General features: G+C 38.9%; 3 protein-coding genes across 4 annotated transcripts; 2 read left to right on the plus strand and 1 right to left on the minus strand.

Moving 5' to 3' along the window:
* The first annotated feature begins 2012 nt into the window (after positions 1 to 2012).
* Positions 2013 to 22454, plus strand: STEAP2 (STEAP2 metalloreductase). 2 transcript variants are annotated; one of them, XM_065628438.1, is made up of 7 exons: positions 2013 to 2148; positions 2518 to 2664; positions 5725 to 6249; positions 7939 to 8466; positions 10087 to 10251; positions 17934 to 18081; positions 22119 to 22454. In XM_065628438.1, exons 3-7 carry the CDS (start codon positions 5758 to 5760, stop codon positions 22127 to 22129), a joined length of 1344 nt encoding a protein of 447 aa, XP_065484510.1. In that variant the 5' UTR covers positions 2013 to 2148; positions 2518 to 2664; positions 5725 to 5757; the 3' UTR covers positions 22130 to 22454. The 2 variants fall into 2 exon arrangements, with proteins under 2 accessions (XP_065484510.1, XP_065484509.1); XM_065628437.1 differs by lacking the exon at positions 22119 to 22454 and having other exon boundaries at positions 17934 to 21963.
* A 3550-nt stretch (positions 22455 to 26004) lies between these two features.
* On the plus strand, positions 26005 to 54535 carry CFAP69 (cilia and flagella associated protein 69). The gene is made up of 23 exons (XM_065629334.1): positions 26005 to 26211; positions 26820 to 26882; positions 28249 to 28314; positions 29376 to 29485; positions 31455 to 31531; positions 32942 to 33040; positions 34842 to 34991; positions 35116 to 35293; positions 36295 to 36418; positions 38863 to 38911; positions 38996 to 39117; positions 39600 to 39816; positions 41114 to 41278; positions 42421 to 42539; positions 42997 to 43115; positions 44187 to 44268; positions 45264 to 45456; positions 46080 to 46217; positions 48404 to 48480; positions 49528 to 49722; positions 50712 to 50798; positions 52478 to 52582; positions 54317 to 54535. Exons 1-23 carry the CDS (start codon positions 26005 to 26007, stop codon positions 54458 to 54460), a joined length of 2886 nt encoding a protein of 961 aa, XP_065485406.1. The 3' UTR covers positions 54461 to 54535.
* Positions 54536 to 58727: 4192 nt separating this feature from the next.
* On the minus strand, positions 58728 to 59841 carry FAM237B (family with sequence similarity 237 member B). Its single transcript, XM_065630149.1, has 2 exons — positions 59460 to 59841; positions 58728 to 58753 (listed from the first exon to the last, which is right to left on the minus strand). Exons 1-2 carry the CDS (start codon positions 59839 to 59841, stop codon positions 58728 to 58730), a joined length of 408 nt encoding a protein of 135 aa, XP_065486221.1.
* Between the last annotated feature and the right edge of the window lie 11298 nt (positions 59842 to 71139).

Genomic DNA, 71139 nt, shown 5'->3' on the forward strand with positions numbered 1-71139 from the left:
TAGCTAGTGAGCAATTGCAGGCCAAACAGCTGAACAAGAAACGGGTATCAGAATTCAAGGATCATTAGCCATACTGCCTGCGTAAGAAAAAAGCCCACTCCTCTAATGCATCATCTCCTAAAGGTCTGAATCTTCTATTCAAGACTTTATGCTGCAGTAATAATATAAAAAAAATCCCACAGGAAAACAACCACAAATATGCAGATTTACAGCCTTCTTATTAAGGCTATAGTTCAAATAAATCAAGAATTATAGGATCATCACTACTCACATTACGTATGATGCACTATCAATTTGACGTGCGTGAGTTAGTCTCATGACTAAATAGGTCAATTTTAATGTAAATACTCTTCTGGCTATAAGAGTCACATAAAGTAGCATATAAGGAAAATCAGCCACAAAATGTAGAAAAGAATTTTCTGCTTTTTTCTTTTGATACATTTGTTGGTTGTACTGAAAGTTTTGAACTTGTACTACTGTAGCTGTACTGGCTACAAAAAAAAACAAGCCTAGGACAACAACTTTTGAATCAATAGCGAAGAAAAGAAGAATATTACAACAAGAAACTGAAGGGCTGAAATGCTAGTTCTCACAATGGAAAGGGCATTTCTGAGTAGTCTGTCAATGGTCTCACGTTTCCATTGACTTCTGTGGAGTGTCAACCCAGTCCTCACTATCTGAAAGTAGAAAATGCATTTTGGAAAACCAGGCAGTAGGTTTTCTGTGCACCTGTTTACCAAATTAATAAATACTTTAAAAATATATGTTTTCAATGTCAGGAAAATGACTTATTTAATAATTGGGGGGGATGGCTTCTGAACTTCAACAGAAAAAATTTTCAGCCCTCTTTTCAAATTCTACACCATGGTTGTTTGTGATACTTTGAAACAAATGTTTGGATTGTTTATATGGCTCATTCTGCATAAGTCCTCAGTTCATGCACTACAGAAACAAGTCAGCATCCACCCACAAAGGATGAAAACAGGTATGTTCAGTGTTTCTGAGATCATATGGCTCCTTTTCAATCATTTGTGCATGTGTTTTTTGCTGCAGCACGAGCACCATACAACATCATATGTGTTGGTCAGTTTTACATGTGTTAAACAAACGATTGAGGGTTACATATTGTTATATATACAGCATAGCTTAATGAAAGATGGAATTTGTTTGGTAAATCAGAAAATGTTAAAATCAGAAGCTATAGTTTTTCAGGAAAAAGCTCAATTTGTCTTCAACTGGAAATGCCCTTGGCCAAGCAACACGCAAGTCAGATCTTGGGGTTTAGCTTCATTTTTATGTGGGTGAATCCTGTATGTCCTCTCATCCTGTATAACACTGAAATCAGAGCGTAACTCCCAACTACACAGAGTACACCAGGTACACAGCAAACATGGGGAGCGATCTCTCCGCTACCCGTACCCAGGGAAGCCAACCTGGGCCACAGGGACACCCAACATCCATTTTACAATGAGGGTGGTGAAACACTGGCCCAGGTTGCCCGGAGAGGTGGCAGATGCCCCATCCCTGGAGACATTCCAGGCCAGGCTGGACGAGGCTCTGAGCAACCTGATCTAGTTGAAGATGTCCCGGCTCGTTGCACGGGGGTTGGACTAGATGAGCTTTGAAGGTCCCTTCCAACCCAAACTATTCTGTGATTCCGTGAGCCTGATCCTCACCCATGGCCCTGCAGCCGGCACCGGTTGAGGGCCAGCAGCACCGTTCTGCCAGCAGAGAAAGAGGAAGAGCAGCCGGAGGAGGGTTGGTGCTGAAGAACAAACCTGGGCCAGAGCAGCAGAGTCCCGGCAGGGCCCGGGCAGAGGAGGGGTGTGTTGTGCCCTCAAGGCCGTGAGCTCGCCTGGGCACCGGCAGGGTCCGGGGCTGGAGCGGAGTGTGAGGGGACGTGTCCGGCGCGCAGGGGGCGGGGCAGGGCGGGGCGGGGCGGGGCCGGCCGCGCGCCCCTCGCTCCGCACACAAGGCCGAGCCCCGGCGGGCGCGCGCTGCTGCCCCCGGCCGCGGTGTCGGAGCGGCCGCAGCGGGCGGGTCACAGCGGCAGGAGAGAGGCGCCGCCCTCCCGCCCGCCCGCCATTGCGGGGCCGGAGCCTCAGGAGGAGTTGCGGCGGTGCTGGTCCTGCTGCCGGGCGGTATGAGGTGAGCGGCGCCGAGGCCGGAGCGGAGGGGCCGCGTCGCCGCCGGGCGCCTCCTCAGGCCCAGCCGTGCCCACCGCTGCCCCGTGCCCTGGCTCCCGCCGCGGCTGCCCCATCTCCGGGCAGGCTCTGGCGGGCCTGGCGGTGGCGAGGGCCCCCAGAGCGGGTCAGGCAGCGGGGCCGGGTGCGGCCCGGCAGCCGGGACGGGCGCCCGCTGCCTGGCGGTGGCGCGGAGCCGAGGACCCTCCGCCCCGCGGCGGCCGGGCCTGGCAGCGCTGCCCCCGCTCTGCCCGGGGACACGGAGGCGGCCGCGGCGGCGACCGGCCGGGCGGTGGGGTCGCCGCTCTTGTCACGGACGATGTTGTCGTTGCAGCTGGAGATGCCGGCCAGGACCTGGGCCCCGCCGAGCTCCTCTGGGGTAGATACTGGCATCGCCCGGCCGCCCACCGCCCTGCCCCTGGGGTGCCGGCCTGCACCCGGCGTCCGGCCGGCCCCGCGCGGCGGCCTCAGCCCGCGCCCGGTGAGTTCCCGCCCGAGCGGCTGGTCACAGATTCAGTGACTGCCCAGCTTTCTACTCATTTTTCTCCTCCAACAGTTGATATCCAAGAGCAGGTTGTCACGTCTGTGTCACCTGGCTGACATAGCTCTGTGGTGTTTTCTTAGCTTATCTAAGGGCAAATGTCAAGTTTATATCGCTCCTACTATTTTTTATATCTGTGAAGCCAGATATTTTGTAAATGAAAGTTGATTTTGTTGCAGTCTGTTCCTGAACAACCCACCTTTGCTACTTATCATCTGCTTCCCATCTGACTGTTTACGAATTGATTGTTCAGTAACTTGATGTAAAATCTGTCCAGAGGCTGAAGTTAGGCTAAGTGTTTGCTTTCCTCAGTCCTCCTCCTCCCCTCTTTTAGAGGTATGTACTATTCTGCCTCTCTTGTCCTCTCAAGAGTTCTCGAGGTGTCACTTCAATCAGCATTTTAAGTATCAAGGGTGGATTTCATAAGTGTCTGCTGACTTGAAAATCTTTATCTTATATTTAACCTTATCCTTTACTCTTAACCTTTTTCCACTTTGACCTCACCTTCTGTCCCCCCGTAAAAGGAATGTCATTAAATATCTATTCACAATTAATCGTTCTTCTGAGGGCTGAAAGGAAATATTTAACATTGTATGCTATTTTGTTTCACCTATAATTTGTTCCTTTTCCTCTAAAGTTATAAACCTTGTCTTTTGTCTTTTATTGTATTTATGGGACCTTTTCTTGTTACTCTTTGTCCTTCACTAGTTGCAACTCGTTTCTGCACTGTTGCTGTTCTGATTTCATCCCTACATGATAGCAGCGTCTATTTATGCTGGTCATTAGGCATGCATACACACCCTTCCCTTTTTTTTTTTCTTTTTACTCTTTTTGTGATTTTTCAGGTCATTAAAGCTCTCCTGATGCAGTTAGAGCAGTCTTATATACTCTTTTTTCCTCTGAATTGCTGTTGCCCATTTAATGTAGTCCCTTGCAGTAGCTGCCAACTCTCTGATCTCTTCCAAATCTTAGATTATTTGCCCAAGAGTCATGTCTACCTATTCCCTGGGGGGTTTTTATGAAGTCTGTTAGTTTTATTCTGTTCCTCACACACTACTGACATTGACATCACCAGAGCAATTCATCATGTCCAGATCCTCTATGCCCATTCTCCTAAGGATCCTTTGGACTAGAACTGAAAGGAGTCTGCAGTGTGGTTAAATGGTGCTGGCAGCCCATTTCCTCATCATGGTTCCATTTCTTTCCCAAAGTTTTGTAGCACCTTCACGTCATGTGACATGAACTGAAATGGGCCTCTCATGGCGAATGCATACGTGTTCTGTCATATCCAGTTGATGTATATCTCTTACCTGATCAAAATACAGCTATTCTCATTATGTTCCTGGATGAGAACTGTCATGGTACAGGAAATACTGGTACTTTGGTCATGTGTTAGATACATTTCAGGTCATGTGGTAAGAAAGACTTTTTTCAGTGCATACATAAAAATCTACATGGTCTGCCTCTGCCAGAAAGATTCACTGTTAGAATCCACTGACTTTGTGGTCACTTTCACATACTGCTTTCTGTCCTTAGAGTCTGTCCAGTTTCAGTGAGTTCTTGCCTTCTAGTCAATGCTGAAATGAAAGGTGCCCATTTTTCTAGTAGCTTCCTCCAGCTTCTGAAACACAAAGCTACTTTTAATTGTGGGAGGTTGTTTACCACCCATACTGTATTCCTAGCTGATGGCTGGGTGAAGTCCCCCACTGGTGATTAGTCACCATCATATCAGCTCTTGGTTGGTGGCTCAGGAAGATGGTTTGTTCAGCTCCTCCTTTCTATGTGGTCTATTCTTGATTGCTCCCAAGAGAGCAACCTCATGGTTTCTCTTTTGTCCTTCTTATCCTGTCTTTCCTCATTGCTTCCTTCATTTTCGGAACTCATTCCTGTTCTACAGTGCAGAACCACTTATGTCATAGTTGTGGTTTCATATGAAGTCTTCCTTCCCAGGAGTTGTTTTGTGGATTTTTATGTCCTTGTTACAGCTTTACTGCAGTTCTGTGACCTCTTCTCTCTAAAACTCTAGCAGTATTTCTTTAAATTTTCTGTGAACCTTAGCCTCTGCTCTTCTTCAAAGCCTTTCTTACTGCACTGAGTTTGAGTCCTATGATTCTCTTCGCTTTTATTACTGCATGAAGTCTATCTCTTCCTGCCATTAGATTTTTGTGGAACACTGTCCTGTGTGTTTGTCTCCAGGATTTATCTTCTCTGCCTTGTCAGAAAAATTCTGTTAGGCATATTTGCAACCCATGGCCTTGAATCCTTTACCTTTGCACCCACAGTTAATCCTTATACATCCATGGCCAGACCTAGCAGTCTGACCTAGCAGTGTCCTTAGTGATCTCATGAATAGGCCTGGACAAATTTCCCTTATTGTCTTTGCCACTGGATCTATAAGTGCTGCCCAATTTCCTGGCTGACAGGTGAGTATGTCAGATGGATGTCTGTGTCATGGTGACAGCCATGACCTTTGCAGCTTTGAGACTTTGGCATCCATTCCTTCCTGGCCAATATAGGATACCATGATAATAACTTGCATAAGCTTTCAATGCAGTTCAGCTGCCATGAACTCACAGTCCTTGTGCCAGCCACAGACCAACTGTCTCTACCTTCTAATATTTTCCATAATTACCCAGTTTTCCTTACACGTTTCTCCTCGTCATTCCATTGACCATTAGTTTTAGGAGCACAAGGTTGTGTTGTGGTCCAGTATTCTGGGGCAGTGGAAGACAGGGAATAGGAGAAGATGTGAAAAGTATCATTTACTTCTGTGACTGTATTATTGAAGTGCTTGAAGTATTTTATGTTTCTCCTTGTATTAGTGACACATTGCAAGACAAAATTGATTAGTCCATGCTTCATTAAGGAGAAAATATAACATGAAACTTAGAACCATGTATTTTGCTCCCAGAGGTGTTTATGGATTCTGATGCCTTGTAACGTTTTATGATGCTGCATTTTTCTTTCTGTTGCTTTCTGCTTTTTTTTTTTTTTTTCCAGAAGAAATACTTGTAGGTTTGGTGTCTTGGAAGTATGGAATCAATCTCTATGATGGGAAGTCCGAAGAACCTCAATGAAGCTTTTCTGCCAAATGTTGCCAATGGCATTAAGGATGCCAGTAAGATCACAATAGGCATAATTGGAAGTGGAGACTTTGCTAAGTCCTTGACAATTAGACTAATCAGATGTGGGTACCACGTGGTTGTAGGAAGCAGAAACCCTAAAATTGCTGCCGAGTTTTTTCCCCATGTGGTTGATGTTACTGACCACGAAGATGCAGTAGCAAAAACAAACATCGTTTTTGTAGCTATGCACAGAGAACATTATGCTTCTTTGTGGGACCTCAAGCATTTACTCGCTGGTAAAATTCTGATTGATGTCAGCAATAATACAAGAGTAGACCAATATCCTGACTCCAATGCAGAGTATTTGGCATCACTTTTCCCAGATTCCCTGATTGTCAAAGGATTCAATGTTGTTTCAGCTTGGTCACTGCAGTTAGGACCAAAGGATGCCAGCAGACAGGTAAATCTTATGTTTGTATTAACTTCACTTGTGTGTGAGATGAAAATGACAGGAACTGAATGTAAGCAGCCAGATCTCATTAGATTCATCCTGCCTGAATTAACGTGCCTAAAAAGTTGGGCATTTAGTTTAAGTTTTAGTAGCCAATTAAACTTTCAGAGTCTAGTTCATCCACTGTAAGACATATGAAGTGGTCCAAATTGTCCCCTGGGGTGCCTGTTTATCTTTAAAGATTGCAGAGGAAGTGTGGATACTAGTCTTGACTAGACAACTGACCTTTAGATGACTACAGACAGAGAAGAGGAGTTGGGTTTTAGAGTCTTCTGTAGGAAATATGTTAATTTTTATCTTTATGCTCTATGCAAGGATAGAAGCAGTCTTTCCCCGTGTATTTCAGTTTCACAATTGGTTTACACAGAGTGAACTACTGAAAGAGATGCACAGAAATCTGAGGTCCTGATCCCAGGTCTCAGGAGTCAGCTGTTCTAAAAATGCTTGGATTCAATGTAACAAAGAAGTGAATGAAAGAAATTAAGTAGGTTTTAGAATGCTCCAAGATCATAAATATGAGGAAACAGAAGGAGGCACATATGTTTCTAAGTGATCATTCATTTGATCCAGAACTGCTTGGGAACATCATGTTCAAATTCCTTCCTAGTGTGTTCCCTAAATCCATCCTGCATATAGAAAAGGCAGCTTTATCGTTTTCATGCTTTGCTGAAGTGATACAAAGGATTTAAGCCTATGCAAGAACCCAGTCCTTCATGGCTTTATGGACTCTGGGAAATGCACGCGAAATGACCAGTGTAATGTGACTATTGGAGACTAAACTGAGATTTCTGGTACTTCAGGTAGATTTTTAAATGGAATGAAACTGAAATAGAATTAGCATAATTTTAAAAATAACCTCACTGTACTATTTTTTTATCCTCCTTCAGAATAGCACTGTGCTATAAGTAATTAACTTCTGTCAAAACTGATCATGTGTGCTCTAATGCACATGATCAGCAAACAGTGTTGGGCAAACTATAGCCCACTGTAACTTTTAAAGAAACTTTAAAGTACTTCATAGCAGTGCATTTCTTTCACTGTGTAATAACTGGTCTTTAGAAGGAGTTCATATTTGGTGGCTAGTTTTTTGTCTTTTCTGTTAAACATTCAATTTTTGTAGCAATCTGGATTGTGAAATTAAGCTAAACTTGTTATACCTAGAGAGGTTACACAGTTCTCTGCTTTGCATTCTGTTTAGGCTACAGCTGGTTTATAGTCATCATTCAAGATTCCAGTGTTTTTGAAAGACTCATGATTTTCTGAAATGCTTTTAGCCATTATTTCAGGTTCAATCCGGTCCTGTAGACATTTTATTTGAGGGGCAGATTACCAGGGCATCCCTCATTAGCTTGTTATTAACTCCAAGAAAAAGCCAATTTTATTTTGGTCACTTTGTTGCTGAGTCAGTGTGCATATTTTCACTTTGACTGGATTTGTACGTGGTTTCATTCTCATCTTGGTGATATAAACTGGGATAACAATTTACCCTTTTAGCAGTAGTGCTGTGGTTTTGTCCTGGAGGCCCTCAAGACTTTTTGTGGGTTTTTTGGGGGTTGTTTTGTTTGGCTGGTTGGTTGGGTTTTTAACCTTTGAGTCTTTTTCTCTGACTACTGACAATTCACATGACTTTCCCAACAGGTCTATATATGCAGTAACAATGTTCAGGCTCGCCATCAAGTTATTGAGCTTGCCCGTCAGCTCAGTTTTATTCCTGTTGATTTGGGAGCATTGTCATCTTCAAGGGAGATTGAAAACTTACCTCTGCAGCTGTTCACTCTGTGGAAGGGGCCTGTAGTGATTGCAATTAGCCTGGCAACATTTTTCTTCATCTATTCCTTCATTAGAGATGTAATCCATCCATATGTGAGAAATCAGCAGAGTGACTTCTACAAGATCCCCATTGAGATCGTGAACAAGACTCTACCAATTGTTGCAATCACTTTACTTTCTCTAGTGTATTTATCAGGACTTATTGCAGCTGCTTATCAGCTTCACTCTGGCACTAAGTATAGGCGATTTCCACCTTGGCTGGACAACTGGCTCCAGTGTCGAAAGCAGCTTGGACTGCTCAGTTTTTTCTTTGCAACAGTGCATGTGGTGTACAGCCTCTGCTTACCTATGAGGAGGTCGGAGCGATACTTGTTCCTCAATATGGCATATCAACAGGTAAGCCAGTCTTTAGTTCAGTAAGCCAAAAATGCCTTGGCTGTACGCATATGGCTCATGAATACAATATATATATTTTCTTAATATGTTCCACTGTTTTCAGTGGAGAATGTTGTGGGTTGTCTTATGTATAGCTAGTGCCAAGTCAGAAGAGGGACTAAAAGAAACACTTGTGTGTTGTGATCACCTTCTTGGTCAAGCTGCAGTCAAGTTTCTGTGGTATGGAGAATCAAGGAGGTGTCCTCCTTAAATCCCTGATAGTAACATACATAAGGAGAATGTAGGATAGACAGGATAAGAGCAACAGCAGGAAAATTCTGAGTTTCTGAGGTGTGTTCCTCTCTATGTATACTTAACATATGGGGGAAGTATGTATATCATAAGTGAATTTACAAGTGTGAAAAAAATATAAGGGTAGATACTGTAATAATGCTTACAGATACATCTATGTTTACAAAATGAAAATACCGTTACTTCGTATCATTTTGGACCAGTGGTAGAAATAGCTTATTCATTAAAACTGCTGTGTACATAATCTATTGCAGGCAATAGAAATTGACTCTCAGTTCCCAGGAGCAATGGGTCTTGCATAAACCTGAAACGATGTTTGTCAAATCTGTCATTCTTTGAAAGAGGGTCTGATGCTCCTGTCAGTGGGGTAGCTTATTGTCACCTTTAAAGTGGTAGAAAAACAGCATTGCCAGAAAAGCAGCATTGCCATTCAGCACATAAAATCTGCAGGAAAGAGAGATATGATTGAACAGAAAGAAAAGCAAACTCAGGAAGTCAAATGGAACAAATTAATGAGGATTGGGTCCACAAATTCTAAAAGAGCTAGCATGAAAAATTTAACTTAAGAGAAAGGCAGGAAGAGCAAAACTATAAAAGGCAGCAAGAAACTGTAATTGCTCACACTCGGTATTAGTAAAGGATCCATTGATACTTTTACTGAGAAATTATCTTGGTTTTAATAACATTTTAAAACTCTCACTTGCTAATATTTCTACTGAACCTGTTTCAAGACATGCCATGTCACAATAGTTCACCTGAAAGTGGAAAAATAATTGAATATCCAATCATTAGCGACACGAGTAGTTTTTTTTCTGGTAAAGCTCTCCAATGAGAACAGTTCTTCAATGTATCGGATGTCAACAGTGAAAGAGGCAAAATACCTTGTACTCAACATAGGGAGCTGAAGCAAAACAGGAAATGATGCTAAACTATTTCTAAATGTAACAAACTAAAAACAAATTATGGCTTTTACCCAGTTTATGTTACAGAATTTAAGTTTCCAGGGTCTGAAAAACAGAGCTACTTTTCTACAGCACATAGGAATGTGCAGATTTATGTGGTTTTATAGCATAATTGTTCTAAATAGTATATAATGTTATATTTTCTTTTAAGAACTCGTCTAAGTTTCAATGTTTAATGTATTTTTAATCTAACAAGAGCCAATGCCAATGGTAAGGAAATAGTTGGTTTTCTGCAAGACATGGGGAAAGCTCTGAAATGTGACTCCTTTTTATAGTTGTCCTGTGACTGTAGACTCAGCTAAATAACTTCTGTTGATATTTTTAGTATCGTGTAGAATAAAGTGCTTCCTTTGTGCTCTTTCATCAGGTTCATGCAAATGTTGAAAATTCTTGGAATGAAGAAGAGGTGTGGCGGATTGAAATGTATATCTCCTTTGGAATAATGAGTCTTGGTTTGCTTTCTTTGCTGGCAGTAACTTCCATCCCTTCAGTAAACAGTTCCTTAAACTGGAGGGAGTTCAGTTTTATTCAGGTGAGTTACTTTTTAAATAAGAGGATTTTGTTGTTAATAAGAATTCCTTGATTATGATGATGATGATCATGGTGATGATGATGAAGAAGAACACTTCACAACATAAGAGCTTCTCCCCGCCCTCGCCAGTTAATAAAAACAATGTATCTTTACTTGGCAGATAAGTTAACACAAAGGCACATTAAGCACTTCATGAGCGTTAGAATAGGAATTTGCATTTTACACTTCTTGGTCTTAACCAACACAACTAAGAGCAAATGAGCACTAATCTGTTCCTTTTCCATTGTTAGAATTTCTTACTAAATTCAAATTAGATAAATTTGGACACGCTTGCTAAAGGCAATGATACTGCTGAGATATTACTATATGTAGATGCACACAACTGTTAAAATTGAAGGCTTAATTTGTCCTGCAGGATTTTTATTGCACAGCTCTCTGACAACCATGGTGTCATTGATTTAGTTTTGCTTCCCTCCACTGTGTGGGAATTAATACAGTTCTCAACTGTGTTATTCCTTTAGCTGAAAATACCTATTAGTAAAATATAAAGCTTTGTTTATTAAACACAAAAGCTTTTCCAGGTCCTGGCATCCATTCTGCTTCCCTCCTTCCTCAGATAAACATCTACTACAGGCGGACCTAACCAGCATAAAATACTGAGAAATACAGGCTTTAATAAACAGCTTAATGTTTGCTTCCAAACAAAATTGCCATTAGTTCTAGGGAGCAGTCAGCAATAAGAAATTTTATTAGGATTCAGTCTTGTGATAAATTTCCTAAGTGTGTACATGCAGTTTTTTGGTTTGTTTTGTTCTCTGACTTTGGATTCAGTACTCTAGTCCTATCTTGGTATTTTCTGATTAATGGTTTTTCAACATATCCACTGTAATAATGTTGCCTAATTCTTAGGCCCGTCACTGTTTACAAATTCCTACCTTCAGAACACAGGCACAGACTTTACTGTTCAGAACTTGAGTTGCACTTCATAATTTACAGACGTTTTAAAGGGGGTGGATGGGGAACACTTTGGCTGTAGTTGCCAGAGGTCTTCTGTCTGTAAGTAATGTCTTCCATTCCCCTAGGGTTTCTGTCAATGGAACACTCCAGGTAGGCCTCCAAAATTTTGCTGAAAAATGTTTCAAATTAGAGTTCTCTTAACAGAACTGTTTTTTCTGGCTCATAGTTTAGAGCCTTCAGAGGGAGTAAATACCCATTTTGTATTGTTACACCAACCCTGCCACCTAGAGTTCTCTGTGCAGGGACAATAGTACTGCTGTTGGGTGATGTAAAACGTTAATGCAAAAGGGCAAAATACATATTCACTCATGAGTGAGATGATGCCTTTATCCAATAATGACTTCTAGCCACAAACCCAGCATTTGTATCTTATTTTTCCTTACTAAAATTTCCAAAGTTCAGGCTTGTGTGAGTGTGTCAAAATCCACACAATGATCACATAATGATGTGTCTACAAGGGCATTTTTTATTATGTCATGTTTACTGCAGTTATTTCCACTGTAAATAAAGTCAAAATAGTTCCAAATTTAAATAATTATGAACTTGCATGAATCATCTGTTAGTATTTTGAGGAATTTGATTGTGAACAAGTTGTCTCCTCTGGAGTTATGTTAGAGTTGATTCTGCATTACATGCTGAAGAGAACTTGTATTGGTAATTAATTATGACTATTTACAATTTTTTCATCACAAAAAATATTGAACTACTAAAAATTTCCTTAAAGTTAATGATCATTAAAGGTACTTTACTTTGTCATTAATTACTTCTCAGGATGTAAGTTGTTCTTCATTTAGTTATTTATCCTTCAAAAAAGTCCTCTTGCTTTATTCAATCAGAAAACGGACTTTCAGTGATTCCTCACTAGAGTAAAAGGAGTCTGCATTTCTGCACAAGCTTCATCATACCCAGTGTGCAGGTAGAACAGATAAAACATCATAATACTTGCTGTCTATTTTTCTTCTACTGAAGTGCAATACAATGAAGTGAATTTGAACTTAATTTTCTCAATCCTCTCCAAGTCGCAGTGGAATCACAGAATCACAGAATGTTAGGGATTGGAAGGGACCTCAAAAGATCATCTAGTCCAATCCCCCCGCTGGAGCAGGAACACCCAGATAAGGTTACACAGGAATGTGTCCAGGCAGGTTTTGAATGTCTCCAGAGAAGGAGACTCCACAACCCCCCTGGGCAGCCTGTTCCAGTGTTCTGTCACCCTCACTGAGAAGAAGTTTCTTCTCATATTTAAGTGGAACCTCCTGTGTTCCAGTTTGTACCCATTGCCCCTTGTCTTATCATTGGTTGTCACCGAGAAGAGCCTGGCTCCATCTTCGTGACACTTGTCCTTTATATATTTATAAACATTAATGAGGTCACCCCTCAGTCTCCTCTTCTCCAAGCTAAAGAGACCCAGCTCCCTCAGCCTCTCCTCATAAGGGAGGTGCTCCACTCAATCATCTTTGTTGCCCTACACTGGACTCTCTCCAGTTCCCTGTCCTTCTTGAACTGAGGGGCCCAGAACTGGACACCATATTCCAGATGGAACTACTAGCCCATCATCTCAGTGCTGCTTTTTTTAACTGGGAAAAGCAGCATGTCTCTAGCTTTAGTCGTGAATCTCAAATGATTTGCCACAATAATTGCTGAACTTGTTTTGCATCTGACAGATGAAGAATCAGTCACACTCATCACTGGCACACTTGGCCAGTTTTTCAACTCAGGACTTCCCACTGAGAACAACATACTATTGCTTGCTCATCTTATTAAATACAGTTTGACCAAAACAAGAGTCTGGCCTCCTCTAAGGAGTTTTACCACTAAAACATACTCAGTCTTGAGTCCTACTAGGAAAATCTGAGTTTAGGTTTAAGTAATTATTAACATATACACTATGGACTATTTTCTATTCTTGTACCAGTAGACCAAGCCCCAAGCAGCATCTCCCGTAGCTACAGTGATTCAAACAGACCTCTACCACAGTCTTTGTAATACTGTAAAGAATGCCGATTGTGAATGTTTTTGCCCAGAAATCATTGCTGTCTTTGATATCTCCATTTATTTTGGAGGTGCCTCCAGCTTACCCAGCCTGGTTTCACAAAACAGCTGTCAGCAGCCCCAAAAATTCCAGCATGCTTGATCAAGGGAAAAGTTGTTTGAGAGGAGAAGCAGTGCAGGTTCCACTCATTCCCTCAGACTATGAATATGAATGAAGTGAGATATGAGAAGGTTGAACAGTGATGCAAAAGGAAGTTCCTGTGTCAGCTCTACCAGGAGCTAAGAGACCAGCAGAAAACTTGGAGTTGCTGCAGTACAGTACACTGTACAAAACAAACATGTGATTACTTCATCATGATTCCAAGATAAACACTCATAACATCCAGATGGAGGAGCCACAGAACCAGAGAGTGATGAAGACTTTGCTCAGTAGGAGATCCTAGATGATGGAAACCTAGCATGGAACCTTGTGGGCATCTTGCCATGACACAGAGTTGGAGCTTGCTAAAGACAGAGGCAGGGAAGAAGCTGGGGCTGATAAACCAATACATCATTTTTCTTAAACACCACTTCAGTACTCTTCTTTGCTCTTTATCCAAATATGTTTAGAAAGGAAAAAGATAGACAAGGGCAAGAAAGAAAAAATAATACGTATTTTGTCAGAGCAGGGAGAATAACTAGCCTAAACCAACACACTGCAAACAGAAATAGACATTTATTGAAACCAGTCCTTGAGTGTTCATATAAAATACATGAAAATGGAGAATGTTGTCTGCAAGCAACGATGCACCAGGTCCTTCAGTCTTCTGGAGAAAGTTAAACTATGAATGTATAATGTAAGCATAAAATACTACTGCTTTTGTTTTCCAGTCTAAGAGTTTAAGTCCAAAGCACATCACCCAAAGTGGCAATGGACAAAGCAGAACAGCTTTGAAAGCCGAGCTTTATGTTTTTTAGCAAAAATCAGTGCAAATCTGGCACTTACACAGTATGAAGCTGATCTTTTTGTGAACATTCTTTTTGTCTGCTAGCACAATCGTAAAGTTTTTTGGAGGCAGTATTACTAATTTTTTTTGTGTGCACACACTTCGAGGAAGGGCTGCCTTGCCTTGGTTATCCCACAAGAGTAGGATACTTTTCCCCCAGAGTAAATAAGAATGAGGCCTGAGCATTTAGCAAGTTTATGAGTAAGAATCCAGTCAGAATTGCTACAGCATGTTTGTAAGTTTAGCAATATCCTGTTACTGGGGAATCTGAAGTATACCTTGCATAAACAAAGGCTTTGGAAAATACCTTTTGTATATATAAATCGCTTGGAACTACTTGACCATTGTGAAGGTAAAAATTCCTGAAGCATTTTTGTCTCACAGCAGATTTGTGTCTCTTTAGATGTACATCTTCCTGGTAGCATTTTAGGGATTTTTCTCATGCATCTTTTGCACTCCTCTAACACTTTTTTTTTTTCCCCCAAACAATGCCAGTTTGTCTAGTGGCCTTGGCTGACAATCTCCCACGTTAGCTACAAAAACTGTCTTTGATCAGGAAGGAAAAGAAACAAAACAGGCAAGACTCAGAGAAAAACTAAAAGATCAGGGGGTCCATAGGAAATGTGCTAATCTATTACTCAGCTTCCAGGAAACACAGTATTACGGAAAATAAGGAAGCAAAGTAACTGAAGATGTTCTTCCCCTTTTCCCAGCAGCCATCCTAGAGCCTAGGCAGGGGGTTCCCATGACTCTTACAGCTGAAATTGCTACTCAGTCACCAATGTGAATTTACCAGTGAAGGACAAGTATCCCTTCTTGCTGCTTTCAAAGGTCCTCTGCTCTTAAAGAAGTTAGCATCCCATGCCTCTCCTGGCCTCCCTGTGATAATATTTGCGTAAGTGATCTTCCAGCTCTCGTAGACATATTCATCCCTTTCTTTTTCTGTCTTAAGAAGCCAGGAAAGGATGACAGAAATACAGTATGTATATTCCATCTGAAGCACAACTACATTTCAAGAAATCCATTGTCTTTAATCCCCATATTCCCTTCTACACATTGTCAAGTCATAAACCTGTGCAGAAGAAAATAACCTTGCATACCTGAATGACAGCAGCTCTCTCACCTTTCCAGTATTAAACAGATTGCTTTCTAGCAATTAATAACTTCCACAGCACAATTATAATTTATTTCTCAATGATTGAAACACCTCTTATGTTAGCATCCTTAGGGGTGGTCAACTTTGGAATATGGCTTTCTGCTGCTACTGCTGGCCAGGATTTGTAGCATGATCCAGTGCTACCAGCTGATATTATTTTTACCATTCAGCTGCCCAGCAGTGCCTTTTCCTGCGCTGATTGATGTCTTTTTGTCCAAGACTGCTTCAGTCAGTTCTGAGTTTCCTTGTGTTGTTACTGTACAGCCATTGCTGTAGCCTTTGAACATTTGCAGATACAGAAAAATCAAGTCTTTATAATAAAACACAGAAGTTTTGTACTGACACAGCCTCCTGCAGTGGGGTTTTACGTAGGCAGCAAAGGCAGCCAATCTTGTGTCTACTTCTGGAAAAGCCATTGTCAGTAGCTGCAAGCTGGGATAAATGCTCTTAATGGAACTTTCTAGTGCAGATCTGCCCTGACTGAACAAACCAGAGACTGCAGAATGCTAAGTTGTGTAGAGAACATCCTCTTTCTAGCTATGTGGTATTATTACTGTCAAAAGTATAGCACAAAAATAGGGCAATTGAGGGCCTGGTAGAAGAAAATACCATCAGTAGCTGACAGAAGCTCCTATAGGAGTGTCTTTGTTGTCAGATTTTTATGTGAGTGGTTGAAATGGTCCAGTACATACTAGCACATGCCCTACCAACCCTTCAAAGAAACATATGGCAACTTTCCACAGGGAAAAAAAACCCAACCTAATAGAGATACATCATATGTTTTTCTTGTCCTTGTGCTGTTAGTTTGAAATGTACTGATAGATGTACTGATGGACTTCTTAGCTTCCATTTTGACCATTAGATAGAAAGATATACATACATGTCTCAAAACTGTAGTTTGCAGATGAAATTTAAATAAGCATTCATTTTTAAAAAAAATTTGGGAAGAGTCTGTATAACATTTCCTTCCTGTTTCTTCTTCAGGAATTGTTATAGTTCTCATCAGTAAGCCTGATGAAGAAATGAGGGATATGATTCACTTGTGCCCTTTCTCTGCTGGCAGTGATGTAACAGCACTGAATTCAGGACAGTCACACCAGCAAAAATCTGCAATAACATATTCAAGCATCAGGTTTGATAGTATTGTTTACTGTCCAAATTTCTTACCAGAACTTCCATTCAGATAGTGCATATGCCATTTTCATATCCACAAGTGGCTATCTAATTGTTCTGTCTCTTGTGGAATATTTTGGCAGAAAATTATTCTTTTATAAAAAAGAGTGCGGCATATCTAAAATGTGCCAACATGGCTCTGAAACCATTGGCAAAAATGCATAAATATTGGCAAGTTAAAAAACATGGTACTAATCTCTAGAAATTAACAAAAGTATTTTCCTTTTTATACTGTTATAATCATGAATCCTTGCAAATGGTATTAGCTCAGACATTCTCCTTTCCCCAGAAACTGGTTAATCTTGAAGTAGAAAGAACTAATTCTTTCACTTATTATTATAGACCATTAGGCTGCATTTTTCTTTGCCTCTCTGTTTACTGGAATTAAAACAAAACTTGGTAGTCAGTTACCATTCTTAATATTAATTTTCTGTTTCAGTGATTTTCTGCAAATGTTTCCTAGCCAACTTAGTCATTACATCGTTTTTGGCCCAAAAGAGTTTTTCTTCATTTGATCACCATCAGAATTCAAAGCATAGTAGTCTTTTTTTACCATGGTTTGGGAAAGTCAAGGTTAATACATTTAACTCAAGTCTGCAGAGCAATACAACTACAGGGTTCTTAAAAGCCAGATTCACAGAAATGGTGAATGACCCTTATTGGCACCACCTTCTGTGGCATGCTCTAGATTGCATGAGAAGAGGTGGAAACCTACTACTTCACGTTTCATCCAGCACTACCTGTTCATGATAAACTGCATCATTGCCTTGTGCCCAAGTCCTGCAGTCCATTAATCAGGAGGCAACAGCTGCTGGAGAAAGGCAAGGGATGATTTGTGCTAACTGGACAAGAGGATGCAGGCTATTGTGGGGAAGAAGCAAACTGCACCTCTCAGACTGATAAAAATCTCAAGTGATGGGCCCAGATCGCTTCCAGCAGAATTGCACTGTTCCATAATCATGAATATTGGAAGTGATCTACCCTCCTAGTTTAGAAACGGAGGACTTAACTTCCAGTCACAACTGATGTTGTTCCAGCAACTTCACTGGGATTGTTCCTTATTCGCATACATATCCTGAAGTTGACTTCCATTACTTAGAATTTGGGCAAACATCTGCATTTCAGCTTTGCCTAAGGGCTATAGATGCTAGGAGAGAGATGTTGTAAATCAGCGTTCAGTCTGTAGTTTTCAGCACATGAGAACTTAAAACCACATATTGGTGATTCAAGATAGTGTATAAGTAAGATTTTAACATGATGTCTAGTAGAAATGTTAGAGTAATGGGTTAGAGCTGTCAGATGAAGGACCAAGTACTATTATCTCTTCTTTTTTTTTCCTCTTTTCTCTTTTTTCAAAGTCTACACTTGGATATGTTGCTCTGCTCATAAGTACTTTCCATGTACTGATTTATGGATGGAAAAGAGCTTTTGAAGAAGAGTACTACAGATTTTATACACCACCAAATTTTGTTCTTGCCCTTGTTCTGCCTTCCATTGTAATTCTAGGTAAGATCATTTTACTTTTGCCATGTGTAAGTAGGAAGCTGAGGAGAATTCGAAGAGGATGGGAGAAAAGCGATGTTATAGAAGAAGCAAGCGGGTCTCATCCACATCTCTCTCCGGAAAGGATAACTGTGATGTGATGATAGACTAATATTTGTTAGCACTGTTCTAGACATTTGGGTTGTTGGGGTTTTTGGTTGGTTGGTTGTTTTTTTGTCATAAACTTCTATTTTTAGGAGATTAGTTAAAGAATGAGTAAAGTCACTGCGGGCTTGCTTGGCATGTAGTACGAGCTCTTAACCAACCTATGAGAAATTTATAATTAGAAGACTACTCCTTTAGATAACTACAAAATATTTTCGGTTTGAATTACAGAGGGCAGATGATTATGAAATCAGAAATTTTAAATGCTCCTTTGCACAGTTATATCACAAGAGTATTTTATTATAACCATGCATTCCAGATATTTTTTTGACTTAGAGCATATGTGTCAGAGTGCTACTTATTAATATCACATTTTCTGGGCAGTATTGCTTTTATTAAAACCACATTTCTGGGTTAGTGAATTCAGGATATAGACTAATAGAGTGAATAATTTAGGAAATAATCAGGTTTTGAAACAACTTATATTAATTCGTAATGATGTATTGCACATGTACAGTATATTTATTTGTGTGTGGTTTTACACCATTTCTTCATTTGAATATGCAAAATCAGTTTCAATGATGGTATAATTGTACATCTTGTAAGCAAATGATATTGTACTAACAGGGTCAGTGTTTTCAAAGTATCACATAGGATTTTAGACCTTCAGCATCTCTTTATTTCTATACATCATATAATGAAAATTCAAAACAGTGTTTTACATGTATAGAAACGCAGATATGTCTGCACGCACGTAGTTATTGATTTTGGAATGATTTTGAAATATCAGGAATTGTTTTAAAACAAAACAAGCTGAGAAATCTACAACAATAAAAATCCATTTTCACTGTGAAACTTCCAGTATGTTGGTACAACAGGGAAGCATCACAACACTCATGTTCTATATGTTTCTACACTGGAGTTTCTGTTATTATGTATGAATTTCCCAGAGTCTGTCTTAAATTCTTATTATCTTTTTGTGTAAATCCAATCTTCTATTTTTATATAAAAGTCTTACTTTTACAACAAGTGTTTCTGGGATATGCCTGAATTTTTGAGAAACAAAATTATTATTCTTATACTTAAAAATGAATTTATCTCTAAAACTTGACATTTGCATTTCCTGTGAGATTCAAAAGAACATTCACAATTATTTATTACTACTGCTTTGTCAGGTTCTAATCTTCTCTAACAAAATAGCCAAACTCAACTCATACCTTCCAGCTACTCTTGCTTAATTAGCAAAACCTTTATTTCAGTGAATCAGAATGTGTAATTTGTCCTAATTTTCTTGTATGAAATTGCATTTTTCTTATCTGTATTTGCACTGTTTAGGACCTTTTGACTTTCTTAGCTGAACCTGCACTACTTATTTATTACTTTGTAAGAATTTGTCATCAATGTGATACATCAGAGATATACAGGGCTTAAGCTTGAATTTATCCTTAAACATCACTAGTCCTGTAAATCTCATTATCTCTGTAATGAAAACAACAGTTCAACGGAACTAGAGAATTTAGACTCAAGCTCTGCCTCCAGTTACACCAGCCTAAATCTGAAGAGTTCATGTTTGTTGTTCTTAATTACATTACTATTAATTACATTACTATTAATTACATTACTATGCTACATTCTGCCCCAGTCCTGTGCGTGAAACCTGATTAAACTCACTAGAATGGGATGGTATAACTGAGAGCAGAATTTCGTACCTCTGAAGAAATTTGGGGCAGAAACCATTACTGTTGACAATCTGATTATATTTCAAAATAAAATATGCTGCTATTATTTTATAGTAATTCTACACTTCTATAGAATAGGTAATTAACGTTCGTGTTCCCTACAATTATATAATTTGTTTGATGCAGACCTAAGATACTGTACAATTGAAAATTACTATCAAAGTCCATATATGTTGTACTGTAATGCAACCACTGACAGTATATACAGAAATGCATTGGCCCTCTTTCCTATGCAAAAAGTTATTTCATAATTAAATTTATTCAAGAATGTTTAAACTGTTAAATTTTGAACTGCCAAAGGTGTCTGGAGAGAATAATGTTGTGTTGTTTCTTTTTTCAAACTGTGTGTGTAGAAAGTTAAAAATGTGGTTTGATTTTATAAGTTACTTGAAAGACTGAAATATTGAAGTATTAATAAATAGATGATATTTTTAGATCCAATATATAAAAACATTTTGTGAAATATTTGTGCTACAAAATGACATATGGTTTCCCATTAGGCCCTGTAGCTTCTAACTGGAATAATAAGTTGACTTGTGATTTAATACTTTGTAGTGTTCTTCAAGGGCCATTCACTCTAACGAAACACTGTTAAGTCTGAAAGTAAAATGACACTCATGCATTTACTATACATTATGTATCATATCATGCACATGTTTAGTCACATAAGGAATCTTTATTCATGTGATCAAAAGCATTGATTTCTATAGAAGAACTCACATGAGGATTTCTCGTTGGAAAAAGACCTGAGGCTACAAGTTCAGTTTCAATTGCCTGAATAGAAACAACTAAATTCATTTAGATGTTTTAGTTACTTAGGAGAATAAATATATATTTTGAGGAATAGCCTGCTATAAAAATATTTTTGTGTAGCTTTATATAAATTACTTACTGCCTAATGAAAAATGAATAATGAAATAAACTTCATTTATCTTCATTACTGTTCAGTAAAAAAATAGCGCTTAATATATAATACAGAACAGTATACATCATGTTCGAAAATGGAGACCTCTGTATTTAGCAACAGATTATTTGTTTCTATGGATATTAAGGTATTTTCTTAACATTGTCTAAAATACAGTTCTATTTCAGATTCCATATGTGTCATTAATTTTATCTTACAATTCTATTAACTGTGGCAACTATGTACAAGTTAATTCTCATGTTCTTGAATTATTTAGAGATTAATGACTTTGTAATTGTTTTGCAAGTTCTTTGCATATCTAGCTTGTGGTAATGGTTACTGTGAACTGGTGCCTCATTTAACTTTTTGTTCCAACATTGTGCATTATATGAAGTGCCAACGTGAGAAAATACATTTGTATTTTTATTTGGCATTAATTGCCTATAAAATTGTGTGTGTGTGTCTATATGTGATTAGCTATACATGCTGCCCAACTAGCACTAAGGGAAAGTATTAATGTAAAGCAATGAGTTTCCAAGTGGCTATAAATTTCACACATATGAATATAGTTAGGAACCATCTTTCCTCTGAACATGAAGATTTCCTTTGAAAGTTAGATATATCAGGTGCATAAAAATTAGGTAGTTTTTCAGTATGATATTTTCATATATGCAGTGGTAATGGATGCATATGCATAGCTCTTTTCAGACAGTGCATCTCCTAATACACAAATTTTTGATTTCTTGCCTATTCACCCTGTAGTATTTTCTATCAATGTAATGAGTAATGTTGCAGTACTGATATTGTATCATGATATGATACTGCTTGAATTAATTAGATTACAGCCTTTAAAATTAATGACATATTGAACTGACTTGAACAATGATCTCTATCATTATGTGTTGTTCCTCATGCCATGCTGGCAGTGTCTTGCAGTGAGCATATGTCTCCCATGTGCAATATATTCTTTGTAGTTGTGTTTGTCAATTTGTTTGTGCTGTCTCTCTGAACAGGGCTATTATAAATTATTAGTAATGCTTTTATCTATTTTTCCATAGACTGTGTTTTACACAAAAAATCAATAAAAAGTCAATGTCAGATATTTGGCTTTTTCTTCTGTGCTTGTACGTGATAAATTTTATCTTGCTTTTCTTTATAATACATGTGTGCTCTGATGAACATTTTCTCTGAGAGGTAAAACTTGAATGTGTGTTCTTAAAAAACTTCTGAAGGGCAGTTTGTTTCTTTTGCAGTGGCTGGATAACACATATTTCACACAGACACACTGGAAAGCTATATCCCATCTCCTGCTGTAAGATACTCTCCGTGTTTTCAGAACAGAGAGTGAACACTACAGTACTGTCTGCATATATTCAGTCCACTTTTAAGTCAACAAAGTTTGGCAAAATGAGACTGCTAGGCACAAGTAAGTTTGCCAGGTGGAGACACTCTTCCTGTTTGGCTGTGTATGTGAGAGAAAGCATTACTGTTCAAATGAGAAAAACAGGTGAACCACTTTGCAGTCCTTCATTTGGAAGTATATAACTTTTTTCAAAGAGGCTTGTGCCAACGTAAGAGGAAAGAGGCAAAGAATACATGAGAGGTGAAATCCTGCTTAACTAGAGGTCAGCAGCATAAACTGTTCTCAGTTCAGACATGTCAAGATGCATGAGTGAGTGAAGCTGGCAGGGTTTGTGTTGCTTTCACATTGTTACATAGCCTTTCTAGATTCCCAAATGGAATTTAGGTATTTTTAGAGTTCAAAATATTTAATACCTATTTGTGCCATGCCTGATGTAAGAGTAACATTTTGGTCCTTGAGATCTGTCTTTCCTTAGGGTTTTTTATTTTAAATCTCACCCTGTTTCTCTGTATTGCAGTGCTTGTTTCACTCAGTGCTGATACAATGCTAGCCGCTGGGGCCCCGAACTTACACCTTTGTCCAGCTGTACTTCGTACTGTACAAAATTAAGTGCTGTCTACTCTGACTTATTGCATTTCCTTAGAATACTAAAGATCAACTTGAAAGTACCCCTCCAATCTATTGGACCTGAACACTGTGTTTTAATAGTATAGGCAGGTAAATCCAGATGATGGAAGCTCTGTTGACTTTACAGGTTTTTAAGGTTGAGTTTACTGCCAGCCACTTCACGAGTCTTTTCTTTTTTCTGGGGATATCAGACACAGGAAGTCTGGCAGGACGGTTCTGCACTATCCTGTTCCTATACCCCCCCTTCTTTTTCCCTTCCTGCTGACCAAAAAAAAAAGAAACGAGAATGAAAAGGAAGACAAGGAGTCAACAGACTGATTCTTAGAAAGACTCTGATTTCTGTACTATAAAGAGCTCAGTGTCATATTTGATAAACAGTGCAGGTGACTTTGGAAAACGTCTACAGATTTTTGGAAAAAGTCCACAGGTTCAGTACAGCCAAGGAAAGGACATGACTTGGGTAGGCCTGAAGAGCCCCATTGCAGCACTTGTAAGGTGTATCTTGTACTGAATAATAGTCCTTCAAAAGCTTGCAAGCTAATTTGTAAAACAGCAAATACAGAGTGGTAGAGGAAATAATTCACTCAGCAAAGTCAACGGGAGATAGTGGCAGACCTAGATATGGAACCTTGATCTTCTAACACACAGCCGTGTACTACACATTCGATTACGCAGTCCTGTCGTTTTATGAAATTTAATTTTACCTAAAGAATAGAGTTTGCTGAAATGTCTCTTTACACCAAAAGAGTTTGTCCTTAGTCAAAACAGAAATCCTCTCTAGATCAAGTCTTCTTTTTAAACATATTTCTTAGTGTTTGTAAGACTTAATATTTGATACATGTGAATTAGTACTCTCAGAAGTAAGGTACTGTAGCCTCGATGTCTTGAATATTATTTGTTACCGAAGAGGTGTATGTGATAAAAATATAATATAAGCCTGTTTGGGGTAGAAAACTGTTAAGTAAATATTGTCAGAGTTGTTTGCAGGTTTTTGAGGATGGTCATTTGCCAAAGGCAGCAGAATCCCTGTAGTCAAACTTCCACAATGTAGCTTTCATCCCAGTTTTTGAAAGCTTCATTTATGAAGAAGGTGCACAGTGAGCAAATGGAGCTTTGCAGTATGATCTTTGGAACAGTGAGCCGACAAATGGCATGTGACCTAAGCTTATAATTTACAGACTAAGTTGCCCAATTTAGGTATGTTCTCTACAAATTTGCCATTCAAAACACAAGCAACAGAACTTAAAACCACTTAAGCCAGAATAAAAGTAAATTTTAGTGCCCCTTTTTTTTTTCATAAGCTTAAAAACTTCGATTACATACACCTTCATTAAGTATCTGGGCACCAAGCAAAAAAATATATAATCCAGTTTGTTCAGCACTAACTCCTTGCAGACTTATAAGCATTGTTGTTACAATTAACCTCAAATGCTTAATAAAAAATCTTGTTCTATCCAACATAGGCCCAGATACAAGACAGCTGCTGAGAACATTTACAGAAACAAATGTTTAGGTAGAACATGGAAGGGCTAGTAAAATGGTTAGAAGAATGGAGAGATGTGTCTACAGGGATTGATCAAAAGCATCAAACACCAGCTCCAAGACAGGCAGCTGCATCATTGCAGAAGGCGAATGCACCATGATGTCCTACAGGTCCTGCCATTGTATGACCTGTGTTCCTGTGAATGCAATGCAGGATGTTATGGATGTCAAAGTGGTCACTGCATTTTCCAAATTGGAGTCCCATTCTACACTAGGCTATATTTTTCCTGTCATTTTGGAGTTGTACAGAGGATGAACTTCTATGAAATACAGAGTGTGGATGGGTACATGCAGTATGGTGTATTTTCCCTTTGATGGAAGTAGAACTGTGTAACATGAGTACAAAACCTGATATGCATCTTATTTCTGAAGAAGACAGGTATGAAATAGGGATGTAGCATGCAAGCTGGGAAGAATGAAAATAAGAAGTGTTATAGTTGGAGCCATAAACGTTTCTTTCTCATTTCTGTTATCAATCACTTCCTTTCGTATAAAAGCTGTCTGGAGATCCAAACAGCTGTCTTAACATTTAATAAATTTATTCAAATATTTCTTTGAAACCACAGGAGTTAAAAATTATTTGTTAATGAAAACTGAGGTTGATATCAACAGTGCCAGCAAAGACTTGGGATATGTGCATGTCCAAAGTTGCACATGTGCAACTTGTCCAAAGCGTATGGAGATCCCGGGAAGGGCAGCTGCAGTGAGCAGGGCGGCAGTGTGCCTGTCAGCACACCGGGAGGTGTCACCTTTTGCTGCAGCCACCTCTGGATACCCAGCTCTCCTCCTCCCGGCAGAAACCCAGCAAAGGGCCTGGTGTTCCCGCATAGTTTGGTGTTGGGCTCCGCCACACTCCCGCCCTGGGGACACCATTTCAGAATATGACCACACGCCCATTAGTTGTGCGCGTATCCCCATGGGAGCAGCTGTGCTCACAGCTGAGAGGTGTCCCAGCAAACTGAGGGATGAAAACTGAGCAAGTAGAAAACATCCAAATCCCCTTATGCTTCTGTCCCTGCCTTCGTTACTTTCCAGGAATTAGTCACCTATTTTGTACCAGCCTATGCAGACAAAGATTCCTTCCCCCCTCTTCCCCACAGCCAGGCTACCCCAGACAGGGCTGTCCCGTCTGCACTGGGGTTTGTCAGGGTCTCTCACGGTGGAGTTTTTCATGATCAGCAGTTTCGGGTCCATCAGCCTCTACCCTTCAGCTCCCCGGGAGTGGGAAAAGCCCGGGCTCTGCACTGCATGGGAGTGGGGAAATTATTTTCTCGCCGAGGAAGTGTTTGATAACAGGGCACGAAATGGCACCCCTGGTGGGGTGGAGGAGGCTGTAAAACACGGGTGTCGCGGCAGAGGTGTGGAGATGTAGCACCGGAATGGGGCAGGAGGGGCAGGGCCGGGGCCCGCAGGCCGGGGGGCGCACGGCGGGCCCGGCACCCGACACCCCGGCGGTGCCCACGGGCCGGCGGCACCGCCGCTGCCCGCTGTCCCCTGCCCCGCGGGGTGCCGGCAGGCGGAGCCGGCCCGGAGCGGCTCGGGCGGACACACGCGAGGCCGCCGCGGGCCCGAGCCCTTGAGGCGGGAGGCGGCGCCGCCCCGCTCCCATGGCAACGGCGCGGGCCGCGCTGCGGAGCGGGACCATGGCCTCCCTGGCCGTGGCCGAGCCCCCCGCCTCACGGGCGCCCTCTCGGTCCCCGGCCCGCTCCCCAGCCCGCTCCCCGGCGCTGTCGCCTGCCCCCGGCCCCTCTCGCTGCGGCGGAGAGCGGCACAGGAGCCGCTCGGGCGCCGGCGCGGACCTCGGCGCCGTTCAGGTGAGCTCCCCGTCGGCCGGGAGTCACCCCCAGCCCCGCCGCCTGCAGCCCTGCCGGCCAGGAGGCCCTGCCTTGTGCCCGGCGCTGCCCTGCTGTGCCCTGCCCCGTGTCCCGCTCTGTGTCCTGCCCCGTGTCCTGCCCCGTGTTCTGCCCCGTGTCCTGCTCTGTGTCCCGCTCTGTGTCCCGTTCTGTGTCCCGTTCTGTGTCCCGTTCTGTGTCTTGCTCCGTGTCCTGCCCCGTGTCCTGCCCCGTGTCCTGCCCCGTGTCCTGCCCCGTGTCCCGCCCCGTGTCCCGCTCTGTGTCCTGCCCCGTATCCCGCCCCGTATCCCGCTCTGTGTCCCGCTCTGTGTCCCGCTCTGTGTCCCGCTCTGTGTCTTGCTCCGTGTCCTGCCCCGTGTCCTGCCCCGTGTCCTGCTCTGGCTCGCTCGTCAGGCTGAGAACAAGCCCCAGTTCGTGCCCCACACACAGGCTGGATTTACCCGTCCGTGGGTAGAATCATGTTGGTTCAACGCAGCACTTTTACAGTTTAAGGTTTAAGCACTTTTAAAGCACGGTCAAAAACAACCAAACAAAAAAAGTTAAAAGTGGTTAAAAACATCCTTTTCCAGGATGCACAGTTAAGATCAGTGGATCTGAATCACGTCATCAAACTGCTGGAAGATTCGGACTCAGTAAGTAAGCCAAATACCTCATTATTTAAGTTACACAGGGAGTAATGGGGCTTAGAGAAATGTTTTACAGAATTGCTTTAGTGTCCGCCCTAAGTAAACCAGATGGCACCGGTGGCTGTGGCTACAGAGCACAAAGCTGAAGTTTTTGTTCTGGTATTTGAACACTTCTTCTATATATGGTCATTGTAATAGACAAAAGTATCAGTTATGCTTTTATATTTTTTTTTTGAAAAAAGGATACATATATATAACCAATCCTCACACAGGCACTTAAAAAAAAATAAAAAAGACAGAAGTGTATGCATTTGAAAAGTAGAAGTACAAAATTTCTGGCTTATCTGGGAGTTTGAGAAACAGAAATACATACAGAGTTACTGAAAGGTATGTCAGGAATTTATGTAATTGCCCAAGTTAACTGCTAACATTTCTCCAGGGAGGTGATTTTAAAGGAGGTAGAAACATACGAAGTTCAGTGCTGAAGAATAAATATCACCACGTAGGCACACAGGAGAGCAGCATTTCATGGACTTCCACAGACTGTTTTTGGTCTCCACAAGAAGATTTGGCAGATGAAATTCACTAACCTGTCAGTTACTTTTGATGTAAAAAACTAATAATCTATATTCTCAAAACAAGAACTTGATTAAACATGCCACATTTTACGTTAATGTCCCACAGAGAAGCAGCATGTGTCTCTCTCTGCCCCCCTTTGATATAGAGCTGATAGATTAAACGTACTGACTGAAGAAAAATATGCTGGATGATATTGTTTACTGCTTCTCTAGACAGTGTAACATATATATGATAAAATGCCCTTAGGATTCAGGGCTTGTAGATTCCTGAAACAACTTTCTGGCCTGCCGCAAGTTGCTGTGCTCTTGCCCAGCATGAGGGTGCTCAGAAGTGCTGGAATGAATGCTGAGTGTCACTGACACACCCTGACATACCCTCACTTCAGTTGTTTTCAGCTTTGAATTTGCAGACTGTTTCCTAGTGGTGGCAGAGCTCCACTTTAAGCCACGTAGATCTAGATTTTTACACGTTTATGTCATGTGTGACATAGGTTTGGTTTTCTTGGTCGTCTTTCATAGAATCTCAAAGAATTGCAAGAGAATGAGCCCAAACATTTGAACAAAAAGTTGTTTTAAAAAGCCTCTTCAGTTACAATAGCACAGAGTTTGTACTTAGAAATAGGGCTTGATCAAGGAGCTAATCCTGCTGCAAAGCACTTTCAGAATTTCATTGTGCCTTGTGATTTTTAAATCTGTTTTCCACTTCCATTTGAACTTAAAAGGGGATAAACACGATAATTTAATGTTCTAAGGCAAGCTGCAATTAAAACCTGCTTTTCATTCCTCTACTTAAGAAAGATTTGGAAAAAGAACAGCTGAAAGCTCTCAAGAAGATAGTCAAGCGTTTTGAAAATGGGCTTGTATCCTTTTTTGCCCCTGTAGAATTCTGAAGTCATGGTGTTTGATATATGATAATGCTCTGACTTTTCAGCAAAGCATTTTATGATGTTCTGTGCTTCCACATGGAGAGAAGTGATGGTCCACATGGAGAGAAGTGATGGTCCACATGCATCCTCATCATTTGCCTTCTTGTGTATGCATAGCCAGGTTGGTAGGTTAGCAAGATTCTTGGATGCTAGATTCATTTGCTACAGAATTCAATAGAGGGATCTCACCTGTATGGTAGTTGAAAGTGTTAAAAATGTAATTAGTGTAATAATTACTCAAAATAGACAAGCATAATAATTGTCACTACTTAAGAATCTGCAGGTAAAATAACAATGACTTCCAGTAAGGAGACATTTAAAAAAAAATAAAGTTAGGCTAATTTACCTGGATTTGTTTTTCATATTTTTTCATGTTTACAATACAAATTGAAAGGCATCCAATAATCAAAAGTACTAGGGAGGTTGTGGGCATATGGAAAAATGTGATTAATTTCATACAATTCTGCTAATTGCCACAGTGATTTAAGCTACCACATTACTTCACAATTGACTTTTGGCTAAGTACTCACAGGCAGTTTCCATGAGTCAGTGAATGGTAGTAGCTTCTCAGTCTCAATGATCTGTTCAATTTTGGTCTTGGGCCTCTGCCCTAAGTTAGATAATCTCAATATGTGGTTGAATCCAAATTTTCAAACTTTAGGTAGTCACTTGGGACTAGAGCAGGAAAGAATTTAAACACCTCAAGGCTGTCTCAGAATTTAGATAGGTAAATCTGACACTGGGATGTAAAAATTTTTCATCTTATATATTTTTATATATTCAATGCTGAACTGACTGTGTTCATCTGATAAGAAAGCTAAATCAGATTCGCAAGAGTTGTACTTCTGTAAAAGTAGGGCTGCTTCAAAAGGCCTAAGTATTGACTCATGTTTTTCTTGGTTGTGTCTTTTAAGTGTGATGAATATGGTTTTCAGCTTTTTCTTCTGACTGATAGCAGTACAAACAATCTGATTTCCTTAACTTTAAATTAAAAGCCCCTTAAGGATTTAGCACAAATTGTCAAAATTCTTAACCTATGTGCAGAAAAAACGAACGAACAAGAAGCTTTCACTGAGCCTTTATGTGAACTTATTAAATTATGCGGGTAAGCCCTTCAGCCCTTCTTTTAGAGATTTAAATGCTGCTTATTGACATGTCTGTGCATTTTCAAAGGCAATTGACATATCCATACAGCATCTATCTACAAGGCATCTCTATCAGCAAGGCATCTATTATATCACCCTTCCTTTTCATGAACTGTGTTTTCCTTGAGTCCAATTTCTATTGGCATGAAGGGACCCATTTTAGCAGTTCAGTATCTGTGGAGCTACGTATTACATCATTCAAAACTGTATGGTAATTGTTCCCAGCTTGCTTGGAAACAAGATTCCCCAAGGTATCTTATTGCACGAGTAAGTTGTTCTGGGACTGCAGGCCTCGAAAGATTCAGCAGCTAAGTCCTGCTGTGAGGTATGTTTTGCTGTTTCAAACTAGCTCTCTGAGTTTAAAAACCTGAAGTGACACAAAGACACTTCACTCCCTGAAGGTGAGCTGTACAAAATGACAAGCCATATGGCAGGGAAGAAAGAGCCACAACAACTGGAGGATTTGGGATTCATAATTAATTTAAAATCATACAGCATGAACTTAGGCATTTTCATTGTCATACTGTACTTTAAATTATTTGTAGAATAGAATTTAGGTGTTATCCACACTTGTCAGTAGTTTTCTCCTTCTCAATAATTTGATTAAGTTACATATGGAGTCCTTTTAACTACAGTTACTCCTGGTTTTAATTATAATTGGTGAGAATAAGGAAGAGAAAAATCATGCCAGACAGAAAACGAGTCACATAGTAAACCACATATTCAAACAGGTTTTTACTTAGCTTCCTCTCATCTGTTAGGTTTAATAAAAATAGAACTTCCCAGCTGAATCTTTTAGTTCTCTGAGCACCATCAATTGTGTTGCTTTCCTTTGCTGCCACACAGTGGAGAATGAGAAAGGACATCACAAAGTTTCTTTTTCTTCAGTGTTTGGCAGAAGCGTGACAAAACTGAGAATGAGCATATGAAGTAGATAAAATGTAGTTGCGAGTAAGGCTTTTCGTCTCTTACTGCAGTTCAGCAATAATTGTGGTTTCTGCAATGAATATATTTTGGAAGATTGCACCCTTGGGTTTTGGTTTAATTTCTGTACTATGGAAATTCCCCCACAATTCACTACCACTTCACATGACAGAGAAGCCTATAACTAGAGTGAGGGGCTGTTATTTAAAATTTCCTTTCAGATACTATAACTTCTATAGTAAAATTTTCCACTCTTTCGTAACTGCATCTGATTACCTGTCTTCTTCCCACTTTTTTTTCAATGTCTATTTTGGTTTGTTTTTTTCCCATTTATTCCATTATTTGCTCTCTTTTTTTTTTCCTCTGTCTATGTTTACAGAGGTAAACCCACCAGAAAGCTGCTTCTACACTATGAGCTGCAGAGACCTTAGCATAATATTGTAATGTTTACTGTTAGAGAATTTTTAGCACTTACATGGTTATGTCATATCTGAGTATTTTGCAAATGTTATTGAATGTTTCTTAATATCCTGTTTTTAAAAACAAATTTGTGGTTGGGCTATTTGGAGTCAGCTTATTGGTTTTATTTTTATCCATTTCAAGAGATCTTGCCTAGGGACTTGATCCCTTTTTTCCACCTCTGCATATGTCTATGCATCGTCCAGATCTGTAATAGCCTGATAGTGCCTAAATTCCAGGATTTAATCTTCCACATTTAAATGACATTTGTTTATTCAATATTTCTTCTTGCACCAAAAATGAATTATGAAAATGTTATCTATGAACGTGTACCACTAATTGCCAAAACGCAATTGCCAGATTATGGAACTGGAACTTTCAGTGTAGAATTAGCATTGCAAAGAATGTATTTGTCCTGGGAAAAGTGTCCTTATTTGCAAAAAAAGTGAAGGAAGAAACGAAAAGCTATTGAGCTCTTCTGGTGACTTGATTAAAGTGTTCTTCTGCAGTGTTTTAAGCATAGTTGTAGTATCTTTAATTTTTCAGGTTACCATTTCAAAAAAAGAAATCATCTGATGAAGTAAGCTACTCTGTGGCAGCTTCAAAATCCATTGCACAACTGGGTGAGTGTAAAATAATATACTACAAAAAAATTATTATTATGCCATAATAAAATTGACTGTATTATCAGCATGATTTTAATTTCTTGTTACCTCCTTAGTAAATGTAAGTAATTTATTTCAATTATTCATTCAGTCCTCTGTGCTTTTTAGCATTAGAAACCATTCTTATTTTGCTGTGCAGCTAACCTGCAGGTTAGCTAGCAGAATTATTATGTATGTGCCAATGTCAGAAGCTACATGAGATAGATAACTTTATCATTGCAGCTGAAGAACTAAACTTGTCTGTAGCCTGTTTCACTCCATTTTGCTCTGAGAAATTGGGTTATTACTATAAACACTGAAGCCTGGGATAAGGGGAAAATGTATCCTTCCTACTTCTTTGAGACCAACTGGAAGAAACAAGTGAGAAACAGTAACTCCTGACTCCCAGCTCAAACTTTCAAAACCTAAAAGCCTGACACCTATCACAAAGGCAAAATACAAGTTAGTTTAGTGCCATGCCTTACTAGGAACAGCAGCTTCTGACTTCAGCCTCCTGCTGCATCTGAGCCGTGAGCTTTTATCTTTCAGAAATCTCTTTTAAGAGAGCTGTTGAGGAAAAAGCATCAGTCATATCTTAATGTCATTGGACCTCTTAGTACCAAAATGTGTTTTTATGATTTTGCATGTCACATTTGTCATTTTCAAAGAAAATACTGCAAGCGTGGTAGATCAAAAAGGATTCAGAATAAAGCAGGAGTGATATGGTAGCTCACTTAATGGTAAGATTTAAATGGTGAAGAAGTAGCACAGTCAGCCTGTCACACACACACAAAAAATATCCTTGAAATGGTTGAGTAAAAAATATTTTTACAGTCTTTATTTTCAGAGGTCCAAATATATAGCAGAATAGCCTCCTGGTTTCAGATAGTTCTAGATTCTCTTTAGAGTAGCACATCCAAAAATACACTAAAATCTTAAAGATTCCATGCTAGGCACTGGTAGCTCTCAATGCAATTCTCTTTTTCTTGTGGGAAAGAACCTCTCTTTGTGTTCCATTTATGTCATATCATGTCTGCTAGAAGAAGAATTTCTGTCATGATAATGATGACAACAGCCTAGTCTGGTAGCTTTCTTCTCAATTCCACAACTTCGGAATAGCATCCACCCTCTTATAAGGGTCTGTAGCCATAAAGCAGAGGAGGTCACTTTTTCATTAACCTTATATTACTCCTACAAGACCCCTTTGTGCTCTTCAGTGTAGAAGTCCTAGACCCTTGAGTATTTTATAATCAAACTTTGCATGAAATGACAGATTTTTGCGGGATGTGACCAAAGGACACACCAAGTACTGTAAATAGAGGGGTTAAGGTTACTTTCTAAAAAAATTATAAACTTTGTAAATTACTTTTTTTTTTCTGTTTCCGGCAGGTTATTTGATGAGGGTGCCAAGCTCTCAAGTTAGAATACAAATCTGTAAGTGTGTTGTTAGCTTTTATAATATGGAGCTACCAAGAAAAATACTTCCAGGTAAAGCACAGTATTTTCAAGTGTCACAAGAAATCAAGTGTTTATGATCCCAGCCACTTTGAAATGGCTCTTTTAATTAGCTATGGAGTAATTTTTCATTATAACTATAGTTACTGTATCTCGTATATTAAATATATAACATTGGCAAATGTGCAATCCACATGTTCTATAGAAATGCCTACTCAAAATCTGAAATTAGTTCATCCATGTACAAGGAATTAATTATTACACTTATGGGATTAGCGTTAAATAGCACCCAGAAAATGTGAAGTGGTCACAAGTTTTCTGAAATGTGGATAATGGAGGAAGAAAGACTAGTTACGATCAGAATTATAAGAAGGGAAATGTCATTTTCCACTTTGTATATGCAGCCTGGAGAGAAGCAGCTCTGGTTTCACTTGTGTGAAACCTCGCAAGCAGTGAGGGATAGATCTGATCCCATCTGAATTTGATCGAGTTCATATTATATGGACACATTTGAGCATAGGCTTTGAATAAACTGTGTGACTTGTCTCTGCAGAAAGAGGCTGATGATGCCTGCGTGTGAGCACAAGCATGATCCTCTGGTATTATGGACAGGCATGCAAACTGTCATCAGAATCCACTCCTATTTATTCCTTTGTCCCTTATGATGGTGCCAGAGGCTGTTCTCAGGCACAGTCAGTCATGAGTTCCTTCCTAGAGGGGCACAGACAGGATCACCTGCTGGGAGACACCACTAGGTCCATAGGCAGCTGAGTTACAGATAAACATTGTCACAGTATGGATCCAGGGCAGAGGTGAGGGAACGTGCTGGATGGCAGTGTGCTCCCTTGCTGTGTTCCTGTAGCCTGGCACTCGTTCCTCTGTCCTCTTGCTAGTTTTACTTTATTTTAGGAGGCCTAAAGAAGCTGCAGCTGCAACAGCCATTACAGGATTCTAGAAATATAGAAGCATATAAATCTGTTTTTACCTTACAAACAAGACTGAAATTCTGCAAGCAGCTATTTGTGCCTTTAGTTGTATACCTGTAAATTGTTCCATCAAAATAAGTGAATGTTAAATATTGAGAGATTTTATTATTTTCCTCCAGATTTAGAAAATAAGACATGTTATCTCAAAAGTGAAGAATGTTTTTCAGCCTGATTTTTAAAGTCAAATTCTTCGTCTCTAAGCATTTATGTAAATCTTGCCAAAGTTTGATCCTGCACTTCATGTCATTCGATATATATATTTTTAAAGCTTTTAAAGATAAATTTTACTTTTATGAGTTAGCATATATAAATATATATTTCTTTTCTCAATGCTTTCCCTTCCCCTGTAATTCGGTAATGAAATATGGATTTGCATATGCATGGGCAAAGTAAACACAGGGGCACACTATAAAGTCAAGCTTATAAATCAGAGGTTGGATTCACATATTTGGGTTGGATTCACGCATTAATTCTCTAGTGAATAGGCTACAGAAGAGAACTAGATCCTGCACCAACAACTTATTGCATGATCTGAAAAAGGTTTTTCACCTCTCTATAACCCTACTTACTCTTTCATTCTGTAAATTTTAGGAAGCAATTAGTTTGTTTATATAGTATTTTAGTCTTCTTGAGGGTAAGTCTGTTGGATATGCTTTAGGCACTACTAATACTCAGGTATAAGAAAAGCAACTCTGGCTGTCTATTTAATTTTTTTTTCAATTGTTTTTTGGACTAAGGAAATATAATACTCAGTTCTCAATCCTTTCTTGAGAAAGTATTAATATTTTATGAAGTAACCAAAATTCTGAATATTTACTGCATTATAACTGAAGCTATTGTATGTGCAGGTTACCAGCCAACAAGTGCAAACTATAAAATTCAGATGGCTGAATTGGGAGGATTAGCAGAAACTCTTGTTTTGTCACTAGCATTAGTTGAAAACCATCTTACTGAGAAGTTGTGGGTACTTAAAGCTCTCCAGCATCTCTCCAGCTCTGGTTAGTATGAACTGTTATTTCAACAGTCTCATTACCTCTGATCTTAGATCACTTATTCTCTGAACATGCCTAAAACAATTACTGGCCTACAGGGAATTAATTATTCAGATTTTCATACTTTCAGGAGTAAATTGTGGACTTATGATGAAGGCCCAAGCAGCCAGCAGACTCTGTTTGTATCTAAATGGTGTTGATCCCTCAGGACAGCTGGTGTTCCGCTCCTCAGAAATCCTATGGAACCTGTTAGAAAACACCTCAAAAGAAGAAGTTGTTAATCAGCTCAGTAGCTTGGAATGTGTACAGTAAGTACAGAGAAGCATTTTATGAATTAATACTGTAATTTTGGAGACATCTAAAGCACTGCTATTGTGTAGCATTTTGTTTGAAATGAATTGAGAGAAAACACAAAAGGGGAATTGAGGTCTGTCATTAAGTCCTCATTAAGTTTTCAGTATTTACACATCTGATTCTCCAAAATAGAAGCACTGCCTCATCAGAGCTCATAGCCAAGCAGCCCATGGTTTAGACCCCTTAGGCATCTTTTTCTGTTTCAGCAAGTTAGATAGCACTGTGGCCTGTGAGACGCCAGGAAATTATATAGGATGTGAGAGGTGCCTGCCAGGTAGCTTATAAACTTGGTGGCCAGGGTCCAGCTAAAAGCACATCCAGTCAACTCCAAACCTATTTCATGTCAATCTTGTCTGTATTTCATTAGCACAGCGATCCACCACCAGTTGTTTCTGTTACAGGGCAAGAGGGAAATTAAGGTGCTCTGCTGCACAGTGCAGGAGGTATAGCGCTATCTATTTATTTGTATGATGAAAAAGTGAATTGCACCATTTTTGAGCACACATGTTAGGCTCAGTAGGCCAGTATTACTGCACTGTTGAAATGCTTCTGTTATAAAATTAGTAGGGAATTGTATGCTATGATATACAAGGCTTAGTTCTAGATCCTCTGCTGGAGTAAATAACAGGTTCTCTCTTAGGGATGTACACTGGTTTAACTGTTGAGAATTAGACCATTTCTTCTCAGTAACCATTCAACAACATCCAGTTCCATGCTTGAATAAATATTATGTTTTCCTATTAATTAATTGTAACACATACAGTGGAAGATGCAATTTGTAATAGATGCACCTTGCATGGATGCTTAAATTGGATGTCTAGTGGTACACTATTTCTCTTGCAGTTGTACCCTAAGGCTTTGAAAAGTATGATGCTGAATGAAGATTCGTATACCTAGAGCTGTATAAAATTAGTATATGAAAAGAAAAGATAAAATGCATTTCCTTTCTTTTAAGTGCTTTGAAAGAAGCATTTGTGGACCTTCTCCTGCATGGCTTCCGGCATTGTGATCATCAGCTACGGAATGACCTCTTGGTGATTGCTACATTACTAGCTGAAAACCCTGCAGCACCTATGATTGTAAATATTAATAGTTATATTCCAAAGACTAATAACTTCTCCTTTGCTGTTATTTACTCAGTATTTTTTCACATTGGGGTTCTAATATTTGTTCTACTCTGCCTCTAGTGCTTTATTTTTACTTAGATTTGTTGAGCAAGAAACCGTTTTTCCTTCTGCATTTCCCTTTATGTCAAAGAGACTTGAAATCTGAAGGTCATCAGCTTGGAGTACTAGCATCGACCTTGCTTGATACTTTGAAAATTACACTAACACTATTCATGTGCAAAAGTTAGAGTTAATTCCAGTATTCTTGTGCAGGTTCTCAGACGTACCATTCTATTACAGTGAGTTTTGCACTAAATCTCATTTGTTGTTTGAAGATGTAGGAGTGTAGCCCGTATTCAGATGGGCCAATTCAAGTGAAGTATTTATGCCTCATAACCAGGAACAAGCAGGGTCCTCCAAAATCAGCTCAGAAGCTCTAAATAACATGCTGAAAAAATAATTAGATCCAATTAATAAGGCACATAAATTCTTTCTTAGACTAAGTCAGTTAAATGTAGTCCAGAATGCACTATCATGATTTGCCTAAAAAGTAAATGACTCATTCTGCTGTAATACTTGGGAATTTTTATGAGGAAATTGCATAGAAATTAACTTTTTGTAGATGTTAACATTCTTTTACTCTCTTGTTTTACGGTTGAGATTTATAACTTTAAACGAAATTGTGACACACATACTGAATAACTAAGCAAATTCCTGCTTATGCAGATCTGTTGGCTGTCCAGGAATGGATTATTTCCGGGGAATTAATTTCTCAACTTGAGTAAAAGTTTCCCAATTGGCTGTATTACTAAATAGATTTTATAGTCTGTAATGAAGATTACAGATTTTTCATTCAAGCTTTCCATTTTATCATTAACCATTAAGAAATATCTGTTTTACTAATGCAGCAACACATTTGATGTCTAAAACATTCAAATTGTTTATCTGGCTGTAGAAACAGGGCAATTTTTTTCCTACAAGATAAATAACCAGGGCACAGTATTTTAATTCCTTATGCTACAAAGACGAAAAATTGTTTCAATGCAAGGAAAAAAATTAATACATTTAATTTACATTCTGTATTCTCAGCCTACCTAGAGATTTTACTTCCCTTGCGGAGATAAGGTACCAGGTATAAATATCAGGTAGACAAAACATTAACATTACCATTGGATCCTGCCTTGTAGATAATACCAGAGAAATTTTCATTGGAATGTTCTCTCTTTTTTTCTTAATATACTGTCCAAGCAACTTCAGAAAACTCAGTCTTGTTTTTAACATAATTCAGAAATCAGCATAGAAATCTGAGCCTTTGAAAATGAAAATCATTTTCTCACCACAAGTAAACTGGAAAATATATATAAGGTGTAGCATAAAATGATATTATTATTATATCTGTGTTAGAACAAAACTATTTGGTAATTGCTTACTGGTTTCCATCTGAATTTAGTACTACATTAATCAGCAAGGAGAAAATATTAATAAGTTTTAATTTTGTTGTTTATTTAACTACTTTGCCATGGCTTTTTACAGAGAATATAGATACCATAGAGACAAAGGCTAATAGGCAATATAGTTGTCTGCTTCAATATTTTCTTCAAAATTACTTTTGCAATATTTTTCTGATTTTTAAAATCATTTGGGTGTATGCTAACTTGCAGAGCTAGGCCAACCAAATCTGAGCCCAGCTTTTTGGGGATGCATCTAAAAAGCTGCTGCAAAACTAAAGAACGGCTCTATTCTTTGGGGATGACTGTGTAGTGTTCTGTGAGCTCTGCTCCTCTTGGGAACTGGTGAGAGGCTCTGTGGTGGCTTTGCTGGAGTACTGAGGCCGACCTTATGTATCTTGTTGCTCAAGAAGAGCAGTGTCCTGGTAACCATAGCTTCTAACCACCTCAGAAACAAAGCTCTTTTGCCTTTTGTGTGCTGTGTAGACACTCTCTGACCTTGGTTTTATCCGTAGTTATATTAGACATAATTGTCCTTCTGTTAGCTTACTTATAAAAGCACTGAAGTTGGATATAAGTGTGTTAGTATGCGCATGGTATATACTGATTATCCTGAGTGTAAATTTACACATCCACAAATGCATGTTAAAAACCACAACTCTAACAGAACTAAAAATATGGTTTTCATATGTGGTAAATTATAGCAGTGAATACATGTGTTTGGGACTTCCCCATACAAGTTCAGATTTGTACTGAATGACACATGGAGTTAACTATTTGCTCCCTTAGGACTGTAGTTAGCTAGTATTGTACAGTGTCCAAGTGGTTGATCTCTTCTTTGATAAAATTCTGTTTATTGTGCTATAGGATCTGTGTTCTGAAGAAAAAAGCAAAGCTAAAATTAAACCATAAGTATTAATTTCACTGCAATTTATTTTAATTAATGTATGTTTTTTGAATGCCTATTAGGAAAGTGGATTTACAAAGCTGTTAATAGTACTTGCAACATTTACTGAAGGTAAGAGATTTCATACTGCATAATTACACTATTTTTACTTTTAATGGTGATTTTTTGGTAACTTATCTACAATTTCCTTCATAGTTAAAATTCCCAACCCCTTGGTAAAAGGTCTTAAACTTACCTATGGTTATGAGGACTTCGAGCTGAAGAAGTTACTATTTAATGTAATAGGAGTCTTATCTAAAGACCCATGTGCTGTACAGGTAAGTTGTGACAGAACAGAAGATACAGTAAGAAAAAAAAAAAGGAAAAAAGGTTAAAAGAGTCACGGGAATATTATTTAGCTGTCCATGTGGCATAGACCAGTAGACTGAAATCAGCAGTTCTCCAGATCAAAAATTCATACACAGCTTCAGGCCAAGTCCTACTGTTTGAAAGCAGCATACAGTTTCTATTTTAGAAAATTTACTAACCTACACCATGCTAGGAAAATTAGCTCACAAGTGACTGTAAAGCATTATTGAAATTCATATGAAGAACATAATAAAGTTTAACAAACCACAGTCTGTGGGAATGCTACAGAATATAAACAGTTTGCCTTTACTTGTAGCATTCATGACATACTGTCTCAATAAAAAAAATATTTTCTTAGTGTAGGACAGATAAAGTTGAGTCATTGCTTTAGATTTTTCTTATTTCCGTATGAAACCTGTAAGCTGTCTCTCTCTTTGCTTTGACTCTGCAGCTTCTCAGTGAAAGTGATGTGATGCCAGCTTTACTTTGTTATGTAAAACCAAATCAAAAGCCTGGATTTCATGACTGGTCTGCTGCCCAATATGAAGAATTGCAGCTTCATGCAATTGCTGTTTTAGCTTCAGTGGCTCCTGTGTTAATAGATAAATATTTGTCCTGTCAAGCGAATACTCTTCTCCTTGTATTTCTGGAATGGTGCATAGGCCAAGGTCAGTAGATGCTCATGGTATTCATACATAGTAATCTCAAAACGCAACTCAGCTGGACTTTCTTTCTTTGACAGAAAGGACATATGTAAAACCCATGAAGTCAGAATTATTATTTTTCAATAGGTCACTCAGGAAGCTAATTTTCACAGAATCACAGAATGTTAGGGATTGGAAGGGACCTCAAAAGATCATCTAGTTCAATCCCTCCACCAGAGCAGGAACACCTAGATGAGGCTACACAGGAATGTGTCCAGGCGGGTTTTGAATGTCTCCAGAGAAGGAGACTCCACAACCTCCCTGGGCAGCCTGTTCCAGTGTTTTGTCACCCTCACTGAGAAGAAGTTTCTCCTCATATTTAAGTGGAACCTCCTGTGTTCCAGTTTGTACCCCTTGCCCTATCATTGGTTGTCAGCGAGAAGAGCCTGGCTCCATCCTCGTGACACTCACCCTTTACATATTTATAAACATTAATGAGGTCACCCCTCAGTCTCCTCTCCTCCAAGCTAAAGAGACCCAGCTCCCTCAGCCTTTCCTCGTAAGGGAGGTGCTCCACTCCCTTAATCATCTCTGTGGCTCTGCGCTGGACTCTCTCAAGCAGTTTTCCTAAAAAAACAACCATAATTATTTTTTTCTACTGAAGGATAAGCTGATGCCCCATTCCCTCTCTCCCACTACACTGACGCTTCTTCAGTTGCGTGGCAGCCACACGTCTGTGCTGCCCATGTTTGAAGCCACTCAGATATATGGACTGTGGCAACAGGTCTGACCAGTTATTCCTGCCAGGAGGCAGAACGGGTACATGCAAATTTAAAGTGGTACACAGTAAGACAGCTTCCAGACTACAGCTGGCTTGTGGCCCTCAGCTAAGAATATGGGGTAAGCAAAAAGTTATCTAGCTGCACCCAGATTCATGGTCTAGTTTTCTGGGGATGGATAGTTTTTATCATAAAATTGATAAGATTTCCTAGGAAGAATTTTTCGTTTGGGTCTAATGGAGATCAAAAGGTTGACATTTTGTGTTTTGGAGACTGCTTATTAATGTAGTAAGGTTAAAAAAATAGTTGTAGTAATTCTAAATGTTCATCAAAAATCATACCTTTCTTATGAATGCAAAAAGTATAGCCCTACACAGAAAGGCTTATTACTAGCTGGTTTTAAACAAGGAGCCTTTCTAACCTTAAAGGATTTGTTTGTTTTCAGCTTACTTACACTGCTACGCCTTTTTTTTTTCCTGAACACACTATTTTTCTGAACATGCAGTCTGCCAATAAAAATATTCTTTGTGATTGCTCCACAGATCCTTTCTTTGGTCAAGGTAACAGTTTCCATGGAACAGGTGGTCGTGGCAACAAACTTGCACAAATGCGCTACAGCCTGAGAGTGCTGAGATCTGTTGTGTCTCTTTATGATGATGCTGTGAACCTTAATTTGTGTGACCAGGGAGCAATTAGCCAGCTATTGGGTAAAGCACAATCTATATTGCTGTACTGAAATTGGTGCATTTTCGTTGACACTAAGAACATTCATACTTTTTCGTGTGCTGTGGTTGTTGTGTGTTACTCCTTTGACTACTGAAAAACTAAAAAAATTAATCCAAGATGTAATTGATTTGATTTTGAATTCTGTTACACTTCGACAGAATTGAAGGAACTATGCAAAACACACAGATGTAAAAGCTTAGGTGTTAAATTTCAGAGTGAAAGCTGCCTCTTCTCCCTTTATTATACTGCATTTGTTACATCTTATTTTCATTGTGGTAGCACCTAGGAGCTTCAGCCATGAGTGATGTTCTACCGAAGTCTATTATAGTGTTGCTTTCCACAACTCCTCTTTAGAGTAGGAGAAAATAACACTGTACTTTTATATGAATAACATTATGAAGAATAAAAGCAGAGTAAAACTGTTTAACCACTGTTCCTGCACTTCATACCATTTTCTTGTTCAGTAACACATACATACCCTTACATTTGGTTTTAAGTTTCAATACACACTGTTCTAAGTTCTTTTCTTACAATTATAAAAAGATTCCAGTACCCTGAAAGAGGCACAAAAAAAAAAAAAGAAAAAAAAAGAAAAAAAAAAAAAAGGATCCTTTGGAATTCCAAAAGTATGTTCTAATATAAAGCGTAAAAATAAAAAAAATTATATCCTCAGTTGTTTCACATAGTGGTTTCAAGGCTGATTTTCTCAGCAGTGTTGGAATTTTATGTCTCTGCCACATTTCCACTGTCAGTACAAATGTTTGTGAGGACATACAGTAGAGCAAATCAGTAAGTGCTTTGCCTTTTTCTAAGAGTTCCTTAATTCAGATCAGTTCCCTGAATTCATTGCACTGGCACAGTACAGAGACTGAGGAAGGAAGAAGTCAGTGCCAGCTGCTGTCATTAACTCTGTCACCAAGAGCAAAGTCCATGAAACTACAGCATCAGAGTGCTGTACTTCTGCAAGCTATTATGAAACACAGGAGATAAAACTGAATAGCATAAGTAGATTCCTTTAAAAAATCCATTGGTGTAAATTTGATTTTTAAAAAAATCAGCAGCCGTAATAAAAATCTGAATTGTATATGGAACATTCACATGTGTAAAATATATTTCTTTATAGACATCCTAAAGTATGCAGCAAACAAATCCAAAGAGAAAGAAGATGCCATTCTACTCGAAATCCAAGCTGATATATTATTTCTTTTGTCTGGCCTCTGTGAAAATGATCTCCACAGAAAGGTGTGTATCTTTCTAGCTCGTACTTTGCAGAACATGTCAAAACATGGTATATTTTCATTTTAATGATACCACAGATTTGTTTTAATTCAAAAGCAGATGTCAATTGTAGTTCATCACTAACAAGTCAGGGCTGATAGCTGGTTTCTGTGACAGTTAAAATGCAAAATCACTCAGAAATCCACTAGCAAGTGTCTTAGCTATTTGCATGCAAATTTACATAATTTTAAAATTAATATATATGAAAATGTGTTAATGAATGGGATTATCAGACTGGAAAACCCAAAATATCTACTTTTGTATGTATATTGTAAGGAATATATCCTGCTCTAACAAGTGGGTCCAATTTATTACAATATAAATATTTATGGTTTTTCCATTTTTTTTTAAATTTTCTTGTGTGTAGCTATTCAGTAAACATTATTTAAGAAACATATTGCTTTAATTAATGTTTCCACAGGAACTGTTCAGCTATGAAGGAGTTGATACACTTATCCCATTCCTTCAGATGGATCCAAAGAAGTTATATAGTGGATTAGGCCATAAACGTCTCCTCTTCAGTGCACTTGACTGCTTGTGGTTAGTAAAGAAATATTTTAGTGGCAGTGACTCTTTAAAAATGGCAGGTCTTGTATTTTAGGTCTACAATACCATGGCCTTTCTCTGCACATATAGGCCTTTCTTCTATTTAAAATGTGTAAACATCCTTCATACAATTTGACTGATTAAGAAAGATACAAAATAAACAATATTCTGCATGTATTCTCTTCTAAATAGGGGTTCAGTAAGACAACCTAACTCCCTACACAACAGTCTAACTCCCCATACAGAGTGATCTCCTGACATGCAGAGTTACCTAAGACTTTCTAAGAGAAGTGTATGGTTAGAGTCTGTAAATAACTTCAGAGAAGTAAACAGAAGGCAAGGATAGACCAGTATTAGCTAAACACCCTGTAAACATAAGAAGGAGCATTTGTAAACTGGCTATATTGGGCTAGAAATTTTTAAAATATTGCTATCAGAGAACGCCAATGCGTAGGAGGATAACCGGAAGTTAATTTGTTTTAAGGCAGAGGTTGATAAATGCATTGAAAGCCAAATGATATGTTTGTCTGGGAGAAAAGACTCTGTGATGCAGGAGATCCCTTCAGTTTCTGTGCTAAAGGCCGTAAGTGAGGAAATAGGAGAAGGAAGCAATAGCACTATGAATGCTGGGTTTGATCATTTTAAGTTGGGAGCAGCAAACACTTTGCCAGAAGAAACAGTCTTGCATGTCTCACCCCCTTGATTCTGCTAGCAGAAATATTCATGCAGCCTTGCAACAAGCTAGATCAGGAACACAGTCTTTCTAAATTTTAGCCTTTTTTACTGAGTTAGTTTCAGTTCTAATCCAATTCACTGTGAACCTGACAAATTTCTTGAGCTGCTACAAAGAAGATGTGCCACCTGCAAGAGAAGAAAGAGCAGTCAAGTAGGGTATATTTAGTGTAAATGAAAAGGGATGTGAAACATGATTCCTCTAATCCCTGAAGGTATGAAGCATATTGCATACCAAATATATTTATGCAATTCCATAAAATAAATGAGATCTTTGTACAATGTTCTAAAGCATAAAAATGTTTCTACACAGTGAAATTATTTTTGTTTAAGGTCCTGTGTCATTGGATGTTACATTGCAGAGGATTATTTTCTTGAAAAACAGGGCATTTTCCTCCTTCTGGATTTGTTGGCAGTAGGTATTTTTATTATTGTTGTTATAGAATGAAAGAGTAGTAAAACAACATGGAAAAGTGCATATTTTCTTAATAGTATCTCCTAAGACTATAATAATACTTACAAAAAGATCAGTATGTGGAACTCCCTGAGAGAGGAAGGTAATCAGATACCAGGATACCTGCTGAGAAATGGTTGGACAGATCTTCCACGTATCTTTTTTTAAAAAAACTTAGTATTTTACAGAGGGTTTTAAATTTACCGAAAATAAACACTTTTTAAAAAAGAAAACTCAAACTATGCTCTTATTTTGGATGACATCTCTGTTTAGAGAAGCACCTCAGTTCTTCATATTGAGAGAGCAGAGTTAGTAGATACTTCAAGGCTTTAAAAGTTTTGATGTTTAATGCTACTTTGTACACATATTTTGCATGTATAGCTACTTCTGTGGGTCTTGGACATAGAGCTGGCATGGGAATTTCACCACTCACAACATAAGCACGCACCTCCCTTGTTTCATTCCCTCCTCATTCTTGTCAGTCGTACCACCAGCCTCTGATGCCCTTGCAGTGCAAGGCTGCAGACCTTTCCCTACCCTCAGCTGCTGCTAAAACATCTGGCCGCAAAATAGAACAAGTGCTGTGTGGTACTGCTCAGCCACTGCCTTCGGAGTCTGTTTTTTACGAAAATAAATCTTGGTAGTAGTACATTCTCCAGCATGTGTGCCTGGATGCATGTATACGAAACCTGTTATGTAATTCTACACACAGATATGCGCATCTTACATGATCCTACACTCTATTCCATTCATACTCCTTGATTTATAGAAATTTGCAGAAACTTGAAAGATTTGCAAGTTTATACACCAGTTTTGTGCAAATAGTTATGACGAAAATCTTGCACTTACTTGATTACATATTAGATAATTTGTCCTCGTTTTTTTTTTTTTTTTTGAAGATAGACATCACTGTCTTTTCAACAGTTTAAAACATTTTTTTTTTTCCTTTCTCCAAGTTAAACCAAAAGAACTTGCACAATATAATTCTTGGAATCTTGGTTGAATTTTGTGACAACCCTAAAACCACTTCACACATCAGTACCTGGCGAGGGGAGAAAGATCAAACTGCAGCTCACCTTCTAATAGAGTTATGGAGACAGGAGGAGTTGGAGCTAGGAGTCAAACGGGATCGATTTGGAAGGATTGTTGGTAAGTTTTATGATGCATATGCAATTGTGAACGGTTCCACTGAATAAAGTAAAATGAATATAGTATTTGCTTTTGCAGTCTGAATCTTGATGAAAGTAAATTACAATATTTATAGCTTTATGCTGTAATTCTTACCAAACCCTAAATACCTTACATCTATTTCGTCAGTGTGGCCACTAGATGTCATTTTCTACATCAGCTGGGAGTGAACCAGCTGTTCTGCAATGAACAGAGCCATAACAAGTGTCCTGAACAGCTTTTCTAATGCTGGACAGTTAAACTATTTAGTTTCTTCCACAAACGGTACTGTGTTTTCTTATATATTGTAAAAAGAAGTAAGGAGAGTGCTATGGTCTTGCAAATCTTTAGTCATGCTAATTAATATTTCCTGGTCCAAATTATGTTCAAATTTTTGGCCTAACTATCAAAATTATTTACATAGTGTCCACAAAGATGGAATTGCCTCCTTTTGGAGGAGTCGTCGCAGAAAATAATATGTCCGTAGCTTTGTTTCATGCCGAAGATCCTCATACTTCGTTATATAGATAGCACTTCCTCTAATGGCTTTGCGAGCATACTACCTCTTCATTCTTCACTCTTGTTTTGTATTTTAAAATTATTAGACGTGAAGCAACCTATTGCTAGCAGCTTCCAGAAACAGCAAGAGGTCATCCCTTTGCCTGCCAGCTGTCCCAGCTTTGCCATTGTGGAAATTTCAGAAAACATACGGGCAAAACTTTATTCATTATTGTGCAAGCTAGGTAAGACAAGTTAATTGCCTTGTCAGTGTCATAGTTGCTGTTAAACTGAAGTTGTTCACTGGCAATCAATAAAGTCAGTATAAAAAAGAAAGGTCAAAGGAAACTGTGAGGTGCATCATCAACACTCTGTGATTAATAGGTGCCTGCTCATCCTGTTTTTAAAGTCCCTGTTTGTGAGGAATTCAAGACTTCCGCAGTACTTTGCTTCCCCTGCCACAAGGAAGAGTTTCCCTAGAATTAAAGCAAAGTTTGGTTGAAATTTTCTGTAATTAGATTTCCCACACACAGTATCTCTTGTAGCATAACTTCTAATTATTCTCATTGGTTTTTTTCTTGATTCTTTCTAATGGGTTCATATTCTTCTTGATCTGTAGTGTCCCAAAACAGAACACAGTACTCTAGCAGAAGCCCCACAGCCAAATAGACATTCCTCTACTCATCTTGTAAATAACCATTCTGACATTAATATGACAATTGTTATGTTAACAGTGGCATGATATTGTTTACTCTTTTGACTTAGGATCTTGTACAGTTGTCTACCATCCTGGATTTGTAGAGATGACTACTCCTACATTTAGAATTTTTTATTTGTCCTTACTGAATTAATTTCTGTGGGTTTAGGTATTTTTTTCAGATCAGCAAGATTAATTTGCATTCTAATATTTTCCTTCAAAATGCTACAGTCCCTCCTAATTCTATGTTGTTTGCACACTGAAGTGAATACTCATTACACCCTTGTCTAAAAACCTAAACTGAAGTCAAGATATATGATAAACTCTTCCACATCTGTAAGATTTCTTACCTGGCTGTAAGCAAAATCTAGGTCAAATGACATGGTTTGTTTTTACTAATTCGTGTTGGATATTAATGTTTTCACAGTTACCGTTTAACTGCATAAACATTATTTGTTTAATTATTTGTTTCAGTCTTTTTTTCACGAACTGGACTGAACCAATATTCTCTGGCTTGTCCTTTTCCCCTTTTAAAAATAGGCATTATGTTTGTTTTTCCAAGTCCATCCTCCACAGGTTCAGAGATGGTCAGTAATTGTTCTGAAACCGCTTCAACCAGTTCCCTGGGTAACCTAGAGAACCAACTGGTTTGAAAACATCCTTAGTTTCTCTAATAAACTATAGCCAGTTCCTCCTCTATTGTAACCAAGGTTCTTACTAATTTTTGTTAGTGTTAATTTATTAAAGCAAAAAGGCATGGGATTTTGTTACAGCTTTCTCTTGTATTCACATACCTCATGTTAGTTATATACATTGTAGCATCTCCTGTTAGGTACTGAAATTACATGAAAGTGAAGAGCAAAAAAATGGAAATATTTTTATAGTCTTTTCTCAGGATCTTCCTCTTACTGTAGCCATGCTCCATGACAGCCTGTATCACAGTGACCTAGAAAACTGGTGTTAATTGGTCTTTATTTATAGTATGTCTTAACTTCAAAACTTCAAAACATGATGTGATTATACTCTAATAGATAGATGCTACATTCCCAGTTACCACACAGATGGCATGATGAAGTCTAGAATGAGATTTGAAAGACTGTATAGTTTTTGTGTTGTTTTTTTCGTTTATTTTTAAATCAAGTATAAATAACATTTAGTGTAGGGGGAAAAAAAAGGCATAGAATCAGCAACCATACTTCTCTACCTTATTGTTTTACACATATTGTAAAATATTTTTTAAAAGATGGAGTCATTATGCTCGAGGCTCAAATCTCTAAGATGGAGAAGACCCTTATTACATGTCTTTGACACAAAATACTGGAGACCTTGTAAAGGATTCTCCTGTTGGCTACTTCACAGCTAAAGCAAACTCTATTTGTGCTGAATTGCTTCTTTAGAAACTGTAAGCTGTGGACTCAACTGTTTGCCTGCTTTAAGGGAAGATCAAGCTCTTAGCACAAAAGCATAGCAAATACAGTACTATCCTGGCTTTCCAAGTGATTGGGAATCCGCTGGAGACATAAGTAAATAGTACAGAGTGAATTTATTACTCATAAAATAGGTTCTTCATCACCAAAAGCCTGCTGAGCATTAAAACAGTGACTGACTGGTGTGTGTGTGATGAAGATTTTGCATGTCATTATATGATAAATAAGATGTTGTCTTTTTTAGATCGTTGTATTTTGAGATAAATTCATCATGCTGCTAATGCTGACATGATTAATATTCCTTTAGGTTTTGAAAATTTACCTGGCTTATCTGCTAAGGATTTTGTCACACTTGCCATCATACAGCGTTATATTGACTTTAAAGTGAGTATTGTGGAAGAAAATATTACTACTGTATTTGCACAGCTGTATCTCAGGATAGAGCAAACAAATAGAAAAGCTGCCACCTATGTCACAAGTCACCTGTCATTTCATGGAGTACAAGTTGGTATTTTCCATCCAAGTAAACAGTCCCACTTCCATGATTCCAGCACTCCCCAGACTCTTCCTTTGTACTGCTACAAATGTTTGTGACTGCATAGAAAATAAAGACTAGAAAGCAATACTAGTTAAAAGTAACTCGGAAAAAAAAACCTAAACAGTTTTAACTGTTTGTCAGCTCAAGAAACAGAGGTGTGCCAGGATAGGAGTAAGAAACTGGGGAAGGGCTGGAGGGTAGGACTGCCTCTTTGTGCAGTCAAGTCAAGTTTGGGGTGAAGGGGGCAGGGGGGGCAGTTTGCTATTAAAAATGACATTAAACACATATTCTGATAAAAGTTTTTCTGTGCTTTCCCATCTTTGTCCCCACATGCAGTATCTATCCATACTGTCAAAAGTAATGCACCCACAGGAAACAAGAACAGGATAATGAGCTTGGTGGGAGCCATCCTGCTCAAAAGATGCTTCAGTTTCTGCCAATTTTCTGCTTAGGAACAAATTCTGTGAGAGCTTGAAGTGTTCAGGAACTAGCAAGACTGGATCTTTAGTTGATAATTGCAGCTTCCATTTATGTCTCATGTTGCAGTTTGCCCTGATAATGTGCACAATTTGAGATTTTACAGAAGACGACAGTAGGATGCAACACTTTACTCTTGGAATTGGGCATCTTGTAGCGATTTGTATTTCTTCTGAGTTTCTGTAGTTATCAGTGTTCCTGTTACTGCTCTGTGGAGTCAAGCTTGGGCTTGAGAAGGCTTAAGGAGGATTATCATGAGTGAACTTCGAATAGCATTACTGAAGTCTAACCTTGCATAACAATTCTGGGAAATGAAACAACAATAAGGAGGGAGTTAGTTGCTCTATTATATTTTGAATAACTGGAACTGAAAAAGAGATAAATATCAAATAGTGTGTTTTGTGTTTCACACACAGGTTGGAGAAGTTTGGAGCGAACTGTGTGCCGAACTAAAAGAAGAATTCAAGCCTGTTTCATCGGATGAGGAAGCCTTGAAAGTTATTTCAGAGGTACCAGAAGATACTGGAAGAATAGTTGCTGCTTTGCAGACTGAAGTGCTTGAAAGTCAACATCACCAAGAAATCCAAGAGGAGGAAAAAACATATAAAAAGGTAAGACAAGGAGTATTTAAACAAGTATTATAAAGCCTGTGTAAAGATTCTTTTTTTGCCAACTCCCATGAAGATTTTCTTACTCTATAATGTTGAGAATTCTGTATGCATACAGTGCTTGGAGATATTTTAATCTGTCTCAGCAGTAAAATTTTAACTTTAAATTTTGTTAACCTCACTTCTCCCAACTTATATAATTGTGCCAATATTTAGAGAGCAACATGAAAAAATGAAGTAATATCATCAGTGGTGCATCAGCAATGGTGTAACGAGAAATGATCATTATGATACTATAAAAGTTGCACCTGTGTTCATCTGTAGCAGATAACAATTTAAAGTTCTTACTACAACTGAATCTGCTTCTTAAAATGAAACATAAGCCTCTGTTATAAGCTGCCTTCACTGATCATTCACAAAGCTTCAGTACTTCAAAGAGTAGTGCTTTGTGCTTCTCAGCATGCTGAGAGTGAGCAGGTGTAAACATTTTCCAGCTTTGGTTACAAGACAAGCATCTGGCATTTTTGCTCCTCTACTGTCTCATCCTCTCCTCCTTTCTGAGAAGTAAGATCAGTTGGTCCAGTTGTATAAAATCTCACACTAGTGTTTCTGAGGGATTGTCATGCATTATGATGCCTGCACTTTTGCCACCAGAACCGATTCCATCTCTGTTATTCAGCATTTGAGAGTAAGAATATACAGAAAGTATTCCTGAAAGAGTTGGGTCTGTTCCAACATCTGTGTTGGAAGAGGGGAAAATTTGTTTGTAACAGAGAAGGTAAGCATTTTTTTTAAGGCAGTGTATAAGTGAAGTCTTTAAAGGACAAGGACATTACTACAACATTATCATCCAATCTCAAGTGAGAGGGACGAGCTAGGGTAGCCAAAGGGGCATAGGTGAACCTACTATCCAAACAGCACAAGCCAAAAGTTCAGGGAAGCTCATGAGAACAGGATTGTGTTGCATCACGTAAATGTCATTTATATTACAGATCCAAGCTATCCATAAGCAGAGAGAAATGGTAACTAAATCTTGGGAAAATTTCTTGACTCGGACATCAGACTATGAGGCATTGAAGGTAAGAAATCTGAGTGATGGAGCAAAATGTACGTTCATGGTGTAGTTATAATAATTTGGAAGTTCCAAACAGATTTCATAATGAATTATGAGAATATTCAAATAGAATTTATAGTAAATCTTATATTCACACAGACATAGAAGAATGAACCATAAGACGTATTGGCAAAGCTACACAGTTTTTGATTCTTCTGTGATTCTATGATTTGCTTTTCTGATTACAGTCACAAATTGGGGATTAACATTGTTTATCAACTTGCGATTGGGGGGGGGGGGGGGGTGTATGTATATATATATATATATATATATGTATATTTGTCCTGAAATTGCTGAAACTAAAAGTCTGATCATTCTTTATTACTTGTAATACTTCATTCCCTATTTTTAATACAGCAAACACCTTTCAAGATGGGACATATTTTATGATGAAAGGAATTTCTTTTAGCAATATTTGTGCTTTCCCAAAATACCATAAGACATACTAGAGTCCTAGTTAAATGACCAGATTAAGTTGGAGAATGAATGAAAAGAAATGCTTTGGCAGCTGAATTTAATTTTTCTTCATTTCTCAAAGGAGATTCAAAAGAGAACCATTTTCTTCATGTGCAAGCACCTCACTGGCCTGTTGTAAAGATCTATGCTAGAATTAGAAATTTAAAAGGGACAGAAAAAATATTTGGAGAACTACAGGCTGGTTAGTTTTAACTGAGTCCCTGGAAAGCTTTTTTAGGCACATGAGGGACAAGAAGGTGATTGGAAATAGCTGCCATGGATTTACCATGGACAGATCATGCCTTGCCAACATGGCTGCCTTTTGTGATAAAATTATTAGCTCTGGAGGAGGAGGAAGATGGATGTTATTTCCTTGGCTTTAGCAAGGTTTTCAGCATAGTCTTGTGTAGCATCCTTGTAGCAAAATTGGAGAGACATGGTCTGGACTTCATGGAGGTGTTGTTCACTACAGCTGGACTACAAGTTGGATGAAAAACTGGCTGAACTGACAGGCTCAAAGGACAGCGGTCAGTGATTAAAGTTTAACTAGCAGTCAGTTTTGAATTATATTTCTGAGTTAATTTTAGCATTGATACTGTTTAACATTTTCATTAATGATTTGGATATTGGATCAGTATGCAACCTCATCACATTCATGCATGACACTGAGCTGGAGGAAGCAATCCACATGTTGGGAGGTACGGTCACTATTCAGAAGGTCCTTGACAAACTGGAGCAATGGGCTGACCAAAACCTCGTGCAGTTTAGGAAAAGAAAATGCGAAGTCACTCATCAGGGCTGGATCAGGTTGTCATACCTGGGGACTGACTGACTGGCTAAGTAGGTGTGTGCTGTGGCTGGGGTGACGAGCTGAACATGAGGCAACACCGTGCTCTTGTGGTGATGAAAGATAACATCATATATAGCTACATTAGAAAGCACATAGCCCACAGGTCATAGTAAATGCTCATTCCCTTCTTGCCCTTGTGAAGCCATGTCCATTTATTCTGTTTTCAGGTCCCCAGTACCAGAGACAGTCACAACCAGAGGAAGGGTACTTACAATTAAAGGCCAATAGAATTATCACCTCATTTATTGTGCCATTTCTTTTGTATATTTTCTAACAAGTGCAAATGATACAATTCATTCTGATGAGAACAATCTTGCATTTTTTCTAACTATCTTTAGAAAGCAAAAAAGCTTCAGGAAAAATCAATAGAGACTTCCAGATCTAAATTGAAGATTGAAAATGGAACAGTCCATTCTACTGATATTAAAGGCCTTGGTACAACAGTAAGTAATCCCAAATGACACTGTTTTATTTTCGTTAATGTGTAAGTGGTTTGGAGTTTATTCTGGCTGTACGTGTGCTGCTGCTTACTCTTCCTTTAATTATGTTGACAAGCTCCAAGTATATAAGAAAGAATCTGTATCTCCTGCAAAGCACCACTTCCCCTTCTGACATATCCTTGGACAACAGGTAGTTGGTCAGAATGAGATTCAGGTCTGCAAATTACTCATAAGAATTGTGAGCAAGATGGTCCCTGTGCTATTTGACATGTACCTCTTGTGGGACAGTCTTTCACGAAAACCTTGCTGAAGTCAAAAGCTCCTTCGTTTACGTTGGGTACTTATGTGCAAGGAGAAACAAGGAAGAAAAAACTTGAGGTGCTATTTTCAAACTTGTACAAAGATGAGAGATTCTATTATCATGGACTCTCTGGCATGAATGAGTAATGACGACTAAGGTAGCTGCATTCTGAAAAAGAGGCAGTTCATGTTTGGTGCGATGAAGAAAGGAGGAGCTTAACAGAGAGCAAGGGGGTGGTCTCAGGGTGCTGGACTAGGTTTTTTATCAAATCATCTTTGCCCTAAACTTCTGAAATATATGGAGGGACGCATCTGTGAATGCAAGATGAAGTGGGCTGAAAAAATTATTCAGTTACATGCGTACATAAATCAGTGAGACTGTTAATCAGCAATATTTTGCAGAAAGTATCTGAAAAAGTTAGATATAAACATGAGTATTCTGGAAATTGTTAATAGAGAGATGCTTTATTAGATTTTATTTTAAAGACTTGGACCTCAAGCCAAGATTATTCAGTTCTTTGGAAGGGGAGGATTTAACAAGAAAATATCTTCATGGTTCTGTAATCCATATTGAAACAACTGTAGACAAAAATGAGGAAAAGGTTATTCCATTTTGCAGAATAAGTGTATTAAGAAAACGAACACAACAGCAACATCAGATAAAATTCCTTGGGTACATCGCTTAGAAGAATTTCAGATGATAAATATGGCTGGCAGTTTTTTCACGGAACTATCTCCTTTCCTCCTCTCTGCCAAACACCCTTGGTAGGGATAGATGAAAATTAAGCTAAAATGGTTGTTGCAAACCAGTTAAGGTCAAGTAAACAAGCATGTGAGCCACATGCACCCAAATAGTTGCATTGTTTGCTTTAGTAGGTCATGGTTAGAAGACAGAGGTATCACTCGAGGACTTTTATTCAAAGACCTGAATCTATTCAGTATAAAGAGTATTAATGAAACTGGGAAGTGTAGGTCTCTCAGTCCTGGAGTTTTCTTAAAGCAGTAGTTATAGACAATTGCATTCTGAGAGAAATGGGGTCTGTTATCTTTTTTTTCTTTGAAGTATTAACGTATAGTGAAATGCTAAGGACAAAAACTGTGGCTGATGTTATATACAGATCCAAATAACATTGCACAACAAACTTCTGTTGTAATAAAGGTTTTATTTTCTTTTCCTCTATTCATGAGATCAGACATGCAGACAGAAAAGCAGAATACATAAAGGTACCTGCTGAAAAAACACTCTGTTTTTTCCTTTGTATCGATGGGAACAATTTGTGAATTTAGTATAAAGGATAGTTTGAGCGGATCTTGGAAACCTCAGCGTGCACCTCCACCAGCTGAATAATATTTTTGAAAGACAGTTCATGATTTAACTCTCATCTTATTTTAAATGCTAACATGAATCCCAAGCAATGCATTTATTTTGTTTTTCAGATTGGATCTGGTCGCTTAGTAACTGTTGAAAGTACACCTCCTCAATTAATTGGAGGGCCACTGGCTGTTACAGACCTTTCCCTTAAAAAGCCCGCTGTTTGTGAAAGAGCCTTAAAAAACATCAAGAAACATCAAAAGCCTTAAAATGTTGGACTCAGTCAAGAAAGATTCGGTACATGTAGAATAGTGTTCTGAGCAGTGCTTTTAATATTTTAGTTAACTGTATATGTACTTTAGATAAAAGATAAAATCTGCTTTGATGAATTGCATAGAACATCTGGAGAATACAATTATATTTTGTCTTAACTAATATAAACATGGGAATGATTTATTAATGAAGTACCCTGTACAGTATGGTACAAAGGTATGTTGAGTCTAATAATTTTGTGTGCTAGTGTCAGGCTACCCTGGTTCACTATCACTAAGTCCACTATTTAGATTTCCATCTCTTGTTGACACATTCCACACTTTGCAGTTTAAGTATCTTTGAGCAGCATGATGAACCTTCACATAAACACATCCAGTTCTTCATTTTCCTGGATATCATACCCATGTGCTTTGTCCACGTTATTTTTTTTTTCCTTGAATTGCTGCCTTTAGCATCAGGACTTCTGACTTCTGTTCTCTCACTTTTCATCTAAAGACTCACTAAGAAGCTTCTCTGTGCCAACAGTTTCTTCGAGCCTCTTGGAGAGACATGCTGAAATGTCTGGCTCCTTGTGGGTTTCTCACAGCTCTTAACTGATCTTACTATTCTAATTATTTCTTGGGTTATTGCCCATATTGTCTCCAACAAGAATTCATCCTCATTAACCCTAGCACCTCTAGAATACCAACACAAACTTGTGAGCAGCGGATCTCTTTGTAGATTACTCAGTTTCTAAGCTGTTGTCTCCTTTCCGAAGTTGGGCAAAGCCAGAGTTTGCTATATTACAATAGAGCACGATTCTCCCTGAGGCTGTTTCTTCAATTTAAAACTAGTTGCAGTCCAGTGCTGTACCATAAATTGCTGTGACATTGCAAGGGGTTCTGTGACATACAAGCACGTTGTCTGTCATTTTTGCCTGTAAGCAATGTTTCGAGAAAAGCATGAGCTTTCACTTCGTTAAACTCCAACTTGAAAAACAGAAATAAATTTGAACTAAACAGACTTTAGTTTCCAGCACCCTTTTTTACTTTCTGAAAGAGGGACGTGGTGAGGCGGAGGGCGTGTGTAAGCGTTTCTTAAAAATCTGTTTATCCCTGTAACAAGACATCGCAGTGCTGGCATTAAAAATTAAAGCAGAGATTTTTGTTTAAAAATTGTCTACTTAAATTCTATAAAAAGGAGAATCTGAAGAAAACAAAATAAAATAAAACAACCATATGAAATGGTATTTAAATTTTAGAGAAATCTCCACGTTTAGTTTCCAAAGATCAGAAGCATTTTCCTATGGGCAAGTCTATTAAGCATTACATTGTAGAGTAAGATAGTCATCTAGTGCTGAAAGCTAGAGAAATTAAATTGAGCTACGCTAATTTAATTTAATTTTTATGCTGGGCTCTTGTTCACTGATAATTTTTAGGTATAATCTCATTTAATTATGACATTTTTTTCCCAAAATTACCTGCATAAAGTTGAAGTATGTTTTCTTAAGCAAGCCTGTATGCATATTTCTTGCCTGCCAGCAAGCAAGGTAAGCTAAGGTATAGAGAGATGATCTAACTAAAGTCCTCTATGTCAAGTAAAGTCTTGCTTAGTTGCTTATATTCCTCTGACAACTCTTCAGCAGCCATGCTGCTTTATTACTGTTTTAGATAATGTCAAAATATATCCACACACTGGGGCCACAAGAAGTATGCTCCATTGTCTTTTCACAGTTAAAACCAAACAATAAATATTTGACTAGGAGAACAAAGACTATGACATTTAGAGGTTTTTTACATATGTGAATGTGTGGGTGACTCATTACTACTGGCAGCAAGGCAAAGGTTCATTTTTTTTAAAAAAAAACATATGGGACTCATGTATGAATCCTTCGAATTTCTGAACAAAAGCTATAGCAGTACAGTGTAGCCAAGGTAAGGATATGAAAGATCTCTTCACTGACAATCCGTTTATATTTATGCTTATGTAAAAACTTGAAATCAGGCACAAAGTGAGCACCACTGCATTGTGCTTCTGCTGCAGACACCCAGACGTTGCAGACAAGTAGCTGCAAATACTCTTGTTAATGGTAATAAAGACTGGAGTAAGAAGGGGATAGAATTTCCTGAAATGCTTACATTTACACTTCATGAGTGAATACTAACACAAGGCTTCACAGCAGCATAGACAGCATTTGATTTTGCCAGCCAGCCAGGACGATGGTCTGGCTGTCGAGGGTGGGGGGAACACAAGAAAACCAGGCTTGCTGTTTGTGCTGTAACCCAGGGATGGAAAGAGAGTGCTGAGAACTGATGGGGGAGAAGATCATCCCATTTCACTGTTAATCCCTCTAGCAGAGACCCCAGGAGTAGCCAGCTGCCCTTCCATGGCTCTGTCATAGACAAAACAGGTACATCCACCTGGAATTTGTTTTGTTGCTGCTGCTTATGGTGCTGTGTTCCTCTTGTTCACAATCACCCCACACTTTGACAGATCCTGCAGGATGACCATACAAATAGATTGTTCAAGCATTCCAGAGCCAGTTACGGGAGATGCTAAGCACCTTTGTCTCCTATAGAAAACTAATTAAAACAAAGACGTACAGTCTGAGGAAGGATGGAGCTTTTAAAACCGCATAGGATACCTTGCTCTGACATTCAATGAAAAGACCACTTATATAGAAACATTACCTTTAAAATCTTATTATAGTTTTATATTTCCGTAGGTGATGAATAAAATGATTTGTAGGTGTGAATTTATTTACAGGATTTTATTTATCAGAATTTATTTATCTGGTTTATAACAGTTGAAGCACTTTATGTGTTGCAAATGCAATACAGTACACAGCTATATAAACTGAATATTGCTGGAACAGATTAGACAATAACTCTCAAACAGCTGCTCATCATGATGTATCAATTCCTGAAACTGCTGGGTTTGGGTCAGTCATGACTCCCTCTATTTGCTCAAAAGAAAAGGTGTATTTAAAATATTTATTGTATCAGGAACTTACAGGGATATTCATGGCTAAGAGAAATTTCTCACTACTTTTGTACCCGCTCCAGAATACTGTAGGAGACATATTTTACAAGATGCAGTTCAATAGTGTGTTTACCTAAATGAACATTTACACATCTATGAGAATTGTTGGATATTTTATGAACTATGTATGAGCTAGGCATTATGTGGGATGGATTTCTTGTTACTTATGAAGGTTTATATGCTGTTACTGTGGAATACTGTTTCCTACAATAATTAAACACAGTTGGGATCTCATCAAAGGCTGGAACACAACAGGGACTGAACAAGCAGCCTTGCCCAAGGAGTAAAGCAGAGAACAGTCAGCATTCCTGAGTGTTCCCATTTGTTCTCAGGCTTTCTGTGCTCAGGAGAAATGGGTTAACTGGATGGTTAATCTCCCTGAATCAGCTCACCCATGCTCGATGGTTTCTTATGTGGGAGCACTAGTCAAGCCAGTCTCTCACTCTTTTAAACCACTCAATGCACGGGTCTCTTCTCAACTGTGAAGTTGCCTGCTAGGACAGGGATGGATTGTATCATCTTATTTACCTGTATGAATGTGTAAATAAAGAGCAGTCTTGTGTAAAGTACTGTTCTTAATGCAATGTAGTGATGGTTTTGCAAATAACATGCTAATAGAAAAGAAAATTACTACTATTCAGACTTTGCTGCATAGAAAAATACTGTAATTAATCCATAGCCTAGACTACACAGTGATAAAATACAAAGTTTAGACTGCACAGGACATTACAATGAGCATAATCCTTTCCTTTAGCTTGATGTCACACTTTTTTGCAATTCTTAAAAGTAAAGTTGATTGTATGTGCAAGACAGTGTATAAAATATGTTTGTTGACATTTTCTCCATTGCTTAATGTATAAAAATATATTGGGTTTCCATCAAAATTAACTTTTAAAAAAGACAATTATAGGAAAAGATGAGCCTCTACAAAAATATGACACTGGTTCAGACTTACAAGCTTACCTGAGAGAACAAAGGTGTTGACTCAAAACATAAAAGCATTCACACATGCAGTGGGAAAAAGGCAACCTTGGTAGATTGCAAGGCAGGAGAGCAAAAGTGACAATGTGGGAGCTCACGTACTTCTCAGTTTAGCAGTGATTAAGTACTTCATACAGAGAAAAAAAAAGGTTGAACCATGCCAATGGATTTGTCGAAGCATCTACAATACATGCTGTGCTTTTGTGCCACTTCATTTTGATGTTGCCTTGCTGAGGTATCTTCATTTTCTCCCCTTTTGGCCTAAAATGGGTTGGTGAAAGCAGACCCTGCAAGATTATGAAAGAAACGTAGTTATTTTTCAAGCAATGTGGTCAGGAATGCTAGGATTAAATTATCTCCCTGTTCAGTCTGCAAATTTAACACATCTGACTGGGTACATCAGAAAAAGGCCTATTGCTGAGGAGGAAGGAAGCCCATGGATCTAGGACAGGTTAATAAAATGTAAAGCAAATCACCTATATGATTTCAGTTCAGACCCATCCCAGACCACGATGACCAGAATTTGTCACCGTTTTGTGATTCATATTGACCATAAGATCTCATTATGTGTCAGTGGTTTTAATGGGAAGAATAGGGTTCAAGCAGTCAGGGATTTGACCTTCCCTTCTCACAGAGGGTTGATTCCCCGAAGTTGAGACTGAATTCCAAATGCCAGAAAACTTTTAGTATTATAATATCACTTACATACACACAGTGATAAACAGAGAAAGCAGCATCCATTTCCACACACCCTCACATGCATACCCGACACTTTTTACACTTTGTTAAATATAGAAGTGTAGTACCCTAGCTACTTTTGACTCATGTATTGTGAAAGTAGGTGCTATTGAAAGATGTAAATACTTTTGACAAGTAGAGACAGAAAGCTGGAAATGACTATATTGAGTTGTCTAAACAATCAAGGACAAGGATGCAACAGTGGTACAGTTTAATGTTGGTACATAACGGACTAACACCATATCCTGTAGTTACCTTCTAAAGTTCTGTGTGAGTATGTGGAAGAATATTTGGGAGACATTAATTCTCTTCTGCCCATTCCATGGGATCTTGAGAGCACACAGTCCACATACATATCCCAGAAGTTCTGGGCTAAATCATTGAAGAGTTCGTTGTGCTTGGGCTTAGGGGATTCCTTTAGGAACATCATGAAGTCCCAGAGAGCAATGACCGTATCTGCTACCTTGAGTTTCTTCATTTCCACCAGCCCATGAGATGACACCTCCCAGCACTGATGGTCAATCTGACCCAGGCTTGGAGGAGTTTCTTTTTGATAGTCTAGATTGGCATAAACCAAATTCAGTATCAATATACAGCCCAGCTGTAGATACCACCTTCTTTTCCATACAAATTCCATACTCCAAGAAGATACCTGAAAGAAAGCGTATAAAAATCACAGTGATTATGCCATTATGTAGTTCATTCTCACATAGCTTTCAAGGATACCTCAAGAGATGATTTATGCTTTGTGGTTCTGCATAATACTTAATTCTAACAGAACAATAATTCTTATCAAACCATGGAATAAATACCAGTCAGTGAACCCTCACACTGGAGCTAGGTTTGCACCTAGCAATTGTTAATGCTGTTTAGAATATGAAAACCTGATGTAGAAAGTTTGAAGTGATTGTAGCCTATGTCAGAACTGATCCTTGAGCTCAAGACTTCTTCCTTTAAACTCCTGTGCTTAGATCATGAGTAAAATCAGATTAATAGCAGATGCTGGAAGCATCCTAGTGGTATCCTATTTTAAATTATTGCAAACAAGTAAGAGAGTTATAAACAGCCAGTCTTTTATGGAATGGTCTAACTCAGAAAGGCGGTAATGAAGGAACAGTAAACCAGACCATTACACTGTATTGGGTGAGCTTAGGCAGGTTACAAACTTATTCAGCAGCTGTTGCAAGACCAGAAAAAGGTGTATTCATTTCTGGCTTGTGTTAAAAAATTAAGCAAACTTTTGGCACAAGTATTTCTAGCCTATATGCAAAACACAGAAACTATCTGGCAAATTAGAGATGGAAAGGGTAATAACACAAGAGGCATAATCAGAACTTCAAATGCTACAGAATATGTAGTCAGTATTATAGATGGATTCCCCCTTGGAAAGCTGCAGTTCTCCTATGATGCATATTCCATATGCTTGAAGCAGGTTTAGACAAAACATCACTTAAAAAAAAAAAGACAAGTCAAGTCTCTCAGATAGTGTCCCCTATATTAGTGTCCTAAATCAATTCTGTGTCAAATAGCTGGTGCCATGGTCATTCCCACGTTTCCGATTCCCTTGCCAATTCAGAATGTAAAATACAATTACAAAATGATGTGAGGTTTTGTGCAGATTGAAGCCAATATTTTGGCCAACTGTGCACATTTTACTGGGAACTTGGCCAGAACTGTAAGTGCGCTCTCTCACTCAGAATTGCACTGACAATATGAAAAGTTAGTCTACAATCTCTTCAAAGTGTTAACACACTGACGTTCTCTCTGCAACTCCTAGTGGATAATCCAAAGATAATACAAAATATATGTGAACTGCCTGTAAGAAGACAGAGCTGATACGACACCATGGAGCTCACAGTCACACCAAGCTGGTGTGACTTTTGCTGTAGCCTCAGGGTTCTGGGATGATTTTTAGTTTGAATGTGCCATCACACTGCTGCAGCCATCTGAGGTCCCTAAACTCCTGTATTCCATTACCTCACCTTCAGGACTCAAGGGAATGAGCCAGGCAGATACCCCCAGCCTAACTCCTTTCTAAAACTGCACTTGCTACATTGCAGCAGGCAGCAGGATTCCCTGCCTCAGCATCCCGAGACCTTATGAATATGCACTGAAGTTTCTCTTCCTTGGGTTGTTAGAAAACAGGCTCCAGCAAACAAGCAAGGATGGAAATGCTTCACTTCTCACTTCATTAGGCACCAGCATTCAGAGGAAGGACACATGAGCAATTTAGCTACAAATTAGAAAAACAGCAGCCAGGAAGACACCAAAATTTTGAGTTGTTTTGATTTCATGTTTTAATCCAGCTAAAAACTGAAATGCTAAGGGTCCATTTGAACACTGCAAACAGGAGCAGAGACCACAAGCAGCCTCACAGAGACTTTGAACTAATAACTCCGACTATTCAGTACATGACGGATGAGTTTCACAAAGACGATAACTGAAGAGCCAGAGCAGAAGTTATACTTACAGAGCTTCTGTGATGAGACGAAAAACAATAGCCTTGAAACAACAGTAGTCAGCCACTTGGAGAAAAATAAATTCCTGAGAGGGCTGCAAGTGCCCGGCAGCTGCTGGATGCTCCGAGGATGCCGGGATTACGCTGCACAGGGACGGCTCTGCCACCGGCAAAGCAGCAGCAGCAGCAGCAGCAGCACGAAGTCGGGTCAGTGGGGACAGCGGGAGGTGCGGTGGCGCTGGCGCTGGCAGCCCAACCTCCTGTGGTGCCGAGTGCCAGCCCTGCCCGGGCTGGGGTCTCACCTGCAGGGGCTGCCTTTGTGTGGGGGGTGGGGTGTTCGGGGTGGGGAGAGGCAGAGGGCTGGCAGAGGGAGGAAGATACAATGGATAGCAAATCTTTCTCCAAATCAGCAACATGAATGCTCTCCCCATTTTTTTAAACACAGGTTTCCATCTGCAATCCTGTCTGCCCGCCAAAACATGCACCCGTCAAAGACAACATTTCAGAATACGGGAAAGTGGATGTACAGCCCAGAATTTATACGCACAATGTGCATACACTATTCCAGTTCCCTTTTTGCTGAAACTCCCTGACTTGAGATTGATTTTACACTATTTTTTAAAATCTCCCATAACTTGGTTGCCAAAGAGGATTTTGGTGCCATTTCATTTGTCCTCGACCATATCCCCTCCAAAAGCCAGCACCAGTGCCAGCCGCTGCACCCTGGTGTTCTCGTCCCACATCTCCCAGCCAGCAGCAGCCCAGCTGTGCCAGCGCCTACAGACTCTTCTGTTGTTTTGCTTGTGGCCAGTTATTAATATTTTCTCTGCTAAAGAACTAGGCTCATGCACATGTTTGGAAGAGCTCAATTTCCTTTGAGGAAAGGAAACTTATGAAGGAAGAAGCTTTCTTAGTTTTCTAAGTATTTCTTCAATACATGTTCTTATGTTACACCAATTATGACATCTTATCAGATTCTGAAATATAAGACCAAAAATAGACAGACTTTTGTTCCAGCTGCTGTTCATTTTCCATGGGTCTATATGTTGCAGATTAGCCCAGCCAGGCCCAGTACACTGTATAAAATAGCTTCTATATCCTGCTAGTAAAATAAGGTTTAAAATACCGCTTTAATTAAGGGGTGTCAGGGAGCCCAGAGCATTAAAATCTGTAAAAGGCCTTGACTTCCCATAATGGAAGATGCTCTGTTAGTCCGCAGTGTTCCTAAGGGCAAATTCCTGTCCATAAATTTGCAATTCTGTTTCTCCCTGAGTTCTGGCACCCCTCCCTGGATGGCTTGGGCAACTCCATACACAGCACACTGGATTTCTGGAGCCTGTTTTTTGTACTTATTGTGCCTAATTCAGGACAGGTTGCCCAAAACTGAATTCCACAGGATGAGGGTTATCACAGCTATTTTGTCTTACATAATTAAAGCTTAGATTTCTTTACACAGTCTTCTCTTACAAATTTCTCAATATGAATACTAAAGCACCTCTTAGGTCATCAAGGAAAATGGATTGTATCATATTCTGAAATGCAGGTGATTTTTTAGAGAACCCTTCACAAATTGCATAAATGCTTTTTAAACTCTCCAAGGAGACGGTTGCTTTCAAGGAAGATCATCAGTCTTTCACTTTCAAAGGCCCTGGAGTTTGTTCAAAGTTTGTCAAACTAAACCCATCAGTGGCCAACATCATTAAACTCAAAGCATTTTTGCAAATACACTAATATTCTGTGTTTCTTTCTACCCTGTTGTGGTTCAGTGTCAGATTATAACTCTGAATGTAGCTGTCTCTCTTTATGTCACAAATTCCTACAGCTGGGGATATGCAACAAAATTGGTTACGAAAAATGGCAATGCTCTCGATCATGCCTCAGAAATGTTCCAGGAGTCCTGTGCCCGCTTCTGCACTAAAGGGCTGGATCTTGAAACACTGAAGTCCCCCACTTCACTGGCGTCCCAGTGCAACTCATCACTGTGCAGAGAAAGAGTTCATCACCTGAGAACTACTGCGTAAGGGACATTCCAGCCCTTTTCCTATTGCATATGATGGAAGAAAATCATTTTACTCCCTCCCCAGCCACTGAGGGCTGGAAATGGCTCTTGCCAAGAGAAGGCGGCTGGGAGTTCTTGTGGCCCAACGCTACATACTCTGGAGTGGGTTTCTTGAGCTACTACACTTCATCTGTCTAGACACCCACTTACAAAGAATAACTTGCAGACCTGGAGTTTTTACCAGTGTGACTGCCTCATCTATTCCAAGAACAAAGTCTGTCCTCCATGGTATGAGGATCTATGAATGTAAAGTGTTTTGAAGACCTGTGGCAGAAGGAGTGGTAAATGGGGTTACTCTACAGAACCAAATGTGAAAGCCAAAGGAAAACATTTGCATGGAAAGCTCCAGTAGAAGACAAGTTTCTTTTTCATATACAGTCATTCTAGCACAATGTGGGGGAAAATACTTCATCTGCAAGTAGCATTCAGGCAGCTTAAAAACAAGTGCTCTGAATGTCATTGGTCTGGTGACTGCCTCATGGAAATTACCTCTTCGTACAGGCTGTTCGAAGGGTCACAGCAAATGTCAAGTGTCTGAGGCACTGGCAGGACTTGGGCTACCTCACAGCTTCACCCCTCCTCTTTAAACACATGAAATTCAAAAGGCTGCTGTTCAAACTACAGTGAAAAACTGCATCTGGTACACAGCAGAAAATCACTTCGATTCTGCAACACGGGGTCCATGTAGAGATCAAACCCCCCTGAACCTACACACAAAACCAACAGCTCTCCTCAAGGCTGCGTGTGTAGTTCGATGTCAGTGACTCTCCCGCATGAGATGTTGCCTGTAGGAACGTGGTCTGCGCTACACGGGAGAGGGCTGAGGTAACTGAAGTGCAGCTGCACCTTTCTTGAATTTGAGTGTCACCCAGCAGCTCAAGACTGTAATTTAAACTTTATTTTCGGTGCAGTGCATTATCACATATGGGAAATACTGTGCCCAGAATCATGACGTCTGAAGCACTTAAGCATGTAAAACTGTTAAGGGTTCCAGTTCCAGAGAATCTCCTCTCTCTAAAGGAAGGCATGGCTGATAAGAACATAGGACAAATACGCAGTAAAATTGGGTCTATTCGGGTTTCACAACATGCTTTGGCGGAACACCACATGACAGGAACAGCATGTCCTTTCAAGTGGAAATGTAATAATTCCTGTCATGAAAACAATATACATGTTACTTAAAGGAAAATAAAAACCTGCTCTGAAATGACAGTATTCAGAGTAACTAGCTATCTTCTGGAAGCCTTTCCAGCTCAGCAATGTAAACACTGTTTAAAAAAAAAAAAGCCACGTTTGAACCTACACAGCTATATAGAAGAAAACATCTGGAAGACTGAAATACAGTTAGCTTATCTCTGAAGTCTTTGTATCATTGAAAGAAGCTAAAGCTGTATTACATGTAATTACTGCCTGAAATTCTAAAGCAGCGTTCATAACCCAGGATATGAAAGTGTTAGGAAGGCTGTACAGGGAACCCACCTTCAAGAAAGCTCCTTCGCATCATTAATCAAAACAGCTTTCAGAAAGTTTTCAAGTTAAGAAAAGCTTTTCCTCTTTTCATTTGCTTTATACACCATTAAATTTATCAGTGTAATCAATCTCACAATGCAACAGCTAAAATTTCAAAGGCATTTTAAGGCAGGTACAGAAGTGGGCAGCTGCACAGCTGTTTGGCCACCACATCAATTCCTTCTTGTCATCTAATTCCCGTTTAAAACACCAAGATGTGTGATTTCCTTCTGCTCCAGCAGCCACTAACAGCAGCCCTCAATCCCTTTTCTTCTTCACGCAGATTAATTTTTATCATGCGCATCTTGCTTTTCCTAACCTAGTTAATAAAGTCACCATTTTTAATCTTAAAATGAGTTATTCCCAGAACACAGCTATAGAAATCACAGTGCTAAGCAACAGATTTTTCTAAGGAAAATCCTTTCAAATAAAAATTTCTCCTTTAAAAGTGCCACCTCATCAACAATGTTATCTTAATCTATTTCTGTGAAAATTCTTTGATATTATCTAAAAATTCACCTCCCCAAGTGAAAATGGTTCTGAATGCCGACTTTCATGTTTCATTTCCCTATATGGTATTATGCATCTTTGTCAGTCAGGCACTGAGGGATCATCACCTGTGGGAGAATAATACCTGGAATAAGGACGAACCCACGAATTTAAACTGACAGAGATCAAAATTATTGGCAACTAACAATCCTGCAGGATGCTACACGAAGTTTCTGGGATGGAAGCACCATGAAGAAAGACATTGATCATGTTTATGAGGTAAGTATTGTTATTGCCATTTCTATTTCAGAATAGGTAAGGTCAAGGAAAGTCGATCTGTGACCATCTTCACAAAATGTTAATGTACCTGAGAGCTACACAAGAGCTTGGGTTGTAGGTGAAAACCCTTAAAATCAGAGAACCTCTCCATGTACTTGGGAAAGCAGATTTGTTTTCAGCTGGTGACTAAATATAAATGGAATTTGGAGAAAAAAAAGCGTGGTGTTCTCCATTCTGCAGAGGCTCAGGAAGAATTCCAAAGATGCAGCATACGCCACATGTAAACCCACAGACTCCAGCACAGCCATTCCACACAGTAAGTTTTATGATATGGGATCAAGACAAAAGTGGCTATTTCTGTGATTTTGAGGTCTTTAATTGATAACGTTGTTAGTTTTTCTACAGCATGAGTTTTGAACTGTTGTACTTGAGCTTATTCTTTCTATTATTGCAGTTGAGGTACCTCCATCTAGTGGCACTTTATTGTACTGAAGAGCATATCCTTGGAATTGGTTAAATCACTTTTTTTTTTTCTTTTTTTTAGTAAAACTGTAGAGGTAATGCATCAATTTTTTAGAACATCTGGACCTTGGATATGTTGGTGCAGTTATTTCTTTCAACTACCTTTGTGCCAGCTTCCCACCATTGCAATGAACTGCTCGGTGCATGTTCCAAAAGGCGAAGCAAGGAAATTGACTTCCACTTTTTAATTATTTCAACTGTACTGTAAAATAAAGCTATGTTCCTAAAATATTTCAGTTTGATTTTTAAATATTTCCACCAAAGTTAGTTCTTCTCCAGACTGAGAAAAACAGCACATAAAGTACCAATTTCAAAAAAACTGCTGCTGAAAGCTTTAAAATTGTTGTGGAAAGAGACTTTACAGCTTCTTCTTGTTAGAGCTGATGACAGCACAATACCTAGTGATTTATAACATGAGAGAAAAGAAACAGAGTGGTAAAACCATGATTTGATGTAGCAGTACCCTTGTGATTTTCAAGCTATCATGTACAAGTATTTGAAGTACACAATAACAACAGAAAGAGCAGGAACTGGAGCATCATTTAGCATGAAACTCAGAACATGCATTGACTAATCTAAATCAGTTTGGAGCATTTGAAAATGCTGTCAGCCTTTTGTATGACTGAATTACAGATATCTCTGTGACCACACATCTGCACGCTCTTACGTAAAGAGAATTCACTGACGATAAAGAATTGAGTCACCCTCTGCATCACTAATTAGCAGCATCTTAAGTAAAGAAATAACAGAGCAATGTTCTATGATCAGGTTTGACAGGGAAGTGTTCATAGCCCTGTTACTTAAGTTTGCGTACAGCACACCTGCTAGTGATTAAACAGCCAACGCAAATCAAAATATGATAGAATCAGTGCTGCCCTGGCAAAACCGAGCAGCTCTTCAGGTGACCAGATACATTTTTGAAGCCAAGTATTTAGAAAAGAAACCATCTAAACAGCCTCAAACTCGTTTTAAATTATTCCATTTCAGTAATTTTTAGCACTGTGTATATGTGATCATGTATTTACTGGTATAAAAGGTTCCAGAAAATGCACAATGGCACATTTCAAATGAAATGCTACTTAATTCCCTGCTGGTATGAGCTTGTTGGCATGAGCTTGCTCAGTGCTGAAATAAATCTAGTGTTAAGTCAACTTAAAACATACACAGAGGACCAGGTTTTTTTATTTCTCTTTTTTGAGGCTGAGCTGCAGATTGATTACATGAGTTGAATTAATTAGTAGCTCTGCTGGCACCTCTGGACCAGTGTGCGCATTAACCTGTTGTTGGATTTGACCTGCTGCTGTGTGTTGTGGAAGTTGAGCACACTGAACTTAAGGCTCTGCTAAGTCGACAAGCTACAGACCCCGCTGCTCTCAGCAGTCGTAACGATCCAACAGCACGAAATTCAAACCATATGCATCACAAAACAAAGCACAAAACCATGGGGTAGCTGGATATACATGTGTTTGTATCCAAGGAGAGCTCAGGGCCTACGACTTGAGCCTTGAAGAACTTTGCTGATAACCTTCTTGCCACCTGCAACTTCCCCATGCTTTCTTCGTCTCAGTTAAAGGTTCTTTTGTTTATCTCCTTCTTTCTATCCTACACAATGCCGACATTGTATGCTTTACCCAAGTCACAGTAGCACAATCTAACTTTTGCATACGTAAGGACTTCTGAACCTTGCCTACAACTCAGATCAGATCAACAAGTTCTTCCCATATTATGAACCATAAATCTGGACAAAATGTTCTGTTGTGTGTACCACGAATTGGCACGGTAACACTGAACAGAAAGGTCCTCCTGAACGATGGGACCTAGTTCCCTGTTGCTACAGAAAGCTCTGTTGTACAATCACCTCATAAATTTATCAAGTGCCATATTAAAAACAGGTATATTTTTGTTCCCACTAATTCCATGGAAAAGCTGTTTCAGAATTTGATTGCTGTAATAACTAGAAACATTCTTCTAATTTCCTGATATATTTATTAATGAATAGTACGTATCTGTTTGTTCTTGTGTCAACGCTGCCCTGCAAATTAAATGGTTTTCATCCTTTATGCTCAATTCCCTGATATATTTATAGACAGTACTTGTATCTCCTCTCTGATTTTGTTTTATTGAAGTAAACAAGCTGAGCCATCCTAAAATCTGTTTGTACGAAAGGCCCTCAGGCTCTCTGGTGATGTGCCTAACCTCCCTTTACCCCTTTCAGTTCAACCTTAGCTCAGCTATAGAACAATTAATTAGGAGTTTTCGCAGTATCACAAATGAGATTTCACTAGGGCCTTAAACAATGTCACTAATACCTCCCTACTGTAAATTAAAGTAGATTTCCTGAGATATTCTCTGTACTTATTACGGTTCCTAAGTATATATTACCAGATTTCATCAATATGCTCTGATTTTATCATGGCTACTACAAAAAACATCAAATATGACCATCCTAAAACCAACCCCTTAATCCTGACATCTTCCTTTTCAACCTTATTTGTGGTTACCTCAGTTCACAATTTCTCTTCTAACCCCCCGTGTTCTCATTCCTTCCAAGGTGATACCATATCAAATGTCTTATCAATAGGCTATTAATATGGCAAATTTGAGTCTTTCCAAAGCTTTGCATGCGACTGAGACCAGGCTTTGGGGTCTGTGGTTGGCCAGGTCATTTTTCTTCTTTTCAAAGATGAGGAATTGCAGTCCAGGTTCAACCCACCCACCTTCAAAGACTTAACAGGGAGAGATGGGGATCCACAGGGAGCCATTCATGATGGGGGCTTGACCCCTCAGTTAAACGCCTCAAGTACAAGGCCAGACCCATGTCTGCTGTTTTCCAGTCATCTTACAGCATTCTTAACAGATCTGTTCAAACCACTTGCTGGTCGATTTCACATATCACCTGTTTCAGAACTGCAGATGTAGTCCTCATGATGTGAAAGCATGACATGGAGTTTTGCATTTGTTACTGTTGTAATAATTTCTGTTCTGCCATTCACATGATGCATCTTGCCTTTCTCCACGTGGTGAAACTCCTTTGGCACTGAGGAAAGGCATACCTTGAACTTGGGCTCACTAGACGACAGTCACATCTTCTCCTGTTCTCCCACTTATATCACTGAAAAGTCTGCTCTAAAAATTCCGTAACAGTACGATACAAGCATGACCAGTTGGTAGGAACGAAAAGTATTTTTAGCTGAAACAGAATACGTAGTTGATTGGTAAAAATAACATAGAACGGCAGAAAAAAGCAGGTCAGTACTTCTAAACAGAGTGAAAAGCTTTTGAATTTATTTTTTCTGTACATGTAGGTGGAAAGAAAACGTTCATAAGGGGACTAAAGCCTTCTAAAAATACTACTAAAAACTCCCATGGAATATGACACTTCTAGATAAAAAAACATTTTGTACTGTAGTATCTTGTAAAATTGTATTCAATTGAAGTATGTTATTATTTTAGTCATTCATCAAGACCATCAAAAGCCAACAGGAATAATCATTCTGAATAACAGTCATGCTTCTTCTGTACCTTCTTCTGAACAACCCAGTTGCATAATAAACAGTTTGCTTTTTTAACTCAAAGAGAGAAGTGTGGGTCAGCTGAAAAGCATAGGATTAGGAATTCGGATTTTTCATTCTTCCCTGATTTATTTTAAAAATATTTTTCCCTATTTTATGTCTAAAATTTTAGCAATTGAAGGTCTTTTACTCTAATTAACTAATAACTATGTAGAACTATATACAGGTAGGGGTTTTTTTAATGTAGGTTTCGGCCTAACTTTTATAGTGTACAAAATAAAGCAAAATGAGAGCAAACATAAAGACCAAAAAATAATATGCAGAAGAATCTAGCTATGTAACTACTACCTTGCACCTATTTTGTAAATCCAGTTTCCAAATCTGGTGTCCTAGGCCATTACCCAACTGAGAAACGAAACAAACAACTAACAAAAACAAATTTACATTATTAAGATGGCACTGGACAGCACTCACATGTTGTGATACATCCTGAATACTGCTTGAATGTTCTGTTGGGCCATTTAGCACGTATATGGCACAACACTGTTTTCTAGCTTGTTTTATTATGTAATAGATAAAAAAAAAATCCATTGCTGAACTTATTTTTAGTATTAAATTACTGCAAATGGGAATGATTCTCCTCGGATAGCTAACAACTGCAACTCAGAATGCATGACCTTGTGTAAAGGTTGTAAGAAGGAATAGAATAATATTTACTTTTTCATGAGAATTTGTGCTTTAAACAGACAAAACCCACACACCCCCAAAAACCCCACAAATCCCACGCCACTGAAAATATGCTCGTACTGTCTGAAAATATCTACTAAAGACTTGTGGAAGAACTTACTTGGGGGCATTTTTTCACCGATTTTACCCCTCTGACCTTGCTGATGTCATGATTTACACACGAATTTCTCATCTGTAACCATTTAAGAAAGGCAAAACCCTGCAAGCCTTGTTAGAGCCGCGTACTTTCAACATGCTCGTCCTTATCCTGAAAAATTGCCTCGCTGAAAAGTCAGGTCCCGATTTCTCGAGGCACCGCACCTCAGCAACAGGGCCAGGAGGCTCTGAAGGGCCCAGCCCACGCGAGAGCCAGCAGCAGCC

This window comes from Caloenas nicobarica, chromosome 2 (genome assembly GCF_036013445.1).
Source record: "Caloenas nicobarica isolate bCalNic1 chromosome 2, bCalNic1.hap1, whole genome shotgun sequence".
In the NCBI taxonomy this organism is placed as follows: Eukaryota; Metazoa; Chordata; class Aves; order Columbiformes; family Columbidae; genus Caloenas; species Caloenas nicobarica.

Coding starts and splice junctions, on each gene's coding strand:
- FAM237B (XM_065630149.1), bottom strand. CDS start 59,841: ATGGAATTTGTATGGAAAAGAAGGTGGTATCTACAGCTGGGCTGTATA. Junction 58,754..59,459: donor CTCACACAGAACTTTAGAAG/GTAACTACAGGA, acceptor ATAATCTTGCAG/GGTCTGCTTTCACCAACCCA.
- CFAP69 (XM_065629334.1), top strand. CDS start 26,005: ATGGCAACGGCGCGGGCCGCGCTGCGGAGCGGGACCATGGCCTCCCTG. Junction 39,118..39,599: donor AAGACCCATGTGCTGTACAG/GTAAGTTGTGAC, acceptor TTGACTCTGCAG/CTTCTCAGTGAAAGTGATGT. Junction 50,799..52,477: donor CAGACTATGAGGCATTGAAG/GTAAGAAATCTG, acceptor AACTATCTTTAG/AAAGCAAAAAAGCTTCAGGA.
- STEAP2 (XM_065628437.1), top strand. CDS start 5,758: ATGGAATCAATCTCTATGATGGGAAGTCCGAAGAACCTCAATGAAGCT. Junction 6,250..7,938: donor CAAAGGATGCCAGCAGACAG/GTAAATCTTATG, acceptor CTTTCCCAACAG/GTCTATATATGCAGTAACAA. Junction 10,252..17,933: donor GGGAGTTCAGTTTTATTCAG/GTGAGTTACTTT, acceptor CTTTTTTCAAAG/TCTACACTTGGATATGTTGC.